The 71,270-nt window shown below is 46.4% G+C and overlaps 2 protein-coding genes across 2 annotated transcripts in view; both read right to left on the bottom strand.

Annotated features, from left to right (window-relative positions):
* The window catches only part of LOC115122498 (ribose 5-phosphate isomerase A (ribose 5-phosphate epimerase)), a 16,956-nt gene extending 3,224 nt beyond the window's left edge, over window positions 1-13,732 (bottom strand). Inside the window, exons 1-8 of the mRNA XM_065004468.1 lie at window positions 13,353-13,732; window positions 8,702-8,762; window positions 8,544-8,599; window positions 8,378-8,437; window positions 8,142-8,206; window positions 7,408-7,476; window positions 2,857-2,962; window positions 171-197 (exon numbers count right to left, since the gene is read on the bottom strand). Of these exons, the coding sequence (XP_064860540.1) occupies window positions 171-197; window positions 2,857-2,962; window positions 7,408-7,476; window positions 8,142-8,206; window positions 8,378-8,437; window positions 8,544-8,599; window positions 8,702-8,762; window positions 13,353-13,706 (798 nt within the window). The 5' untranslated portion in view covers window positions 13,707-13,732. The remainder of the gene's footprint in view (window positions 1-170; window positions 198-2,856; window positions 2,963-7,407; window positions 7,477-8,141; window positions 8,207-8,377; window positions 8,438-8,543; window positions 8,600-8,701; window positions 8,763-13,352) is intronic.
* A 16,104-nt stretch (window positions 13,733-29,836) lies between these two features.
* Window positions 29,837-54,359, bottom strand: LOC115122497 (solute carrier family 4 member 11-like). Its single transcript, XM_065004470.1, has 6 exons — window positions 52,058-54,359; window positions 47,703-47,868; window positions 46,710-46,883; window positions 32,957-33,152; window positions 30,650-30,819; window positions 29,837-30,541 (listed from the first exon to the last, which is right to left on the bottom strand). Exons 2-6 carry the CDS (start codon window positions 47,837-47,839, stop codon window positions 30,208-30,210), a joined length of 1,011 nt encoding a protein of 336 aa, XP_064860542.1. The 5' UTR covers window positions 47,840-47,868; window positions 52,058-54,359; the 3' UTR covers window positions 29,837-30,207.
* Between the last annotated feature and the right edge of the window lie 16,911 nt (window positions 54,360-71,270).

Here is a 71,270-nt window from a genome sequence, read left to right as displayed (position 1 = left end):
AATATCCCATAATGACAAAGCAAAAACAGGTTAGATTTTTGTAAATTTATTACACATAAAAAGCTGAAATATAACATTAACATTAGTATATGCTTAACACCCCGGCAGTCATACAATCTAAGCTAGATGCCCTCAATCTCACACAAATCATCAAGGAACCCACCAGGTACAACCCTAACTCTGTAAACAAGGGCACCCTCATAGACGTCATCCTGACCAACTGGCCCTCCAAATACACCTCCGCTGTCTTCAACCAGGATCTCAGCGATCACTGCCTCATTGCCTGTATTTGCTACGGAGCCGCAGTCAAACGACCACCCCTCATCACTGTCAAACGCTCCCTAAAACACTTCTGTGAGCAGGCCTTCCTAATCGACCTGGCCCGGGTATCCTGGAAGGACATTGACCTCATCCCGTCAGTTGAGGATGCCTGGTCATTCTTTAAAAGTAACTTCCTCACCATTTTAGATAAGCATGCTCCGTTAAAAAAATGCAGAACTAAGAACAGATACAGCCCTTGGTTCACTCCAGACCTGACTGCCCTCGACCAGCACAAAAACATCCTGAGGCGGACTGCAATAGCATCGAATAGTCCCCGCGATATGCAACTGTTCAGGGAAGTCAGGAACCAATACACGCAGTCAGTCAGGAAAGCTAAGGCCAGCTTCTTCAGGCAGAAGTTTGCATCCTGTAGCTCCAACTCCAAAATGTTCTGGGACACTGAAGTCCATGGAGAACAAGAGCACCTCCTCCCAGCTGCCCACTGCACTGAAGCTAGGTAACACTGTCACCACCGATAAATCCATGATTATCGAAAACTTCAACAAGCATTTCTCAACGGAAGGCCATGCCTTCCGCCTGGCTACTCCAAGCTTGGCCAGGTCGCAGTTGCAAATGAGAACTTGTTCTCAACTAGCCTTCCTGGTTAAATAAAAAAAAATTCAGACCCTTGACTCAGTACTATGGTAAAGCACCCTTGGCAGCGATTACAGCCTCAAGTCTTCTTGGGCATGACGCTACAAGCTTGGCACACCTGTATTTGGGGAGTTTCTACCATTATTCTCTGCAGATCCTCTCAAGCTCTGTCAGGTTGGATGGGGAGCGTCGCTGCACAGCTATTGTCAGGTCTCTTCAGAGATGTTCTATCATGTTCCAAGTAGCAGTTTTGGCTGGGCCACTCAAGGACATTGAGCCTTGTCCCAAAGCCACTCCTGCTGTGTGCTTAGGGTCAATGTCCTGTTGGAAGGTGAACCTTTACCCCAGTCTGAGGCCCTGGAGCAGGTTTTCATCAAGGATCTCGCTGTACTTTGCTCCGTTCCCCTTTCCCTCGATCCTGACTGACGATTAAAAACATCCCCACAGCATGATGCTACCACCACCATGCTTCACCGTAGAGATGGTGCCATGTTTCCTCCAGACGTGACCCTTGGCATTCAGTCCAAAGAGTTCAATCTTGCTTTCATCAGACCAGAGAATCTTGTTTCTCATGGTCTGAGGGTCCTTTAAGTGCCTTATACTGAGGTGCTTCCGTCTGGCCACTCTACCACAAAATGCCTGATTGGTGGAGAATTGCAGAGATGGGAGAAGCTTCCAGAAGGACAACCATCTCCACAGAAGAACCTTTGAGCTCTATCAGAGTGACCATCAGGTTCTTGGTCACCTCCCTGACCAAGGCCCTTCTCCCCCGATTGCTGTGTGTTCTTGGAGACCTTCAATGCTGCAGACATTTTTTGCTACCCTTGCCCAGATCTGTGCCTCGACACAATCCTGTCTCGGAGCTCTACGGACAGTTCTTTCAACCTCAACGCTTGGTTTTTGCTCCGACATGCACTGTCAACTGTGGGACCTCATATAGACAGGTGTGTGTCTTTCCAAATCATATCCAATCAATTTAATTGACCAGAGGTGGATTCCAATCAAGTTGTAGAAACATCTCAAGGTGTTTCAATGGAAACAAGATGCACCTGAGCTCAATTTAGAGTCTCATAGCAAAGAGTCTGACTACTTATGTAAATAAGGAATCTGTTTCTGATTTTTAATACATTTGCTAACAATCCTAAAAACCTGTTTTCGCTTCGTCATTATGGGGTATTGTGTGTAAATTGATCAGAAAAAAATATTCAATCCATTTTAGAATACGCTGTAAATTAACAAAATGTGGAAAAAGGGATCTCAATACTTTCCGAAGGCAATGTATCGTGTTGGTGACTCAGCTTTACAACAGGAAGAGTTGTATATATGGTGACTCAGCTTTACAACAGGAAGAGTTGTATATATGGTGACTCAGCTTTACAACAGGAAGAGTTGTATATATGGTGACTCACAACAGGAAGAGTTGTATATATGGTGACTCACAACAGGAAGAGTTGTATATATGGAGACTCACAACAGGAAGAGTTGTATATATGGTGACTCACAACAGGAAGAGTTGTATATACTGGAGACTCAGCAGGAAGAGTTGTACTCACAACAGGAAGAGTTGTATATATGGTGACTCAGCAGGAAGAGTTTACAAACAGGAAGAGTTGTATATGGAGACTCACAACAGCTTTACAACAGGAAGAAGTTGTATATATGGTGACTCACAACTTTGTATATATGGTGAACAGGAAGAGTTGTATATATGGTGACTCACTCAAACAGGAAGAGTTGTATATATGGTGACTCAGCAGGAAGAGTTGTATATATGGTGACTCACAACAGGAAGAGTTGTATATATGGTGACTCAGCTTTACAACAGGAAGAGTTGTATATATGGTGACTCACAGCTTTACAACAGGAAGAGTTGTATATATGGTGACTCACAGCTTTACAACGGAAGAGTTGTATATATGGTGACTCAGCTCCCCTCACAACAGGAAGCGCTTGGCTATCGCTCCTGGAGACGGGGACGTAGGCCATAGGGATCACCTCAATAGGAACACCCTTCTTCCACTGCTGGCCCAGGACCGAGGAGTCCTTCCTGGGGGGGGGGGGGGACACACTCAGTTATTCAGGGCTCAACATTCAGGCACATTTTCCAGTGGAACACAGAGGTCAAGATCTGACAGAAATGTGGAAGAGGCATAATTTGAACAGCAGGTGATTCTCTGTACTTCGTTGGCTGAGCAAAAGTCAAGGGCTTTTTCAAGCACTTCATTGTAATTTAAGGACCTACATTTTACTTATTGTAATAATCTATAGAAAAGCTCCCCTCGCCCGCGTGGCAGCTAGTCGCCCCGCCCAGCAGCTAGTCGCCCCGCCCGCGTGGCAGCTAGTCGCCCCGCCCAGCTAGTCGCCCCGCCCGCGTGGCAGCTAGTCGCCCCGCCCAGCTAGTCGCCCCGCCCGCGTGGCAGCTAGTCGCCCCGCCCAGCTAGTCGCCCCGCCCAGCTAGTCGCCCCGCCCAGCTAGTCGCCCCGCCCAGCTAGTCGCCCCGCCCGCGTGGCAGCTAGTCGCCCCGCCCAGCTAGTCGCCCCGCCCGCGTGGCAGCTAGTCGCCCCGCCCAGCTAGTCGCCCCGCCCAGCTAGTCGCCCCGCCCGCGTGGCAGCCCCCCGCCCAGCAGCTAGTCGCCCCGCCCGCGTGGCAGCTAGTCGCCCGCCCAGCTAGTCGCCCCGCCCGCGTGGCAGCTAGTCGCCCCGCCCAGCTAGTCGCCCCCCAGCCCAGCGCCCCGCCCAGGTAGTCGCCCCGCCCGCGTGGCAGCTAGTCAGTCTGACACAAACACACTAATGAAGTCTGTCCAGGACAACTCACAGCTTTAATCACTGCCAAAGATGCTCCTACAAAGTATTGACTGAGGGGTGTGAATACTTATGTAAATGAGATATTTCATTTAAGAAGTTTGCTAAATGTTTTCACGGTCACTATTGTGTGTAGATGGGTGAGAAAATATATATTTTGAATTGAGGCTGAAATAACAGTGTAATAAGTCAAAGGGGTGTGAATACTTTGACGTCACTATAGATATAACAACCAGCTGTCTAAGTCTGACCCCCTCAACAACCAGCTGTCTAAGTCTGACCCCCTCAACAACCAGCTGTCTAGGTCTGACCCTATAGATATCATAACAACCAGCTGTCTAGGTCTGACCCGCTCAACAACCAGCTGTCTAGGTCTGGCCCTATAGATATCATAACAACCAGCTGTCTAGGTCTGATCCTATAGATATCATAACAACCAGCTGTCTAGGTCTGACCCCCTCAACAACCAGCTGTCTAGGTCTGACCCCCTCAACAACCAGCTGTCTAGGTCTGACCCCCTCAACAACCAGCTGTCTAGGTCTGACCCTATAGATATCATAACAACCAGCTGTCTAGGTCTGAACCCCCCAACAACAAGCTGTCTAGGTCTGACCCCCTCAACAACCAGCTGTCTAGGTCTGATCCTATAGATATCATAACAACCAGCTGTCTAAGTCTGACCCGCTCAACAACCAGCTGTCTAGGTCTGACCCCCTCAACAACCAGCTGTCTAGGTCTGACCCTATAGATATAACAACCAGCTGTCTAAGTCTGACCCGCTCAACAACCAGCTGTCTAGGTCTGGCCCGCTCAACAACCAGCTGTCTAGGTCTGATCCTATAGATATCATAACAACCAGCTGTCTAGGTCTGACCCGCTCAACAACCAGCTGTCTAGGTCTGGCCCGCTCAACAACCAGCTGTCTAGGTCTGACCCTATAGATATAACAACCAGCTGTCTAGGTCTGACCCGCTCAACAACCAGCTGTCTAGGTCTGACCCGCTCAACAACCAGCTGTCTAGGTCTGACCCTATAGATATAACAACCAGCTGTCTAGGTCTGACCCTATAGATATAACAACCAGCTGTCTAGGTCTGACCCTATAGATATAACAACCAGCTGTCTAGGTCTGACCCCCTCAACAACCAGCTGTCTAGGTCTGACCCCCTCAACAACCAGCTGTCTAGGTCTGACCCCCTCAACAACCAGCTGTCTAGGTCTGACCCCCTCAACAACCAGCTGTCTAGGTCTGACCCCTCAACAACCAGCTGTCTAGGTCTGACCCCCTCAACAACCAGCTGTCTAGGTCTGACCCCCTCAACAACCAGCTGTCTAGGTCTGACCCCCTCAACAACCAGCTGTCTAGGTCTGACCCCCTCAACAACCAGCTGTCTAGGTCTGACCCCCTCAACAACCAGCTGTCTAGGTCTGACCCCCTCAACAACCAGCTGTCTAGGTCTGACCCCCTCAACAACCAGCTGTCCAGGTCTGACCCTATAGATATAACAACCAGCTGTCTAGGTCTGACCCTATAGATATAACAACCAGCTGTCTAGGTCTGACCCTATAGATATAACAACCAGCTGTCTAGGTCTGACCCTATAGATATAACAACCAGCTGTCTAGGTCTGACCCTATAGATATAACAACCAGCTGTCTATCATAACAACCACACAACAACCAGCTGTCTATGTCTGACCCGCTCAACAACCAGCTGTCTATGTCTGACCCGCTCAACAACCAGCTGTCTAGGTCTGACCCTATAGATATAACAACCAGCTGTCTAGGTCTGATCCCCTCAACAACCAGCTGTCTAGGTCTGAAAGATTGTGTGTGTGAAGCGTGTCATAAAACAGAACGGTGATGAGGCATATATCTGGGGAAGCATCTAACATGTCTAGTGTTGATTATTTATTTATTTTTAAATAATGGAATCAAATCAAATGTATTTATATAGCCCTTCGTACATCAGCTGATATCTCAAAGTGCTGTACAGAAACACAGCCTAAAACCCTAAACAGCAAGCAATGCAGGTGTAGAAGCACGGTGGCTAGGAAAAACTCCCTAGAAAGGCCAAAACCTAGGAAGAAACCTAGAGAGGAACCAGGCTATGAGGGGTGGCCAGTCCTCTTCTGGCTGTGCCGGGTGGAGATTATAACAGAACATGGCCAAGATGTTCAAATGTTGGAATTGTTGAATAATGAATAAAGATGAAAAGCTGAAATATCTAGAGTCAATAAGTAGTCAACCCTTTATGGCACATTGAAATACCGCATAATAAGTTACATGGACTCACCGTGTGCCGTAACAGTGTTTAACATTATGTTTTAAAGACTACCCCATCTCTGTACCCCACACATACAATTACCTATGGTTCCTCAGTCTAGCAGTGAATTTCAAACAGTTTCAACCACAAAGACCAGGGAGGCATCTATTGGTAGAGGGGTAAAAATAAAAAAGCAGACATTGAATATCCCTTTGAGCATGAAGTTATTAATTACACATTGGATGGTGTATCAATACACCCAGTCTCTACAAAGATACAGGCGTCCTTCCTAACGCAATTGTCGGAGAGGAAGGAAGCCGCTCAGGGATTTCACCATGAGGCCAATGGTGACTTTAAAACAGTTAGACTTTAATGTCTGTGATAGGAGACAACTGAGGATGGAGCAACACAGTAATTACTCCACAATACCAGTTTAATGGCTGTGATAGGAGACAACTGAGGATGGAGCAACACAGTAGTTACTCCACAATACCAGTTTAATGGCTGTGATAGGAGACAACTGAGGATGGATCAACAACCATTGTAGTTACTCCACAATACGAACCTAAATGACAGAGTGAAAAGAAGGAAGCCCTTACAGAATAATCTCCCAAAACATGCATCCTGTTTGCAACAATGCACTAAAGTCATACTGCAAAAAAATGTGTCAAAGAAATTAACTTTTTGTCCTGAACACAAAGGGTTGTTTGGGGAAAAACCAATAGAACACAGTGGTGACTGCATCATGTTATGGGTATGCTTGTCATCGTTAAGGACTAGGGAGTTTTTTTTATTAAAAGGAAATGGAGCTCAGCACAGGCAAAATCCTAAAAGAAAAGCAGACTGAACCAGGTTTCCACCAGACACTGGGAGATTAATTCAACTTTCAACAGGGCAATAACCTAAAACACAAGGCCAAATCTACTCTGGAGTTTGACCAATAAGACAGTGAATCTACTTAAATCTATGGCAAGACCTGAAAATGGTTGTCTAACCATGATCAATACCCAATTTGACAACACTTAAAGATTCCTCAACAAAGCATTGCCTCAAGGGTGTGAATACTTCTGCATTTCATTCAATACATTTGCTAAAATCCCCTTGTCATTAAGGGGTATTGTGTGTAGATCGGTGAGAAAACATTAATTCATTTGAAAATCAGGCTGTAACCACTAAATGTGGAGTAAGTTAAGGGGTATGAATACTTTCTGAAGGCACTGGCCTAGATTAAAAATAACATAACAATATTATTTTCACTGGCCCAAGCGGGCCACTGACGGGGATGAAGGACCTGGCCTGGAGGATTCCCAGGCCTGCAGTGGAGTCCTCCGAGGTTTCTTTATATTTTTAACCTCTATTATACTTTAGCCAATCAAAGACCTCACCAAATCTAGGCACTATGCAATTACAGGAGAACACACCCACCTGAAGTCAGCGATGACGATGAAGTGTTTGGCACAGCCGGCTACAATCTTCTCCTGAGTCAGACAGCCTCTAGGAGAGTGAGTGGGGAGAGGAGGGGAGTGAGGGAGATGGTGATGTATGGAGCCTGGCATGGATAGTAAACGGACTGTCAGCCAGGGAGAGCAACGGGACTGTCAGCCAGGGAGAGCAACGGGACTGTCAGCCAGGGAGAGCAACGGGACTGTCAGCCAGGGAGAGCAACGGGACTGTCAGCCAGGGAGAGCAACGGGACTGTCAGCCAGGAGAGCAACGGGACTGTCAGCCAGGGAGAGCAACGGGACTGTCAGCCAGGGAGAGCAACGGGACTGTCAGCCAGGGAGAGCAACGGGACTGTCAGCCAGGGAGAGCAACGGGACTGTCAGCCAGGGAGAGCAACGGGACTGTCAGCCAGGGAGAGCAACGGGACTGTCAGCCAGGGAGAGCAACGGGACTGTCAGCCAGGGAGAGCAACGGGACTGTTAGCCAGGGAGAGCAACGGGACTGTTAGCCAGGGAGAGCAACGGGACTGTTAGCCAGGGAGAGCAACGGGACTGTCAGCCAGGGAGAGCAACGGGACTGTCAGCCAGGGAGAGCAACGGGACTGTCAGCCAGGGAGAGCAACGGGACTGTCAGCCAGGGAGAGCAACGGGACTGTCAGCCAGGGAGAGCAACAGGACAGCCTAGAACTGTGATCCGGTGAATATACAGCGTCTTACCCTCCTCCTTTGATGAGTGTGAGAGCAGCATCCACCTCGTCTGCCCCATCGATGGCCACGTCCAGCTGGAAGGGGGTTAGAGGTCAGAGAGGTAGAATACAATACTGCTGACAATAACACAGTCTACAGGACAAACTTCTGATTTGACACACTAACTCCACACGTTTCCTAAAGAATGTGTCCAACTTGAGGACATGTAACACATCGTTTTAAAACAAGTTGCTAACCAACAGTACCTCTGGGTGTCTGTCCAGATCCGACAGGGTTAGACCATGCTGCAGAATCAACTGACGAGCCTGGAGGACAAGATCAAATGTTGAGGGCCATCTGCCAGATTAGAGTCGGCTCTCTGAGATCCCCCGTAGAATACATGATACACAGCCATCGTACCCTCACACTCACCTGGAAGGAGGTGGGGACACACACTATGTTGAGTTTCTCCTGACGAACTCTCTCCGCTAGAACAGGTCAGAGAGGTGATCACAATCAGCCCTTTGTGGATGAATAAAGTACTACATTCTCTTATTCAGCCGGTACGCTAGTATTATGGGTCTCCTCACCTAGTCTGTCTACAGCATACACAATGGTGGAGCCACTGCCCACTCCAACTACCTGGTTGTTCTGTGATGGAAGGAAAGACAAGTAACAGCCAGTTCACATGATCATATAGCCAGAAGATACCGACCCACCGTTACGCTTGTTTACACTGAGCTGCACTGGGGTCAGAACGCAGTCATGGTTACATTAAGACACCGTGGAACCGGAGAGAGACATGGGTTGGTAAACGTACCTCGATGCAGGGATGGGATATGGAACTGTACTCCAAATGTTACCTTTATCCTTACCGATACAGCGAGAAGATTGTAAAAACCCCGCGGTGTCTCACAAAAAAAACTGCCCCGAAAGATGTAGCAGAGGGAGGAGAGGCTCCAGCTTAAATGGCCGTCAGGGGACAAGGAGAGTTTGGAAGCATTGAACGATTCTGTTGGCGGGAGTCAAGTTGGTGAAAATGAATGGATGACAGTGAAGAACAGTAGAATGAAAAGGGCTAAAGTTGGAAATGAACAGCAGTTTAATGGTTGGAGTGGGATTCACCAGCTACGACGTTTATTGGGTGATCTGTTCGCAGTCTCGAAGATGGCGAAAGACAAATGGTTCGAGTGACAAAGAGCCATAATTCTGATTTAGTGACAGTTTATTAACAGTCCAAAAGGCTCTACAAGATATCAACGAAGGCTATGACTTTGAGTAGGGCACCGGTTAAAAAGGCGTCATATCTCTGGCGTCTCGGTTTTGGGATGGCAGGAGCAGTGGACGCACATCGCTTGGCACGAACGATAGAAAGGAAGTATGCCTATCGGTGTAGTGTGGTTTGATGAAGTGGTTCTCCTGAATCATGGAAAACTTGGGTATGTGAGATATGAGGTAATACCGTATGTACAGAAGCCGCTGCAGTGTTACATTGTAAAAGTTGCCACGTTGACAAAGGTAGAAATATGTATTAGCTGACAAGTCACATGAGGCATGTTGCTGTAATTGTGATGGGAATCACATTCCCGGAGTGCCCTGTATGGATGAAGAGGTCGCAGTAGCTAGGATCAGGGCTATCCAGCAGGTTTCCTATGTGGAGGCAGTGAAAATAGCTTGAGTAGAGATGGTAGTGGATGTCCCACAGTCAATGCCATGCAGGAGAAGGATCCCAACACACAGCAGGTCTCCTATGTGGAGGCAGTGAATAGCTTGAGTAGAGATGGTAGTGGATGTCCCACAGTCAATGCCATGCAGGAGAAGGATCCAAACACACAGCAGGTCTCCTATGTGGAGGCAGTGAATAGCTTGAGTAGAGATGGTAGTGGATGTCCCACAGTCAATGCCATGCAGGAGAAGGATCCAAACACACAGCAGGTCTCCTATGTGGAGGCAGTGAATAGCTTGAGTAGAGATGGTAGTGGATGTCCCACAGTCAATGCCATGCAGGAGAAGGATCCCAACACACAGCAGGTCTCCTATGTGGAGGCAGTGAATAGCTTGAGTAGAGATGGTAGTGGATGTCCCACAATCAATGCCATGCAGGAGAAGGATCCCAACACACAGCAGGTTTCCTATGTGGAGGCAGTGAAAAGCTTGAGTAGAGATGGTAGTGGATGTCCCACAGTCAATGCCATGCAGGAGAAGGATCCCAACACACAGCAGGTATCCTATGTGGAGGCAGTGAAAATAGCTTGAGTAGAGATGGTAGTGGATGTCCCACAATGCCATGCAGGAGAAGGATCCCAACACACAGCAGGTCTCCTATGTGGAGGTGAATAGCAGTGAATGGTAGTGGATGTCCCACAGTCAATGCCATGCAGGAGAAGGATAGAGATGGTAGTGGATGTCCCACAGTCAATGCCATGCAGGAGAAGGATCCCAACACACAGCAGGTCTCCTATGTGGAGGCAGTGAATAGCTCGAGTAGAGATGATAGTGGATGTCCCACAATGCCATGCAGGAGAAGGATCCCAACACACGAGCAGTGAAGGTGGACTTTGTTGCGTTCAAGTGATAAATTGCCACAAAAACAATCTAAAGAAGCGAGACAAAAATGTGATGGTAGCAAAAAGATTTCTGGAACGCCAGTACTTTACATCCGAAATGTTAAAGAAAACTGAATGAAGAGGTTCCCCCCTCCCAGGTTCCTGCGCCTGTGTAAAGGTCTGAATAGACATTTCAATCTGGCTGAAATAATATTTTTTTTAATGTAACTTTTGAATACTAATAGTACATTTGTTCACATTTCCCTAGTCTATTATTGTTTAGCGTTAAAGCTGATCAGTTTTCCCCTCAGCCAGTAGGTGGCGGCATGCACCTCTAACGCTGTTTGCGGACTGCGATAATACCATAGAAAACTGCCCTTTTTGTCATCATGCTAGCTAGCAGTAGCCACCTCAGCCATTTTGGAATGGCAGGGTCAGCCAATCAGCTCCTTTGTTGTTCAAGGCAACATGCCATTCCAAAATTGCTGCTGTGGCTACTGTTAGCTAGCAAGAGGATGAAAAGGGCAGTTTCACAGGACAACTACCATTATTTCCGTCTTTGATGTAGCAGTGTGGATAGGAGGTCAAACTCGGTGTACAGTGGCACATCCCATCCCTGCATTGAGGTACGTTTTTCAACCCATATCTTGCGCCAAACCCGGTGCAGCTCAGTGTAAACGAGCATAACGGTACGGTCAGTATCTCCTGGCAATATGATAATACCACCATTTCCCATGACACTATGAAATAACTATTCCTAGAATCCCAGTAGTACATCTCTCCATAATAGTGTAACATCTTCATAAATCTGTTCCATTATAAATCTACTGATGTCTTACCACAGATTCCTTACATTAATACAATGCAGAAAAAGATGCAACACATTACAAAATATTTTATTTAAACTTCTTCATATTAGGTGGTTGGCAGGATAATATTTCTGAATAATATAAAAAATAAACTTAATTTTGTTAATAAGTAGGCATGTGTGGAGCAACACCCAAACTTTTCCCCAACAGATATTATCAAGAAAACCATTCCAATAGTTTTACTTTACTACCAAGGTTAGTATCAGGGGTAAATATTTTGACATGAATGTAAATGGCCCTATGGTCTGAGGGGAGTACAACACACCATCAATACATTTCAATATAAGCCAAAAAATGTATTCTGGAGTGTCTGGAACCTGTTTTATTACCCCAAGTGGATGAGCTGTCGGCCGGAAACCTCTCTCTCCATATATCAGTAAGATCAAACTTTCCCATAAAAAGTATTAAACCCAAATTCTGATTGGTTGGCCTACCTGGGGGCCATCTATCAGTTGAATTATCTATAGTGATGTTAAAGTCGCCTCCTATCAATAATAACAAATTGGTTTCATTTAGATAATGAAGTATACGTTTCTCTACTGACTCAAGCAACTCATTCTCATGTTTGGTGTTTACAGTAATGAGCGTAACGTCATTGTAACTGATCACAAGACAAATAAAGTGACCAAAGGGCTCACAGTCCAACTGGACTGGAATGTGGACCTCAGTTCATGTTGCAATCGCCCACGTGGGTATATGTTCCTAAAGACCAATCGCCCACGTGGGTATATGTTCCTAAAGACCAATCGCCCACGTGGGTATATGTTCCTAAAGACCAATCGCCCACGTGGGTATATGTTCCTAAAGACCAACGAGGAGATGGGAGAGGCGGGACACGTCCAGTGTCACAAAATCAACATGCGGACACACGGGCACCGGAGGTCTGGTCAGCATGCTGCAGATGCTCCTGAGCAGTGTGGATGCAATGATTGAATAACATGTACACGAGCCTCGCCAAATAATTTAAACGTACACGTTACTCCCTCATTGTGTCAACGAGCATCTGTGTAGCCAGGTGCTAAAATGGAACTTGGTTCTATTTGTAACACTTGATGCGCTGCAAGTCTCGCCTCTCCACATTGGTTTTTAGGAACAAAAAACGCATGTGGGTGATTGCAACATGAACTGAGGTCCACACTCCAGTTGGTGGTGGTAAAGCACCTTAAAGTTGGTTGCCAACCGCCATATAAAGTCCAAAGAAGAAGAAGTCTGAAGGAGGAGAGATCACTAGACACTAACTAGGTTTACCATTTTATGTGTTGATTAACTGTCTGAGTAGAGGACCTTGTGCATTTCAGGTCAAATAACAACCCAATGTTTATATCCCAGGACAAATGAGCTAGCAACAGCAAGGTAGCGAATATAAACGTTTAATGCTTTTAGATCTGTCCCAAAATTAATATATAGTTGGTTCAGAGTTCATTTTGATATTTCAATTGTGCCCTGCCCTATGGGGCTCCCGATCACGGCCTGTTGTGATACAGCCCGGGATCGAACCAGGGTCTGTTGTGATACATTACATGATGTACTAGTCAGTCAACTAGGTACCTGGACACGGTATGTTTACTTCCTAACGTTTCACTAGTACATTACATGACGTACTAGTCAGTCAACTAGGTACCTGGACACGGTATGTTTACTTCCTAACGTTTCACTAGTACATTACATGATGTACTAGTCAGTCAACTAGGTGTTTAGCATCAGCATGGCCCCCACATTAACACACCGAACTGAGCACGGTAGCTGACCTAGCTATCTGCTAAACAAAATACATGAACTGTCCCCATTGTTAGCTATATTAGTCCACACAATATCAGTTGTGTTACCTGAACATGATTATCCACCGCAGCATAGCCTGCTAGTTTCTTCGCTTCTTCCGCCATGCCGTGTCTGCTGCTGGGACTCCTAAAGAGAGACACGTGTTTCAGCTTGGGGGTGAACGGCGTCTGTTTCCTCCCTCCTGCAGAACGGTGACCAGCTGACAGCAGGGTGGGACCGAGCCACCTCTGGAGGAGCATAGCCCTGCCCATCGACGACACACAACCTCCTCCAAGGACTGACAAATGCACGATGTGCCGCAAAATAAACCTACTATGTTGTTGTTGTTGTTGCTGAGTCCTTATGCCGCTCGACCAACGCGTTAAACCCACTGAACTGTTGACATGTATATCTGTGTACATGTACCTTCCTCGATTAGTGCTGCGTTCAACACCCCAACATCCCTGAACGGTTTAAAACTGTTCATCAATTAAAGGGACAGTCTGTACGTTTTCCAGTCATTTGATAAATGATAAATGCCCCTTGATTTAGGCGTTTTGTTGTTATAGGTTAAAGTTGCACTGTGCAGAAATCACTCCACCATTTCCCGGGTGCTAAAACTCTAATAGTTTGTCTAATTTCAGTTTATGGGTCAAAATAAGCAAATATAGCGTAGATAATCATTATACCATCTAAACCGCTGTGAAATATATTTTCCATAACTCAAAATATTGTTGTTATAGCACACATATATCAGATCCACCGCTTCTTAGACTTGCTTTCGAGTAGAATGATAGATCTATAGTTTATTTTTTCTATGTGAAATAAGGACGATGTTTTGTGTGGGCTTATGCTGGCGTGACGTTTTGATAACCGTGTAAATCGCTCTCCGACAAGGTGGCCGTTGAAAACAGTAATGTTCGCATCGAAAGTAGGCTAATTCTTAGAGCACTTCAAACATACATTTCATTAAAATCTAGTGATATTTGTGAAAATGTCACAGGACGCATTAGCTCCATTCTTTACATTATTGTAGTTTTAATTCATCTTCTGTTACCCCTTTTCGACATCTATCCACAGGGGGCAACTTTGGTTTTAGAAGTGGGGGGGACATAACCTGGCAGTGGATCTGGGGGTCTTCCCTCAGAATTGGTTGGGGCATCTAAAGCTCATTTCTACTAGGGCTGTCCCCGACTAAAAAAAAAACTTGCTCGTCCAAGAGTAGTCTTTTCTACATTGATTGACATTTTTAATTGTGATTTTTTTTTCATACATAGACACACCCTATGTGTTTGAATAAAATCAACTAGGCAATATGTAATGAACTTGTCTGATGCTTTAAGCATGGTGTTTGATTGAATAATCAAGACACACAAATGACTCAAGGGAGCCAGAGATCACGATAGCCTAACCAGAAGAGAGAAAACCCACTGCTCCTGACCTTCTTCTTGCGGCTGCTGGACTTTGCGTATTCTGCCCTTAGGCTCCTGAAGTTGCCGGTATAGTGCTACACCAGCGGTCGGCAACCTTTTCCATTTTGGAGTGCCAAGTTATCCTACCATTTCTACTGTTCCATTTGGACTGCCAAGTTATCCTACCATTTCTACTGTTCCATTTGGACTGCCAAGTTATCCTACCATTTCATTTCAAAAGTAACTTTTATTGCCATTGCCAACCATGTAAAAATAGCATAAAGCCAACCATGTAAAAATAGCATAAAGCCAACCATGTAAAAATAGCATAAAGCCAACCATGTAAAAATAGCATAAAGCCAACCATGTAAAAATAGCATAAAGCCAACCATGTAAAAATAGCATAAAGCCAACCATGTAAAAATAGCATAAAGCCAACACATAAAAACATTGCAGCCTGCAGGTAGACAATATCCTGATATAAATATACTATAAATCATCACATTGGCTATGCATGGCCTGCCTGCAACCAACTGGAAACATTGTATCAACTGGGTCACCCTAAACTAGCAAACTGGAAACATTGTATCAACTGGGTCACCCTAAACTAGCAAACTGGAAACATTGTATCAACTGGGTCACCCTAAACTAGCAAACTGGAAACATTGTATCAACTGGGTCACCCTAAACTAGCAAACTGGAAACATTGTATCAACTGGGTCACCCTAAACTAGCAAACTGGAAACATTGTATCAACTGGGTCACCCTAAACTAGCAAACTGGAAACATTGTATCAACTGGGTCACCCTAAACTAGCAAACTGGAAACATTGTATCAACTGGGTCACCCTAAACTAGCAAACTGGAAACATTGTATCAACTGGGTCACCCTAAACTAGCAAACTGGAAACATTGTATCAACTATCAACTGGGTCACCCTAAACTCAACTTGAAACATTGTATCAACTGGGTCACCCTAAACTAGCAAACTGGAAACATGGGTCACCCTAAACTCAACTTGAAACATTGTATCAACTGGGTCACCCTAAACTCAACTTGAAACATTGTATCAACTGGGTCACCCTAAACTCAACTTGAAACATTGTATCAACTGGGTCACCCTAAACTAGCAAACTTGAAACATTGTATCAAATATTCTGGGCCCTCAGAGTCTCCCTCTCCAGTGACCTCAGGACAGACACAGATGTAGGCTATTTGTGCAAGGGATAAGAAGTAATCAGGTATTTTATGACGTTTCCACTGGATCAGAGCATGTCATGTTCCCTCTGTGCCGAGTGGTTCTTGAAAGGGAGAAATATTGTTCAAATACTTTGAGGAACAATTGTCATTCTCAATGAATTCTAAGTAAAAGCAGACTTTGTTTACTTGCTGTTTGAGGTGAAGAAAAAATTACTTTGAGAAGCTCCACAGTTCTATAATATATAGTGGTGGTGAGTTAAGACAATCAGAAATACTATCAGACATCCCCAAATAGGCACATTTATAGGCCTAAATTTGTGATCAGGCCAAGTAGACTAGTCCTACTTCTATATGCGTAATCAGGTGCGTGACCTTACCCAATATTGACTGGAGCATTTCAAACAAAAGACTATCAATAAAACTCACAAATGGAATGAAATAAACCAAAACGTGTTTCTCATAAGTGTATGTTGTGAGTTCTGCAAAACGTGTCCAATCCGACAATGAGAACGGTAAATAACTGTAATAATAATATATTGAAACCATTAACAGAAATTACCGTAACCAAACAAACATAGCAGATTAGAAATTATGGGAATTAATGTAGGCTACTACTGGTGATACAGTGCATTCGGAAAGTATTCAGACCCCTTGACTTTCCACATTTTGTTACCTTACAGCCTTATTCTAAAATGGATTAAATACATGTTTTTCCTCATCAATCTACACACAATACCCCATAATGACATCACAATACCCCATAATGACATCACAATACCCCATAATGACATCACAATACCCCATAATGACATCACAATACCCCATAATGACATCACAATACCCCATAATGAAAAAGTGAGAACAGTTTTTTTTTTTTTTTGCAAATGTATTACAAAGAAAAGAACTTGAAAGACCTTATTTATATAAGTATTCAGACCCTTTGCTATGAGACTCTAAATTGAGCTCAGGTGAATGCTGTTTCCACTGATCATCTTTGAGATGTTTCTACAACTTGATTGGATTCCACCTGTGGTAAATTCAATTGATTGGACATGATTTGGAAAGGCACACACCTGTCTATATAAGGTCCCACAGTTGACAGTGCATGTCAGACCAAAAACCAAGCCATGATGTCGAAGGAATTGTCCGTAGAGCTCTGAGACAGAATTGTGTCGAGGCACAGATCTGGGGAAAGGTACCAAAAATGTCTGCAGCATTGAAGGTCCCCAAGAACACAATGGCCTCCATCATTCTTAAATGGAAGACGTTTAGAACCACCAAGACTCTTCCTAGAGCTGGCCACCCGGCCAAACTCAGCAATCAGGGGAGAAGGGCCTTGGTCAGGGAGATGACCAAGAATCCGATGGTCACTCTAGAGCTCTAGGGTTCCTCTGTGGAGATGGGAGAAGCTTCCAGAAGGACAACCATCTCTGCAGCACTCCTCCAATCAGACCTTTATGGTAGAGTGGCCAGACGGAAGCCACTCCTCAGTAAAAGGCACATGACAGCCCACTTGGAGTTTGCCAAAATGCACCTAAAGGATTCAATATTCTCTGGTCTGCTGAAAGCAAGATTGAACTCTTTGGCCTGAATGCCAAGCGTTACAGCTGGAGGAAGCCTGGCACCATCCTTACGGTGAAGCATGGTGGTGGCAGCATTATGCTGTGGGGATGTTTTTCAGTGGCAGAGACTGGGAGACTAGTCAGGATCGAGAGAAAGAATAAAGATAAACGGAGCAGAGTACAGAGAGATCCTTGATGAAAACCTGCTCCAGAGCGCCCAGGACCTCAGACTGGGGCGAAGGTTCACCTTCCAACAAGACCACGACCCTAAGCACACAGACAAGACAATGCAGGAGTGGCTTCGGGACAAGTCTCTGAATGTCCTTGAGTGGCCCTGCCAGAGCCCGGACTTGAACACGATCTAACAACTCTGGAGAGACCTGAAAATAGCTGTTCAGCGACGCTCCCCATCCAACCTGACAGAGCTTGAGAGGATCTGCAGAGAAGAATGGGAGAAACTCCCCAAATACAGGTGTGCCAAGCTTGTAGCGGCATATCCAAGAAGACTTGAGGGTATAATTGCTAATTCTAAAAACCTGTTTTTGCTTTGTCATCTGCATCATGCTGACTAGACCTCTGGTGCCCGTGTAGATTGATGAATAAGGCTATACCGTAACAAAATGTGGAAATAGTGAAGGGGTCTGAATACTTTCCGAATGCACTGTGTATGTAATGGGTATTTGATAGACCTAGCAAACAATAAAGTTATGAAACAATGAATACCCCATGAAATGGCGGGAAAGAACGCATTCTGGAGATCGATGTGCGTTGTGCATCTGAGCCACAATCCCCATATTCTTGGACAGCGGCCTCCCCCTCCCCGTGGCCTCCCCTCCCTGTGGCCTCTCCTCTCCGCGGCCTCCCCCTCCCCGCAGCCTCCCCCTCCCCCTCCCTGTGGCCTCTCCTCTCCGCGGCCTCCCCTCCCCGTAGCCTCCCAATCCCCGTGGCTTCCCCGTGGCCTCCCCCTCCCCGCGGCCTCCCCTCCCCGCGGCCTCCCCTCCCCGTGGCCTCCCCCTCCCCGTGGTCTCCCCCTCCCCATGGCCTCCCCCTCCCGTGGCCTCTGCCTCCCTGTGTCCTCCCCTCCCCGCGGCCTCCCCGCAGCCTCCCAATCCTCGTGGCTTCCCCGTGGCCTCCCCTCCCCGCGGCCTCCCCGTGGCTTCCCCCTCCCCGCGGCCTCCCGTGGCCTCCCAATCCCGCGGCCTCCCCTCCCCGCGGCCTCCCCGTGGCCTCCCCACCCCGTGGCCTCCCAATCCCGCGGCCTCCCCCTCCCCGCGGCCTCCCCATCCCCGTGGCTCCCCCTCCCCGTGGCCTCCCCTCCCCGTGGCCTCCCCATCCCCGCAGCCTCCCCATCCCCGCAGCCTCCCAATCCCGCGGCCTCCCCATCCCCGCAGCCTCCCAATCCCGCGGCCTCCCCCTCCCCGTGGCCTCACCCTACTTGTGGCCTCCCCATGGCCTCCCGTGGCCTCCCCCCGGACCTACCCGTGGCCTCCCCCTCCCCGTGGCCTCCCCCTCCCCGTGTCCTCAATCTCACACAAATTATCAATTAACCTACCAGGTACAACCCCAAATCCGTAAACATGGGCACCCTCGTAGATGTCATCCTAACTAACTCGCCCTCCAAATACACCTCTGCTGTTTTCAACCAAGATCTCAGCGATCACTGCCTCATTGCCTGCATCCGTAATGGGTCTGCTGTCAAATAACCACCCCTTATCACTGTCAAACGCTACCTAAAACACTTCTGCGAGCAGGCCTTTTGGAATGACATTGACCTCATCCCGATAGTAGAGGATGCCTGGTTATTCTTTAAAAGTGCCTTCCTCTCCATCTTAAATAAGCATGCCCCGTTCAAAAAATGTAGAACCAGGAACAGATATAGCCCTTGGTTCACTCCAGACCTGACTGCCCTTGACCAGCACAAAAACATCCTGTGGCGTACTACATTAGCATCGAATAGCCCCCGTGATATGCAACTTTTCAGGGAAGTTAGGAACCAATATACACAGGCAGTTGGGAAAGCTAAGGCTAGCTTTTTCAAACAGAAATTTGCATCCCTGGAGCACAAACTCAAAAAAGTTCTGGGACACGGTAAAGTCCAGGGAGAATAAGAGCACCTCCTCCCAGGTGCCCACTGCACTGAGACTAGGAAACATTGTCACCACCGGTAAATCCACTCAAATTTAGTATTTCAATAAGCATTTTTCTACGGCTGGCCATACTTTCCACTTGGCTACCCCTACCCCGGTCAACTGCCCTGCACCCCCCACAGCAACTCGCCCAAGCCTCCCCCGTTTCTCCTTCACCCAAATCTAGATAGCTGATGTTCTGAAAGAGCTGCCAGATCTGGACCCCAACAAATCAGCCGGGCTAGACAATCTGGACCCTCTCTTTCTAAAATTATCTGCAGAAATGGTTGCAACCCCTATTACTAGCCTGTGATTCCCAAAGATTGGAAAGCAGCCACGAACCTCACCCTCTTCAAAGGGGGAGACACTCTAGACCCAAACTGCTACAGACCTATATCTATCCTACCCTGCCTTTCTAAGTCTTCAAAAGTCAAGTTAACAAACAGATTACCGACCATTTCGAATCTCACCGTACTTTCTCTGCTATGCAATCTGGATTCAGAGCTGGTCATGGGTGCACCTCAGCCACGCTCAAGGTCCTAAATGATATCATAACTGCCATCGACAAGAGACATCACTGTGCATTACTCAACAGCCTTGGTTTCTCAAATGACTGCCTCGCCTGGTTCACCAACTACTTTGCAGACAGAGTTCAGTGTGTCAAATCGGAGGGCATGTTGTCCGATCCTCTGGCAGTCTCTATGGGGGTGCCACAGGGTTCAATTCTCGGGTCGACTCTCTTCTCTGTATACATCAATGATGTTGCTCTTGCTGCTGGTGATTCTCTGATCCACCTCTACGCAGACGACACCATTCTGTATACTTTGGACACTGTGTTAACTAACCTCCAGATGCCATACAATTCTCCTTCTGTGGCCTCCAACTGCTCTTCAATGCAAGTAAAACTAAATGCATGCTCTTCAACCGATCGCTGCCTGCACCTGCCCGCCTGTCCAGCATCACTACTCTGGACGGTTCAAACTTAGAATATGTGGACAACTACAAATACCTAGGTGTCTGGTTAGACTGTCAACTCTCCTTCCAGACTCACATTAAGCATCTCCAATCCAAAATTAAATCTAGAATCGGCTCCTATTTCGCAACAAAGCATCCTTCACTCATGCTGCCAAACATACCCTCGTCCCAGGGCTGTGTTACTTCCCCCCAGGGCTGTGTTACTTCCCTCCCAGGGCTTTGTTACTTCCTTCCCAAGGCTGTGTTACTTCCCTCCCAGGGCTGTGTTACTTCCCTCCCATGGCTGTGTTACTTCCCTCCCAGGGCTGTGTTACTTCCCTCCCAGGGCTTTGTTACTTCCTTCCCAGGGCTGTGTTACTTCCTTCCCAAGGCTCTGTTACTTCCCTCCCAGGGCAGTGTTACTTCCCTCCCAGGGCTGTGTTACTTCCCTCCCAGGGCTGTGTTACTTCCCTCCCAGGGCTGTGTTACTTCCTTCCCAAGGCTGTGTTACTTCCCTCCCAGGGCTTTGTTACTTCCTTCCCAGGGCTGTGTTACTTCCTTCCCAAGGCTGTGTTACTTCCCTCCCAGGGCTGTGTTACTTCCCTCCCAGGGCTGTGTTACTTCCCTCCCAGGGCTGTGTTACTTCCCTCCCAGGGCTGTGTTACTTCCCTCCCAGGGCTGTGTTACTTCCCTCCCAGGGCTGTGTTACTTCCTTCCCAAGGCTGTGTTACTTCCTTCCCAAGGCTGTGTTACTTCCCTCCCAGGGCTGTGTTACTTCCGTCCCAAGGCTGTGTTACTCCAGCTCCGCCAGCAGGTACAAAAGTAACATTGCGGAAGTTCTGTTCTCCGTTAATTAATTCCAAGGCTGATCACTACTTCCAATGGCTCTTATCCAATTAGGGCTGTGTAAAATAAAAAATTACAGTAAGTTATTGCAACCTGTGTTACTGGCCAGCTCCGTAACCACTAGGCTACAAAAGTAACCCCATTACAGTAAGTTCTGTTCAACCTTTAATTAATTCCAAGACATGATCACTAGCAAACCAATGGCAGTCTTATCTGCAATTAGGAATGTCTCATGTAAAATCTAACCACTAACCTGTCACCCCAATTACAGTAAGTTATTGTCAACCTTTAGTGCCACCCCAATTACAGTAAGTTATTATCAACCTTTCGGGTTACTGGCCCAACGCTCTAACCATAGGCTACCTGCAACCCCAATTACAGTAAGTTACTGGCCCAACGCTTACTGGCCTAACCACTAGGCTACCTGCCACCCCAATTACAGTAAGTTATTGTCAACCTTTCGGGTTACTGGCCCAACGCTGTAACCACTAGGCTACCTGCCACCCCAATTACAGTAAGTTATTGTCAACCTTTGCCACCCCAATTACAGTAAGTTATTGTCAACCTTTCGGGTTACTGGCCCAACGCTCTAACCACTAGGCTACCTGCCACCCCAATTACAGTAAGTTATTGTCAACCTTTCGGGTTACTGGCCCAACGCTCTAACCGCTAGGCTACCTGCCACCCCAATTACAGTAAGTTATTGTCAACCTTTCGGGTTACTGGCCCAACGCTCTAACCGCTAGGCTACCTGCCACCCCAATTACAGTAAGTTATTGGGGAACTGTTTTCCATGGTCTTGCTGGTCTAGTAAACACAGATGCAATATGTAAGAAGGAAAGGTAATCAGATATAGATCAAAACATTTGTACAAAAATATATATTTGTAAAACATCAAGACAGGCTCATATTACTCCTTCAAAGTCAGGAACAAATGAGCACATCGTTATTATTTATCAAAATAAACCTTTCTTAAAACATCTAAAACATGTCTATATTGCTATCATATACTGTATTCACAATCAAATCAATGTTAAACTATAATTTTGTTCTGTGGTGTCGCCTTACATAAATATTACTTATCTTAAGGGAGGGGGGGAGGGAGGGGAGAGAGAGGGAGAGAGAGACAGGGCGAGAGAGAGACAGGGCGCGAGAGGGAGATAGAGACAGGGCGAAAGAGGGAGTGAGAGACAGGGTGAGATAGGGAGTGAGAGACAGGGTGAGAGAGGGAGAGAGAGACACAGGGCGAGAGAGAGACAGCGCCAGAGAGAGAGACAGGGCGAAAGAGAGCGAGACAGGGTGAAAGAGAGTGAGAGAGAAAGGGAGAGAGTGATAGATAGGGAGAGAGTGAGAGATAGGGAGAGAGAGAAAGAGAGGGAGATAGAGACAGGGCAAGAGAGAGAGACATGGTGAGAGAGAGACACACAGGGCGAGAGAGTGAGAGAGAGAGGGAGAGAGAGAGAGATAGGGAGAGAGTGAGAGATAGGGAGAGAGGGAGAGAGGGATAGAGACAGAGAGGATAGATAGGGAGACATGATAGAGAGAGGGAGTGAGAGAGATAGGGAGAGAGTGATAGATAGGGAGAGAGTGATAGATAGGGAGAGAGTGAGAGATAGGGAGATAGGGAGAGAGTGAGAGAGAGGGAGAGAGTGAGAGATAGGGAGAGAGTGATAGAGAGAGGGAGTGAGAGAGATAGGGAGAGAGTGATAGATAGGGAGAGAGTGATAGATAGGGGAGTGAGTGATAGATAGGGAGAGAGTGATAGATAGGGAGAGAGTGATAGATAGGGAGAGAGTGATAGATAGGGAGAGAGTGATAGATAGGGAGAGAGTGATAGATAGGGAGAGAGTGATAGATAGGGAGAGAGTGAGAGAGAGGGAGAGAGTGAGAGAGATAGGGAGAGAGTGAGAGTGAGAGAGAAAGAGAGGGAGAGAGTGAGAGATAGGGAGAGAGTGAGAGATAGGGAGAGAGTGATAGATAGGGAGCGAGAGATAGATAGGGAGAGAGTGAGAGATAGGGAGAGAGTGAGAGAGAGAGGGAGAGAGTGAGAGAGAGGGAGAGAGTGAGAGAGATAGGGAGAGAGTGAGAGTGAGAGAGAAAGAGAGGGAGAGAGTGAGAGAGAGGGAGAGAGTGAGAGATAGGGAGAGAGTGAGAGTAGATAGAAAGGGAGAGAGTGATAGATAGGGAGAGAGTGAGAGATAGGGAGAGAGTGAGAGAGAGAGAGGGAGAGAGTGAGAGAGAGGGAGAGAGTGATAGATAGGGAGAGAGTGATAGATAGGGAGAGAGTGAGAGATAGGGAGAGAGTGAGAGATAGGGAGAGAGTGATAGATAGGGAGAGAGTGAGAGATAGGGAGCGAGAGTGAGAGAGGGAGAGAGTGAGAGAGAGGGAGAGAGTGAGAGAGAGGGAGAGAGTGATAGATAGGGAGAGAGTGAGAGATAGGGAGCGAGAGAGAGATAGGAGAGAGTGAGAGAGAGAGGAGAGAGAGGAGAGAGTGATAGATAGGGAGAGAGTGATAGATAGGGAGAGAGTGATAGATAGGGAGAGAGTGAGATAGAGAGAGTGATAGATAGAGAGTGATAGATAGGGAGAGAGTGATAGATAGGGAGAGAGTGATAGATAGGGAGAGAGTGATAGATAGGGAGAGAGTGAGAGATAGAGAGAGAGTGATAGAGAGAGGGAGAGAGTGAGAGAGGGAGGGAGAGAGTGAGAGATAGGGAGCGAGAGAGAGAGAGAGGGAGAGAGTGAGAGATAGGGAGCGAGAGAGAGAGAGAGATAGAGAGTGAGAGATAGGGAGAGAGTGAGAGAGAGGGAGAGAGGGAGAGAGTGAGAGAGAGGGAGAGTGAGAGAGAGAGGAGAGAGTGAGAGTGAGGGAGAGAGTGAGAGAGAGTGATAGAGAGGGAGAGAGGTTGTGTTTGTGTGAAGGCATGCAAATAGTTGCATTCCCACTCAGTAATATGTTTTTCTAAATGTTTCTAAATGGCACCATATCAGAGTCACTGAGAAATCAGCACTAGAGGGAGACTGTGGCAAATCTCTGAGGTCCTACATGTCGCCAAGCCAATCATGGCACAACCTTACATAAACAAACCAGACCAACAACAGAGAATAATACAAATGCAGGAATGGAGCTTTATGGCACTGGACTGGAGTTGTGAGATGCTGTGGAGAGAAGAGGTGGAACAGAGTTCTGGTCCTGGTTTTTGATCACATGGTGCTGGTCCAGACCTGTTCCTGCTGGTAGAGAGAGGAGACACCTGGTCTGTCTGTCCATAAAGGTCCTGATGGGCACCTCTCTCTCTCTTTCACCTCTCCCTCCATCCCTTTGTTCCAGTGCTTCACCTGTGTGGATGGATGGAAAACAAATCACAGTCCTTTTATCCAGGAGCTGGTCTGTGTCTACATGTGTTGGTCTGTGTCTGTATCTACATGTGTTGGTCTGTGTCTGTGTTACATGTGTTGGTCTGTGTCTGTGTCTACATGTGTTGGTCTGTGTCTGTGTTACATGGTATCTACATGTGTTGGTCTGTGTCTGTGTTACATGGTATCTACATGTGTTGGTCTGTGTCTGTATCTACATGTGTTGGTCTGTGTCTGTATCTACATGTGTTGGTCTGTGTCTGTAGTTACATGTGTTGGTCTGTGTCTGTGTCTACATGTGTTGGTCTGTGTCTGTGTCTACATGTGTTGGTCTGTGTCTGTGTCTACATGTGTTGGTCTGTGTCTGCAGTTACATGGTATCTACATGTGTTGCTCTGTGTCTGTATCTACATGTGTTGGTCTGTGTCTGTAGTTACATGTGTTGGTCTGGGTCTGTATCTACATGTGTTGGTCTGGGTCTGTATCTACATGTGTTGGTCTGTGTCTGTAGTTACATGGTATCTACATGTGTTGGTCTGTGTCTGTATCTACATGTGTTGGTCTGTGTCTGTATCTACATGTGTTGGTCTGTGTCTTTATCTACATGTGTTGGTCTGTGTCTTTATCTACATGTGTTGGTCTGTGTCTGTAGTTACATGTGTTGGTCTGTGTCTACATGTGTTGGTCTGTGTCTGTAGTTACATGTGTTGGTCTGTGTCTGTAGTTACATGTGTTGGTCTGTGTCTGTATCTACATGTGTTGGTCTGTGTCTGTATCTACATGTGTTGGTCTGTGTCTGTAGTTACATGTGTTGGTTTGTTACATGTCTTGGTCTGTGTCTGTATCTACATGTGTTGGTTTGTTAAATGTTTTTGTCTTGCGTCTGTAGTTACATGTGTTGGGCGTCCATGATATCCAGGTATTTAGCCTCGATGATGTGAGGAAGAACACAGTTCCTGAAACAGGAAGAAGAATTAGTGGGAAGTCAGTTAGTGGGAAGTCAGTTAGTGAGAAGTCAGTTAGTGAGAAGTCAGTTAGTGAGAAGTCAGTCATATCAAATCAAATAAAATTTATTTATATAGCCCTTCGTACATCAGCTGATATCTCAAAGTTACAGAAACCCAGCCTAAAACCCCAAACAGCAAGCAATCAGTTAGTGCACAGTTAGTGGGAAGTCAGTTAGTGGGAAGTCAGTTAGTGAGAAGTCAGTTAGTGAGAAGTCAGGTAGTGGGAAGTCAGTTAGTGAGAAGTCAGTTAGTGAGAAGTCAGTTAGTGAGAAGTCAGTTAGTGGGAAGTCAGTTAGTGGGAAGTCAGTTAGTGGGAAGTCAGTTAGTGGGAAGTCAGTTAGTGGGAAGTCAGTTAGTGGGAAGTCAGTTAGTGGGAAGTCAGTGGGACGTCAGAAGTCAGTTAGTGGGAAGTCAGGTAGTGGGAAGTCAGGTAGTGGGAAGTCAGTTAGTGAGAAGTCAGTTAGTGGGAAGTCAGTTAGTGAGAAGTCAGTTAGTGAGAAGTCAAGTAGTGGGAAGTCAGTTAGTGGGAAGTCAGTTAGTGAGAAGTCAGTTAGTGAGAAGTCAGTTAGTGAGAAGTCAGTTAGTGGGAAGTCAGTTAGTGGGAAGTCAGGTAGTGGGAAGTCAGGTAGTGGGAAGTCAGTTAGTGAGAAGTCAGTTAGTGGGAAGTCAGTTAGTGGGAAGTCAGTTAGTGGGAAGTCAGTGGGACGTCAGAAGTCAGTTAGTGGGAAGTCAGGTAGTGGGAAGTCAGGTAGTGGGAAGTCAGTTAGTGGGAAGTCAGTTAGTGGGAAGTCAGTGGGACGTCAGAAGTCAGTTAGTGGGAAGTCAGGTAGTGGGAAGTCAGTTAGTGGGAAGTCAGTTAGTGGGAAGTCAGTGGGACGTCAGAAGTCAGTGGGACGTCAGAAGTCAGTTAGTGGGAAGTCAGTTAGTGGGAAGTCAGTTAGTGGGAAGTCAGTTAGTGGGAAGTCAGTGGGACGTCAGAAGTCAGTTAGTGGGAAGTCAGTTAGTGGGAAGTCAGTTAGTGGGAAGTCAGTTAGTGGGAAGTCAGTTAGTGAGAAGTCAGTTAGTGGGAAGTCAGTGGGACGTCAGAAGTCAGTTAGTGGGAAGTCAGTTAGTGGGAAGTCAGTTAGTGGGAAGTCAGTGGGACGTCAGAAGTCAGTTAGTGGGAAGTCAGTTAGTGGGAAGTCAGTTAGTGGGAAGTCAGTTAGTGAGAAGTCAGTTAGTGGGAAGTCAGTTAGTGAGAAGTCAGTTAGTGAGAAGTCAGTTAGTGGGAAGTCAGTTAGTGGGAAGTCAGTTAGTGGGAAGTCAGTTAGTGAGAAGTCAGTTAGTGGGAAGTCAGTTAGTGAGAAGTCAGTTAGTGGGAAGTCAGTGGGACGTCAGAAGTCAGTTAGTGGAAAGTCAGTTAGTGGGAAGTCAGTTAGTGGGAAGTCAGTTAGTGAGAAGTCAGTTAGTGGGAAGTCAGTTAGTGAGAAGTCAGTTAGTGAGAAATCAGTTAGTGGGAAGTCAGTTAGTGGGAAGTCAGTTAGTGGGAAGTCAGTTAGTGAGAAGTCAGTTAGTGGGAAGTCAGTTAGTGAGAAGTCAGTTAGTGGGAAGTCAGTGGGACGTCAGAAGTCAGTTAGTGGGAAGTCAGTTAGTGGGAAGTCAGTTAGTGGGAAGTCAGTTAGTGAGAAGTCAGTTAGTGGGAAGTCAGTTAGTGAGAAGTCAGTTAGTGAGAAGTCAGTTAGTGGGAAGTCAGTTAGTGGGAAGTCAGTTAGTGGGAAGTCAGTTAGTGAGAAGTCAGTTAGTGGGAAGTCAGTTAGTGAGAAGTCAGTTAGTGGGAAGTCAGTGGGACGTCAGAAGTCAGTTAGTGGGTACTGTATCACCTTTATGCCATCTGGCAACAAGGGACAGACAATTTGGTTGCGGTTGCATTTGAACTTCCGGCGCTTTAAAAAACAGCTGGTGATGTCATTAATTTGAAAATACATTTGTCAAAACTGTTAAATAATGTCAACAGAATTGAAAGATATGGCAATTCTCCCCCAAATTAAATAAAACATGTAAGATACAATTTCTAACTTTGGACTTTTGGCACAATGTCGACGCTGGTGGTAGTGAGACTTGATGCCTGGACATATGTGCTTTATGTCGCACCCCATTCCAACGTTATGTTTGGAAACAAAAACTCAAATAAAAACTACAATTGGAAAAACAATTTAGTAAACTTAAATCAAATAATTAACGAAAACATTTGAAAAACTAAAACTATACTGAAACTATACTCTGACAATATACTCAACCAAATGAATTACGTTCCACTGTAGTCTTTTTCCTTAATGGGGGTATCAAGCTCCTGAATCTGTCAGGTAAATGCTGACAGTAGATGGTGATGTTTCAAATAGGACATGCATCACTAGCTATCACTAGTTATCACTAGCTAACAGGAAAGACATCTGAGTGTGAAGTAGTCATAGCAGATAATATTCAAATTTTTGGTGACTTTAATATTCACATGGAAAAGTCCACAGACCCACTCCAAAAGGCTTTCGGAGCCATCATCGACTAAGTGGGTTTTGTCCAACATGTATCTGGACCTACTCACTGTCACAGTCATACTCTGGACCTAGTTTTGTCCCATGGAATAAATGTTGTGGATCTTAATGTTTTTCCTCATAATCCTGGACTATCGGACCACCATTTTATTATGTTTGCAATCACAACAAATAATCTGCTCAGACCCCAACCAAGGAGCATCAAAAGTCGTGCTATAAATTCTCAGACAACACAAAGATTCATTGATGCCCTTCCAGACTCCCTCTGCCTAACCAAGGACATCAGAGGACAAAAATCAGTTAACCAACTAACTGAGGAACTCAATGTAACCTTGCGCAATACCCTAGATGCAGTTGCACCCCTAAAAACTAAAAACATTTGTCATAAGAAACTAGCTCCCTGGTACATAGATAATACCCGAGCTCTAAAGCAAGCTTCCTGAAAATGGGAATGGAAATGGCGCCACACCAAACTGGAAGTCTTCCGACTAGCTTGGAAAGACAGTACCGTGCAGTATCGAAGAGCCCTCACTGCTGCTCCACCAAACTGGAAGTCTTCTGACTAGCTTGGAAAGACATTACCGTTCAGTACTGAAGAGCTCTCACTGCTGCTCCACCAAACTGGAAGTCTTCTGACTAGCTTGGAAAGAAATTACCGTGCAGTATCGAAGAGCCCTCACTGCTGCTCCACCAAACTGGAAGTCTTCTGACTAGCTTGGAAAGACAGTACCATGCAGTATTGAAGAGCCCTCACTGCTGCTACACCAAACTGGAAGTCTTCTGACTAGCTTGGAAAGACAGTACTGTGCAGTATCGAAGAGCCCTCCCTGCTGCTCCACCAAACTGGAAGTCTTCTGACTAGCTTGGAAAGACAGTACCGTGCAGTATCGAAGAGCCCTCACTGCTGCTCCACCAAACTGGAAGTCTTCCGACTAGCTTGGAAAGACAGTACCATGCAGTATCAAAGAGCCCTCACTGCTGCTCCACCAAACTGGAAGACAGTACCGTGCCGTATCAAAGAGCCCTCACTGCTGCTACACCAAACTGGAAGTCTTCTGACTAGCTTGGAAAGACAGTACTGTGCAGTATCAAAGAGCCCTCACTGCTGCTCCACCAAACTGGAAGACAGTACCGTGCCGTATCAAAGAGCCCTCACTGCTGCTACACCAAACTGGAAGTCTTCTGACTAGCTTGGAAAGACAGTACTGTGCAGTATCAAAGAGCCCTCACTGCTGCTCGATCATCCTATTTTTGCAACTTAATTGAGGAGAATAAGAACAATCCAAAATGTATTTTTGATACTGTCGCAAAGCTAACGAAAAAGCAGCATTCTCCAAGAGAGGTTGGCTTTCACTTCAGCAGTATTAAATTCATGAACTTCTTTGAGGAAAAGATCATGATCATTAGAAAGCAAATTACGGACTCCTCTTTAAATCTGCGTATTCCTCCAAAGCTCAGTTGTCCTGAGTCTGCACAACTCTGCCAGGACCTAGGATCAAGAGATGTAACAGACCAACACATGTCACGGCTGTTGGAAGGAGAGGACCAAGGAGCAGCGTGGTGGGTGTACATTTTCTTTATTTGAATCAAAATGATGCCAAACTAAACACTACAAAAACAAACCGTGAAGCTCAAAAGCAAAGTGCTCTAAACAGAGACAACCTCCCACAAACACAGGTGGGAAAAGGGTACCTAAGGATGGTTCCCAATCAGAGACAACGAAAGACAGAGAACCATTCCCGGCCAACCACAAAGAAATAGAAAATATAGAACACAAAACATAGAATGCCCACCCCAACTCACGCCCTGACCAAAACAAAATAGAGACATAAAAAGGATCTCTAAGGTCAGGGCGAGACAGTACCCGCCCCCAAAGGTGCGGACCCCCGGCCGCAAAACCTAACCCTATATGGGAGGGTCTGGGTGGGCATCTATCCGCGGTGGCGGCTCTGGTGCGGGATGGGAGAGGGCGACTCTGGCAGCTCCGGACAGGAGGGCGACTCGGGCAGCTCCGGACAGGAGGGCGACTCGGGCAGCTCCGGACAGGAGGGCGACTCGGGCAGCTCCGGACAGGAGGGCGACTCGGGCAGCTCCGGACAGGAGGGCGACTCGGGCAGCTCCGGACAGGAGGGCGACTCTGGCAGCTCCAGGACAGGAGGGCGACTCTGGCAGCTCCGGACAAACCAGGCTGGGGAGACATGCAGGAGGCCGAGGCACCGGATACACTGGGCCGTGGAGGCGCATTGGAGGTCTCGAGCTAAGGGCCTGTACAACCCGTATTGTGGTGTCAGCAGATCATGTATTGGAGGAACATATTGTCTGTCTGTAGTCTACTGTACATGATGGAGGAACATATTATACACTGTGTTGTACCTGATAGGTATAAGCAGTACCATAAAGAGAGGGAATGCCATCTTCATGTAGGGTAGAGGGGACATGCCAAAGCCACACAGGACCAGTAGCTGCATCATCTGGAGAAACGTGAAATAGTGGATCTTCCTCTGGGGAACCTTACGGATGTAGTGGGCGGGGGGGTAGGACGTCTAGAGATAGGAGAGGGAGAAGAGAGAGAGAGGGAGCAGAGAGAGAGAGAGAGAGAGAGAGAGCAGAGAGAGACCCTAGAGAGAGAGCAGAGAGAGAGAGAGAAGAGAGAGAGAGAGAGAGCAGAGAGAGAGAGAGAGAGCAGAGAGAGAGAGAAGAGAGAGAGAGAGAGAGAGAGAGAGCGAGAGAGAGAGAGAGAGAGCGAGAGAGAGAGAGAGCAGAGAGAGGGAGAGAGAGAGAGGGAGCAGAGAGAGAGAGAGGGAGCAGAGAGAGAGAGAGAGAGAGAGAGAGGGAGAAGGGAGAGAGAGAGAGAGAGAGAGAAAGTGAGAGAGAGATAGAGAGAGAGAGGGGGAGCAGAGAGGGAGAGAGATGGAGAAGAGAGAGAGCGAGAGAGAGGGAGCAGAGAGGGAGAGAGATGGAGAAGAGAGAGAGCGAGAGAGAGAGAGAGAGAGAGAGGGAGCAGAGAGAGAGAGAGAAGGAGCAGAGAGAGAGAGAGCAGAGGGAGAGAGAGATAGAGAGAGAGGGAGAAGGGAGAGAGAGAGAGAGACAGAGAGAGAGAGATAGAGAGAGAGGGGGAGCAGAGAGGGAGAGAGATGGAGAAGAGAGATAACAATTAACTTCTTTACTGATTTAACAGTGTCATCTGTTGGTCGGTGGTCTCCAAAAGATGTGCAGGTTTAAACTACAGGATCCTACCGTTGTTTTGATCTGCAAAGCCCTGTGGCCATTACAGTAACCCACCAAAAAGCCCTGTGGCCATTACAGTAACCCACCAAAAAGCCCTGTGGCCATTACAGTAACCCACCAAAAAGCCCTGTGGCCATTACAGTAACCCACCAAAAGCCCTGTGGCCATTACAGTAACCCACCAAAAGCCCTGTGGCCATTACAGTAACCCACCAAAAGCCCTGAGGCCATTACAGTAACCCACCAAAAGCCCTGAGGCCATTACAGTAACCCACCAAAAGCCCTGAGGCCATTACAGTAACCCACCAAAAGCCCTGTGGCCATTACAGTAACCCACCAAAAGCCCTGTGGCCATTACAGTAACCCACCAAAAGCCCTGTGGCCATTACAGTAACCCACCAAAAGCTCTGAGGCCATTACAGTAACCCACCAAAAGCCCTGAGGCCATTACAGTAACCCACCAAAAGCCCTGAGGCCATTACAGTAACCCACCAAAAGCCCTGAGGCCATTACAGTAACCCACCAAAAGCCCTGAGGCCATTACAGTAACCCACCAAAAGCCCTGAGGCCATTACAGTAACCTACCAAAAGCCCTGAGGCCATTACAGTAACCCACCAAAAGCCCTGTGGCCATTACAGTAACCCACCAAAAGCCCTGAGGCCATTACAGTAACCCACTAAAAGCCCTGAGGCCATTACAGTAACCCACCAAAAGCCCTGAGGCCATTACAGTAACCCACCAAAAGCCCTGAGGCCATTACAGTAACCCACCAAAAGCCCTGAGGCCATTACAGTAACCCACCAAAAGCCCTGTGGCGAATGTGTGGCACTGCCCAAAATCACCTGTTCACACCTGCAGGGCATTGGGGTCACTAACCTGTTCTTTAAGAAGCAGGGCATTGTGGTCATTAACCTGTTCTTTAAGAAGCAGGGCATTGTGATCACTAACCTGTTCTTTAAGAAGCAGGGCATTGGGGTCACTAACCTGTTCTTTAAGAAGCAGGGCATTGTGGTCACTAACCTGTTCTTTAAGAAGCAGGGCATTGGGGTCACTAACCTGTTCTTTAAGAAGCAGGGCATTGTGGTCACTAACCTGTTCTTTAAGAAGCAGGGAATTGTGGTCACTAACTTGTTCTTTAAGAAGCAGGGCATTGTGGTCACTAACCTGTTCTTTAAGGAGCAGGGCATTGGGGTCACTAACCTGTTCTTTAAGAAGCAGGGCATTGTGGTCACTAACCTGTTCTTTAAGGAGCATGGCCATGTGGTCACTAACCTGTTCTTTAAGGAGCAGGGCCATGCGGTCACTAACCTGTTCTTTAAGGAGCAGGGCCATGCGGTCACTAACCTGTTCTTTAAGGAGCAGGGCATTGGGGTCACTAACCTGTTCTTTAAGGAGCAGGGCCATGCGGTCACTAACCTGTTCTTTAAGAAGCAGGGCCATGCGGTCACTAACCTGTTCTTTAAGGAGCAGGGCCATGCGGTCACACATCTGGTTCCCGTCTATAGATGTAAGGGCGATGTAAAGAAAGAGTCCGTAGAGGACAGGTTTGGGGATCCACTGGAGAGGAACCGGTAGCAGAAACACTGACATACCGATGAAGATGTTGGCCACTAGAGATGTTAGCCTGGTCTCCTTTACACTGACAATACTGGAAACACACACACACACACACACACACACACACACACACACACACACACACACACACACACACACACACACACACACACACACACACACACACACAAAATAAGTCAACAGTTACTTCTGATTAAGGACACTAGTCTATCTATAACCTCTCAGAGCATGTTATAACCCACAGGACACTAGTCCATCTATAACCTCTTAGAGCATGTTATAACCCACAGGACACTAGTCTATCTATAACCTCTTAGAGCATGTTATAACCCACAGGACACTAGTCTATCTACCTCCACCTACAGTCTCTATACAGAGGACGGTCTATGACAGAGGACGGTCTATGACAGAGGACGGTCTATGACAGAGGATGGTCTATGACAGAGGATGGTCTATGACAGAGGACGGTCTATGACAGAGGACGGTCTATGACAGAGGATGGTCTATGACAGAGGACAGTCTATGACAGAGGACAGTCTATGACAGAGGACATTATATGACAGAGGACGGTCTATGACAGAGGATGGTCTATGACAGAGGACGGTCTATGACAGAGGACGGTCTATGACAGAGGACGGTCTATGACAGAGGACGGTGTATGACAGAGGACGGTCTATGACAGAGGACGGTCTATGACAGAGGATGGTCTATGACAGAGGACGGTCTATGACAGAGGACGGTCTATGACAGAGGACGGTGTATGACAGAGGACGGTCTATGACAGAGGATGGTCTATGACAGAGGACGGTCTATGACAGAGGACGGTCTATGACAGAGGACAGTCTATGACAGTCTGGTCTATGACAGAGGACAGTCTATGACAGAGGACGGTCTATGGTCTCAGGGGATACAGCTGTCTTCAATTACAGACTCCTGCAGCATGATAAAAGCCAGTGTTCCTTTGTTAGGCGAGAGAGAGCTACTTGGTGTGTCCTCTGTTTCGTTGTTGTAAAGTATTTAGTAGCCGGTCCTGCAGACGTACGTCAAAAGGACTGTGTTTGTGATTATTGAAATGGTTCACTTTACGTTAGTAATTGTTCGTTTTTTGTTCCCAGGGGGGGAAGGGGAAGGCACCTTGGGAGTGCTTAGGCAAGAGGCCTGCGGGCATAAATATACCTGTAGTATTTACTGTCTATGTTCCCAGGGGGGGAAGGGAAAGGCACCTTGGGAGTGCTTAGGCAAGAGGCCTGCGGGCATAATATACCTGTAGTATTTACTGTCTATGTTCCCAGGGGGGGAAGGGAAAGGCACCTTGGGAGTGCTTAGGCAAGAGGCCTGCGGGCATAAATATACCTGTAGTATTTACTGTCTATGTTCCCAGGGGGGGAAGGGAAAGGCACCTTGGGAGTGCTTAGGCAAGAGGCCTGCGGGCATAAATATACCTGTAGTATTTACTGTCTATGTTCCCAGGGGGGGAAGGGAAAGGCACCTTGGGAGTGCTTAGGCAAGAGGCCTGCGGGCATAAATATACCTGTAGTATTTACTGTCTATGTTCCCAGGGGGGGAAGGGAAAGGCACCTTGGGAGTGCTTAGGCAAGAGGCCTGCGGGCATAAATATACCTGTAGTATTTACTGTCTATGTTCCCAGGGGGAAAGGCACCTTGGGAGTGCTTAGGCAAGAGGCCTGCGGGCATAAATATACCTGTAGTATTTACTGTCTATGTACCCAGGGGGGGAAGGGAAAGGCACCTTGGGAGTGCTTAGGCAAGAGGCCTGCGGGCATAAATATACCTGTAGTATTTACTGTCTATGTTCCCAGGGGGAAAGGCACCTTGGGAGTGCTTAGGCAAGAGGCCTGCGGGCATAAATATACCTGTAGTATTTACTGTCTATGTTCCCAGGGGGAAAGGCACCTTGGGAGTGCTTAGGCAAGAGGCCTGCGGGCATAAATATACCTGTAGTATTTACTGTCTATGTTCCCAGGGGGGGAAGGGGAAGGCACCTTGGGAGTGCTTAGGCAAGAGGCCTGCGGGCATAAATATACCTGTAGTATTTACTGTCTATGTTCCCAGGGGGGGAAGGGAAAGGCACCTTGGGAGTGCTTAGGCAAGAGGCCTGCGGGCATAAATATACCTGTAGTATTTACTGTCTATGTTCCCAGGGGGAAGGGAAGGCACCTTGGGAGTGCTTAGGCAAGAGGCCTGCGGGCATAAATATACCTGTAGTATTTACTGTCTATGTTCCCAGGGGGGGAAGGGAAAGGCACCTTGGGAGTGCTTAGGCAAGAGGCCTGCGGGTATAAATATACCTGTAGTATTTACTGTCTATGTTCCCAGGGGGGAAGGGGAAGGCACCTTGGGAGTGCTTAGGCAAGAGGCCTGCGGGCATAAATATACCTGTAGTATTTACTGTCTATGTTCCCAGGGGGGGAAGGGGAAGGCACCTTGGGAGTGCTTAGGCAAGAGGCCTGCGGGCATACATAGCCTGTAGTATTTACTATCTATACACACTAGGTAAGACCTGGGAGGACCACCCCCTGTATTTTGGTTAAGGGGCCAGGTGGTGCTAGTTAGGTAAGTAGTGAGTAGGCAGGTAAGGTAGGAGAGGGTAGGTTAGGTAAGTAGTGTGTAGGCAGGTAAGGTAGGAGAGGGTAGGGTAGGTAAGTAGTGGGTAGGCAGGTAAGGTAGGAGAGGGTAGGTTAGGTAAGTAGTGGGTAGGCAGGTAAGGTAGGAGAGGGTAGGTTAGGTAACTAGTGGGTAGGCAGGTAAGGTAGGAGAGGGTAGGTTAGGTAAGTAGTGGGTAGGTAAGGTAGGAGAGGTTAGGTCAGTAGTTGGTAGGCAGGTACGGTAGGAGAGGGTAGGTTAGGTCAGTAGTGGGTAGGCAGGTAAGGTAGGAGAGGGTAGGTTAGGTAAGTAGTGGGTAGGCAGGTACGGTAGGAGAGGGTAGGTTAGGTAAGTAGTGGGTAGGTTAGGTAGGAGAGGGTAGGTTAGGTAAGTAGTAGGTAGGTAAGGTAGGAGAGGGTAGGTTAGGTCAGTAGTGGGTAGGCAGGTAAGGTAGGAGAGGGTAGGTTAGGTAAGTAGTGGGTAGGCAGGTAAGGTAGGAGGGGATAGGTTAGGTAAGTAGTGGGTAGGTAAGGTAGGAGAGGATAGGTTAGGTAGTAGTGGGTAGGCAGGTAAGGTAGGAGAGGGTAGGTTAGGTCAGTAGTGGGTAGGCAGGTAAGGTAGGAGAGGGTAGGTTAGGTAAGTAGTAGGTAGGCAGGTAAGGTAGGAGAGGGGACTAAAACTTTTACTTTCTTTGATTTGGTTCTGTCCAGACCCTTTTTCCCACATTACCGTGTAAGGAAATAAATTCCCAGTAAACGGTGATATTCTCTGCCTCTGTCATCCTTACCCGTACCTACAGTTCCATACCTCTTTACCTCCACCTACAGTTCCATACCTCTATACCTCCACCTACAGTTCCATACCTCTTTACCTCCACCTACAGTTCCATACCTCTATACCTCCACCTACAGTCACATACCTCTTTACCTCCACCTACAGTCCCATACCTCTATACCTCCACCTACAGTTCCATACCTCTTTACCTCCACCTACAGTTCCATACCTCTATACCTCCACCTACAGTTCCATACCTCTTTACCTCCACCTACAGTTCCATACCTCTATACCTCCACCTACAGTCACATACCTCTATACCTCCACCTACAGTCACATACCTCTATACCTCCACCTACAGTCACATACCTCTTTACCTCCACCTACAGTCACATACCTCTTTACCTCCACCTACAGTCACATACCTCTATACCTCCACCTACAGTCACATACCTCTTTACCTCCACCTACAGCCACTTACCTCCATCTACAGTCACATACGTCTTTACCTCCACCTACAGTCCCATACCTATATACCTCCACCTACAGTCCCATACCTCTTTACCTCCACCTACAGTCACATACCTCTATACCTCCACCTACAGTCCCATAGCTCTTTACCTCCACCTGCTGTCCCATACCTCTATACCTCCACCTACAGTCACATACCTCTATACCTCCACCTACAGTCACATACCTATATACCTCCACCTACAGTCACATACCTCTATACCTCCACCTACAGTTCCATACCTCTTTATCTCCACCTACAGTCCCATACCTATATACCTCCACCTACAGTCCCATACCTCTTTACCTCCACCTACAGTCCCATACCTCTCTACCTCCACCTACAGTCACATGCCTCTATACCTCCACCTACAGTCACTTACCTCCACCTACAGTCCCATACCTCTTTACCTCCACCTGGAGTCTCATACCTCTATACCTCCACCTACAGTTCCATACCTCTATACCTCCACCTACAGTCACTTACCTCCACCTACAGTCCCAAACCTCTTTACCTCCACCTGGAGTCTCATACCTCTATACCTCCACCTACAGTCACATACCTCTATACCTCCACCTACAGTCCCATAGCTCTTTACCTCCACCTGCAGTCCCATACCTCTATACCTCCACCTACAGTCACATACCTCTATACCTCCACCTACAGTCACATACCTATATACCTCCACCTACAGTCACATACCTCTATACCTCCACCTACAGTTCCATACCTCTTTACCTCCACCTACAGTCCCATACCTATATACCTCCACCTACAGTCCCATACCTCTTTACCTCCACCTACAGTCCCATACCTCTCTACCTCCACCTACAGTCACATGCCTCTATACCTCCACCTACAGTCACTTACCTCCACCTACAGTCCCATACCTCTTTACCTCCACCTGGAGTCTCATACCTCTATACCTCCACCTACAGTTCCATACCTCTATACCTCCACCTACAGTCACTTACCTCCACCTACAGTCCCAAACCTCTTTACCTCCACCTGGAGTCTCATACCTCTATACCTCCACCTACAGTTCCATACCTCTATACCTCCACCTACAGTTCCATACCTCTTTACCTCCACCTACAGTCCCATACCTCTTTACCTCCACCTACAGTCCCATACCTCTATACCTCCACCTACAGTTCCATACCTCTTTACCTCCACCTACAGTCACATACCTCTATACCTCCACCTACAGTCCCATACCTCTTTACCTCCACCTACAGTCCCATACCTCTATACCTCCACCTACAGTCCCATACCTCTTTACCTCCACCTACAGTCTCATACCTCTATACCTCCACCTACAGTTCCATACCTCTTTACCTCCACCTACAGTCACATACCTCTTTCACTCCACCTACAGTCCCATACCTCTATACCTCCACCTACAGTCCCATACCTCTATACCTCCACCTACAGTCCCATACCTCTTTACCTCCACCTACAGTCTCATACCTCTATACCTCCACCTACAGTTCCATACCTCTTTACCTCCACCTACAGTCCCATACCTCTTTACCTCCACCTACAGTCCCATACCTCTTTACCTCCACCTACAGTCCCATACCTCTATACCTACAGTCACATACCTCTTTACCTCCACCTACAGTCACATACCTCTTTACCTCCACCTACAGTCACATACCTCTTTACCTCCACCTACAGTCACATACCTCTTTCACTCCACCTACAGTTCCATACCTCTTTACCTCCACCTACAGTCCCTTACCTCTTTACCTCCACCTACAGTGACACACCTCTTTTCCTCCACATTGTAGAATAATAGTGAAGACATCCAAACTATGAAATCACATATGGTGATGTAGTTACGAAAAAAATGTTAAACAAATCAAAATATACTTCATATTTTAGATTCTTTAAAGTAGCCACCCTTTGCCTTGATGACAGCTTTGTACACTCTTGGCATTCTCTCAACCAGCTTCACCTGGAATGCTTTTCCAACAGTCTTGAAGGAGTTCCCCCTTATGCTGAGCACTTGTTGGCTGATTTTCCTTCACTTTGTGGTCCAATTAATCCCAAACCATGTAAATTGTGTAGAGGTATTCCATCACTCTCCTTCTTGGTCAAATAGCCCTTACCCTGGAGGTGTGTTGGGTCATTGTCCTGTTGAAAAACAAATGATAGTCCCACTAAGCGCAAAGCAGATGTGATGGCGTATCGCTGCTGACTGCTGTGGTAGCCATGCTGGTTTAGTGTGCCTTGAATTCTAAATAAATCACAGACTGTGTCACCAGCAAAGTACCCCCACAACATCACAATTCCTCCTCCGCGCTTCACAGTGGGAACCAGACATGCGGAGATCATCCGTTCACCTACTTTGAGTCTCACAAAAACACGGCGGTTGGAACAGAAAATCTCCCATTTGGACTCCAGACCAAAGGACACTTTTCCACCGGACTAATATCCATTGCTCTTGTTTCTTGGCCCAAGCAAGTCTCTTCTTGTTATTGGTGTCCTTTAGTAGTGATTTCTTTGCAGCAATTCGACCAAGGAGGCCTGATTCACACAGTCTCCTCTGAAAAGTTGATGTGCTCAAGAACATTAAGGTAACCTGCCTAAATGACTCGTATCACTCACATCTGTAGCCATGACGTGCTTTGAAATGCTGGTCATGGTTCACATCAACACCATTATCCCAGAAACCCTAGACCCACTCCAATTTGCGTACTGCCCCAACAGATCCACAGATAATGCAATCTCTATTGCACTACACACTGCCCTTTCTCACCTGGACAAAAGGAACACCTATGTGAGAATGCTATTCATTGACTAATGCTTAGCGTTCAACACCATAGTGCCCCCAAAGCTCATCAATAAGCTAAGGACCCTGGGACTAAACACCTCCCTCTGCAACTGGATTCTGGACTTCATGACGGGCCGCTCCCAGGTGGTAAGGGTAGGTAACAACACATCTGCCACGCTGATCCTCAACAAGGGGGCCCCTCAGGGGTGTGTGCTCAGTCCCTTCTTCTACTCCCTGTTCACTAATGACTGCACCGCCAGGTACGACTCCAACACCATCATTAAGTTTGCCGATGACACAACAGTGGTAGGCCTTAATCACAGACAATGAAAATACAGCGCATAGGGATGATGTCAGAGACCTGGCTGTGTGGTTCTAGGACAACAACCTCTCCCTTAACGTGATCAAGACAAAGGAGATGATTGTGGACTACAGGAAAAGGAGGACTGAGCACGACCTCATTCTCATTGATGGAGTGGAGCAGGTTGAGAGCTTCAAGTTCCTTGGTGTCCACATCACCAACAAATTAATATGGTCCAAGCACACCAAGAAAATTGTGAAGAAGGCATGACAATGCCTATTCCCCCTCAGGAGACTGAAAAGATTTGCCATGGGTCCTCAGATCCTCAAAAGGTTCTACAGCTTCACCATCGATAGCATCCTGACTGGTTGCATCACTGCCTGGTATGGCAACTGCTCAGCCTCCGATCGCAAGGCACTACAGAGGGTAGTGCGTACGGCCCAATACATCACTGGGGCCTAGCTTCCTGGAATCCAGGACCTCAATACCAGGCGGTGTCAGAGGAAGGCCCTAAAAATGGTCAAAGACTCTAACCACCCTAGTCATAGACTGTGCTCTTTGCTACCGCACGGAAAGCAGTACTGGAGTGCCAAGTCTAGTTCCAAGAGGCTTCTAAACAGCTTCTACCTCAAAGCCATAAGACTCCTTAACATCTAATCAAAATGGCTACTCAGACTATTTGCATTACACCCCCCCTTTTACGCCACTGCTACTCTTTGTTTTTATCTATGCATAATCACTTTAATAACTCTATCTACATGTACATATTACCTCAAATACAATGACTAACTGGTGCCCCTGCACATTGACTCTATATACAGGGTGTACCGGTACAGTCTCGCTATTGTTATTTTACTGACTCTGTACCAGTACCTCCCTGTATATAGTTTCCACATTGACTCTATATACAGGGGGTACCGGTACAGTCTCACTATTGTTATTTTACTGACTCTGTACCAGTACCTCCCTGTATATAGTCTCCACATTGACTCTATATACAGGGGTATACCTGTACAGTCTCGCTATTGTTATTTTACTGACTCTGTACCAGTACCTCCCTGTATATAGTTTCCACATTGACTCTATATACAGGGGTACAGTCTCGCTATTGTTATACAGTCTCACATCCTGTTATTTTACTGACTCTGTACAGTACCTCCCTGTATATTAGTGACTCTGTACCAGTACTCACATTGACTCTATATACAGGGGTATACCGGTACAGTCTCACTATTGTTATTTTACTGACTCTGTACCAGTACCTCCCAGTATATAGTCTCCACATTGACTCTATATACAGGGGTATACCGGTACAGTCTCACTATTGTTATTTTACTGACTCTGTACCAGTACCTCCCAGTATATAGTCTCCACATTGACTCTATATACAGGGGTATACCGACTCTACAGTCTATTGTTATTTTACTGACTCTGTACCAGTACCTCCCAGTATATAGTCTCCATTGACTCTATATACTATACATTACAGTCTCGCTAGTTTTACTGACTCTGTACCAGTACCTCCCTGTATATAGTTTCCAGGGGGTACATTGACTCTGCTCTTTATACTTGTTACAGGTTTTAAACTGCATTGTTGGTTAGGGGCTTGTAAGCATTGTCTCATCTAGATTCAGTTATTTTACTGACTCTGTAAATCCTTGGGTACCTCCCAGACAGTCTTGAAGGCCAAAACATTCATATAGTCTCCTCATTTCTTTTATTGACTCTATGGGTGATCATCAGGGTTTGTGCCAATTGGAGAAATTAGTGATTTGTCCATAAGTGTCCATAGCATGTTCTTCATGGACCATCCACTCACAGAGGCTGTCCAATATTGAATGAAATTAAGTCTGTAGTTTGTAGGCTATGCCTTGACAGTCTTGCAATAAGAATATTATATTGACTCTATATTACAGGGGTACTTTACACTAAATAATATTACACAATATACTTTACACTAACCACATATTTTATGAGTGCTGTTAGGAAAGGTGTTTTATGATGCCTTGCAAAAGTATTCACCCCTATTCACTCCTATTGTTTTTCCTATTTTGTTTCATTACAACCTGTAATTTAAATAGATTATGATTTGGATTTCATGTAATGGACATACACAAAATAACTTGTTTCAAAAAATAAAAAAAAACATAAATGAAAAAGTGGTGCGTGTATATGTATTCACCCCCTTTGCGATGAAGCCCCTAAATAAGATCTGGTGCAACTAATTACCGTCAGAAGTCACATATTTAGTTAAATAAAGACCACCTGTGAGCAATCTAAGTGTCAAATGATCTGTCACATGATCTCAGTACATATACACCTGTTCTGAAAGGCCCCAGAGTCTGCAACACCACTAAGCAAGGGGTACCACCAAGCAAGCGACACCATGAAGACCAAGGAGCTTTCCAAACAGGTCACAAAGTTGTGGAGAAGTACAGACCAGGGTTGCGTTATAAAAAAAATATCCCAAACTTTGAACATTAAATCCATTATTAAAAAATGGAAAGAGTATGGCACCACAACAAACCAGCCAAGAGAGGGCCGCCCACCACAACTCACGGACCAGGCAAGGAGGGCATTAATCAGAGAGGCAGCAAAGAGACCAACGATAACCCTGAAGGAGCTGCAAAGCCCTACAGCTGAGATTGGAGTATTTGTCCATAGGACCTCTTTAAGCCATACACTCCACAGAGCTGGGCTTTACGGAAGAGTGGCCAGAAAAAAGCCTTTGCTTAAATTAAAAAATAAGCAAACATGTTTATTGTTCGCCAAAAAGCATGTGGGAGACTCCCCAAACATATGGAAGAAGGTACTCTGGTCAGATGAGATTAAAATTGAGCTTATTGGCAATCAAGTAAAACGCTATGTCTGGCACAAACCCAACACCTCACATCACCCGGAGAACACCATCCCCACAGTGAAGCATGGTGGTGGTAGCATCAGAATATTTTTCATCGGCAGGGACTGGGAAACTGGTCAGAAATGAAGGAATGATGGATGGCGCTAAATACAGGGACATTCTTGAGGGAAACATGTTTCAGCCTTCCAGAGATTTGAGACTGGGACGGAGGTTCACCTTCCAGCTGGACAATGACACTAAGCATACTGTTAAAGCAACACTCGAGTGGTTTAAGAGGAAACATTTACATGTCTTGGAATGGCCTATGCAAAGGCCAGACCTCAATCCAATTGAGAATCTGTTGTATGACTTAAAGATTGCTGTACACCAGTGGAACCCATCCAACATGAAGGAGCTGGAGCAGTTTTGCCTTGAAGAATGGACAAAAATCCCAGTGGCTAGATGTGCCAAGCTTATAGAGACATACCCCAAGAGACGTGCAGCTGTAATTGCTGCAGAAGGTGGCTTTACAAAGTATTGACTTTGGGGGGTGAATAGTTATGCACGTTCAAGTTTTCTGTTTTGTTGTCTTATTTTTTGTTTGTTTCACAATAAAAAATATTTTGCATCTTCAAAGTGGTAGGCATGTTGTGTAAATCAAATGATACAAACCCCCCCAAAAAGCTATTTTAATTCCAGGTTGTAAGGCAACAAAATAGGAAAAATGCCAAGGGGGGTGAATACTTTCAGAAGGCATTGTAGATGACATCTTGGTCCGTTGTTGAATGAGTAGGTCTATTTTCTGTCGTCAAGATGAGGTATGTGGATATGGACTTCATTGTCCTGTTGTATTTTTTTATTTTACCTTTATTTAACTGGGCAAGTCAGTCAAGAACAAATTCTTATTTACAATGACAGCCTAGGAACAGTGGGTTAACTGCCTTGTTGTCACGTTCTGACCTTTATTTCCTTTGTTTTGTATTTATTTAGTATGGTCAGGGCGTGAGTTGGGTGGGCAGTCTATGTTTGTTTTTCTAGGTTTTGGGTATTTCTATGTTTCGGCCTAGTATGGTTCTCAATCAGAGGCAGGTGTCATTAGTTGTCTCTGATTGAGAATCATACTTAGGTAGCCTGGGTTTCACTGTGTGTTTGTGGGTGATTGTTCCTGTCTCTGTGTTTGCACCAGATAGGACTGTTTTAGGTTTTCTCACGTTTGTTGTTTTTGTTAGTTATCTCATGTGTAGTTTCTTTATAAATTAAAGAACATGAATAACCACCACGCTGCATTTTGGTCCGCCTCTCTTTCACCAGAAAACCCTTACACTTGTTCAGGCAGATTTGTACCTCGTCAGCTTGGGGATCCGATCTAGCAACCTTTCGGTTACTGGCCCAACACACTCTAACCACTAGGCTACCTGCCACCCCTATTCTGGAGCAAAAAGCATTCAAACTTTAGAATACACTACATTACCAAAAGTTTGGCTTTCCACTAGATGTTGGAACACTGCTGCTATAACAGCCTCCTCTCTTCTGGGAAGGCTTTCCACTAGATGTTGTAACATTGCTGCTATAACAGCCTCCTCTCTTCTGGGAAGGCTTTCCACTAGATGTTGGAACATTGCTGCTATAACAGCCTCCACTCTTCTGGGAAAGCTTTCCACTAGATGTTGGAACATTGCTGCTATAACAGCATCCACTCTTCTGGGAAGGCTTTCCACCAGATGTTGGAACATTGCTGCTATAACAGCCTCCACTCTTCTGGGAAGGCTTTCCACTAGATGTTGGAACATTGCTGGTATAACAGCCTCTACTCTTCTGGGAAGGCTTTCCACTAGATGTTGGAACATTGCTGCAGGGACTTGCTTCCATTCAGCCACAAGAGCATTAGTGATGTAGGGCGCTGTTGTTGGGCGATTAGGCCTGGCTCGCAGTCAGCGTTCCAATTCACCCCAAAGGTGTTCAATGGCGTTGAGCTCTGTGTAGGCCAGTCAAGTTCTTCCACACCAATGTCGACAAACCATGTCTGTATGGACCTCACTTGTCCACGGGAACATTGTCATGCTGAAACAGGAAAGGGCCTTCCCCAAACTGTTGCCACAAAGTTGGAAGCACAGAATAGTCTAGAATGTCATTGTATGCTGTAATGTTAACATTTTCCTTCACTGGAACTAAGAGGCCCGAACCATGAAAAACAGCCCAATGTGCTTCATCACTCGGCTATCCCATTCTGTGAGCTTGTGCGGCCTACCATTTCGCGACTGAGCCGTTGTTGCTCCTAGACATTTCCACTTCACAACAACAGCACTTACAGTTGACCGGGGCAGCTCTAGCAGGGCAGAAATTTGACTTGTTGGAAAGGTGGCATCCTATGACGATGCCACGTTGAAAGACACTGAGCTCTTCAGTAAGGCCCATTCTACTGCCAGTGATTGTCTATGGAGATTGCATGGCTCTGTGCTCGATTTTATACACCTGTATACACGGTGTGGCTGAAATCGCTGAATCCACAAAATTGAAGGGGTGTCCACATACTTTTGTATATGATATGGCTCAAGATAGCAGGCTGATTGGGGCCATATCCTGACCCTGCAGTTCAAAATGGACTTATTCTGGCCAGTGGGGTCAACAATGGTTCCTGGTCTGAAGCGGGTTGATAGGCCCCTCCCAGTAAAAGGGGTTTGTACTGATGCGACATGAGGGTCCACCCATGAGGGGCAGGTCGTCTCTAAGGGGCTGGTCGTCGCTAAGGGGCTGGTCGTCTCTAAGGACAGGTCGTCTCTAAGGGGCAGGTCGTCTCTAAGGGGCAGGTCGTCTTTAAGGGGCAGGTTGTCTCTAAGGGGCAGGTCGTCTCTAAGGGCAGGTGGTCTCTAAGGGGCAGGTAGTCTCTAAGGGGCAGGTAGACTCTAAGGGCAGGTAGTCTCTAAGGGCAGGTAGTCTCTAAGGGGCAGGTCGTCTCTAAGGGGCAGGTCGTCTCAAAGGGGCAGGTAGTCTCTAAGGGCAGGTCGTCTCTAAGGGGCAGGTCGTCTCTAAGGGGCAGGTAGTCTCTAAGGGCAAGTCGTCTCTAAGGGCAGGTAGTCTCTAAGGGGCAGGTATTCTCTAAGGGCAGGTCGTCTCTAAGGGGCAGGTAGTCTCTAAGGGGCAGGTCGTCTCTAAGGGGCAGGTCGTCTCTAAGGGGCAGGTCGTCTCTAAGGGCAGGTAGTCTCTAAGGGGCAGGTTGTCTCTAAGGGCAGGTTGTCTCTAAGGGGCAGGTCGTCTCTAAGGGGCAGGTAGTCTCTAAGGGGCAGGTAGTCTCTAAGGGGCAGGTCGTCTCTAAGGGGCAGGTCGTCTCTAAGGGGCAGGTCGTCTCTAAGGGGCAGGTCGTCTCTAAGGGCAGGTAGTCTCTAAGGGCAGGTCGTCTCTAAGGGGCAGGTAGTCTCTAAGGGGCAGGTTGTCTCTAAGGGCAGGTTGTCTCTAAGGGCAGGTTGTCTCTAAGGGCAGGTAGTCTCTAAGGGCAGGTAGTCTCTAAGGGGCAGGTCGTCTCTAAGGGGCAGGTCGTCTCTAAGGGGCAGGTCGTCTCTAAGGGGCAGGTAGTCTCTAAGGGGCAGGTAGTCTCTAAGGGCAGGTCGTCTAAGGGGCAGGTAGTCTCTAAGGGGCAGGTCTCTCTAAGGGGCAGGTCGTCTCTAAGGGGCAGGTCGTCTCAAAGGGGCAGGTAGTCTCTAAGGGCAGGTCGTCTCTAAGGGCAGGTAGTCTCTAAGGGGCAGGTCGTCTCTAAGGGGCAGGTCGTCTCAAAGGGGCAGGTAGTCTCTAAGGGCAGGTCGTCTCTAAGGGGCAGGTAACTCACGTCTCATATAGATGTCCTCCCTCCACCCGCTGCTCTACGAAGGCCAGCTGTCTGACATGCAGGGTGGAGTGGGGGAATGCTGCGTGTATCCATGGTAACCCCAGGAGAGACATCAGGATGTTGATGAGCCCAGAGAGCATCAGGTCCCAGTGGTACGCTGTTCCCTTCAGCAGCCTGACACACACACACAGTTGATACACACACACACAGTTGATACACACACACACACACACACACACACACACACACACACACACACACACACACACAGTTGATACACACACACAGGTGATACACACACAGTTGATACACACACACATACACAACACACACAGTTGATACACACACACAACACACACACACAGTTGATACACACACACACACACACTTGATATACACACACACACACACACACTTGATATACACACACACACACACACAGTTGATATATACACACACAGTTGATATATACACACACACACACACACAGTTGCTATACACACACACACACACACAGTTGATATATACACACACAGTTGATATATACACACACACACACACACACACACACTTGCTATATACACACACACACACACAGTTGATATATACACACACAGTTGATATATACACACACACACACACACAGTTGCTATATACACACACACACACACAGTTGATATATACACACACAGTTGATATATACACACACACACACACACAGTTGCTATATACACACACACACACACAGTTGATATATACACACACACACAGTTGATAAACACACACACACACAGTTGATATATATATACACACACACACACACACAGTTGATATATACACACACACACAGTTGATATATATATACACACACACACACACAGTTGATATATACACACACACACACAGTTGATATATACACACACACACAGTTGACATATACACACACACACATACACACACAGATATAGCGCATTGCCGTCGGCACATCTTTACCTGTTCTCGGGAGCGTTGGTGAGAGAGACCACGATGTTCTGGTCGATGAAGATGAGGAGAGCCAGGAGGAAGCCCAGAACCATGGCCGACAAAACGTTCATGACTGACAACTTCCCAACTGGAGCAACGCTGAACATCGGACCGTTATGGAAGTTAAATACTGGAACTGTAGAAACAAGACTAGGGTTGAGGACTAGTGATGAGGACTAGGCTGCAGACTAGTGTTGAGGACTAGGGTTGAGGACTAGGGTTGAGGACTAGAGATGAGGACTAGGCTGCAGACTAGTGTTGAGGACTAGGGTTGAGGACTAGAGATGAGGACTAGGCTGCAGACTAGTGTTGAGGACTAGGGTTGAGGACTAGGGTTGAGGACTAGTGTTGAGGACTAGGCTAGAGACTAGTGTTGAGGACTAGGGTTGAGGACTAGTGTTGAGGACTAGGGTTGAGGACTAGAGATGAGGACTAGAGATGAGGACTAGTGTTGAGGACTAGAGATGAGGACTAGAGTTGAGGACTAGGGTTGAGGACTAGTGTTGAGGACTAGGGTGGAGGACTAGGCTGGAGACTAGTGTTGAGGACTAGTGTTGAGGACTAGGGTTGAGGACTAGGGTTGAGGACTAGGGTTGAGGACTAGGGTTGAGGACTAGGGTTGAAGACTAGGTTTGAAGACTAGGGTTGAAGACTAGGGTTGAAGATGAGTGTTGAGGACGAGGGTTGAGGACTAGGGTTGAGGATGAGTGTTGAGGACTAGGTTGAAGAATAGGGCTGATGACTAGGGTTGAGGATTAGGGTTGAGGAGTAGGATTAGGGTTGAGGACTAGGAAGTGGGAATAGGGTTGAAGACTAGGGTTGAGGACTAGAAAGGGGGACTAGTGTTGAAAACTAGGCTTGAGTACGCTACGGTCACAAGACGCAGGCCTCCTAATTGTCCCTAGAATTTCTAAGCAAACAGCTGGAGGCAGAGCTTTCTCCTATAGGGCTCCATTTTTATGGAACGGTCTGCCTACCCATGTCAGAGACGCAAACTCGGTCTCAACCTTTAAGTCTTTACTGAAGACTCATCTCTTCAGTGGGTAATATGATTGAGTGTAGTCTGGCCCAGGAGTGGGAAGGTGAACGGAAAGGCTCTGGAGCAACGAACCGCCCTTGCTGTCTCTGCCTGGCCGGTTCCCCTCTTTCCACTGGGATTCTCTGCCTCTAACCCTATTACAGGGGCTGAGTCACTGGCTTACTGGGGCTCTCTCATGCCGTCCCTGGAGGGGGTGCGTCACCTGAGTGGGTTGATTCTGTTGTGGTCATCCTGTTTGGGTTGGCGCCCCCCCCTTGGGTTGTGCCGTGGCGGAGATCTTTGTGGGCTATACTCAGCCTTGTCTCAGGATGGTAAGTTGGTGGTAGAAGATATCCCTCTAGTGGTGTGGGGGCTGTGCTTTGGCAAAGTGGGTGGGGTTATATCCTTCCTGTTTGGCCCTGTCCGGGGTGTCCTCGGATGGGGCCACAGTGTCTCCTGACCCCTCCTGTCTCAGCCTCCAGTATTTATGCTGCAGTAGTTTATGTGTCGGGGGGCTAGGGTCAGTTTGTTATATCTGGAGTACTTCTCCTGTCCTATTCGGTGTCCTGTGTGAATCTAAGTGTGGGTTCTCTAATTCTCTCCTTCTCTCTTTCTTTCTCTCTCTCGGAGGACCTGAGCCCTAGGACCATGCCCCAGGACTACCTGACATGATGACTCCTTGCTGTCCCCAGTCCACCTGGCCATGCTGCTGCTCCAGTTTCAACTGTTCTGCCTTACTATTATTCGACCATGCTGGTCATTTATGAACATTTGAACATCTTGGCCATGTTCTGTTATAATCTCCACCCGGCACAGCCAGAAGAGGACTGGCCACCCCACATATGCTCTCTCTAATTCTCTCTTTCTTTCTCTCTCTCGGAGGACCTGAGCCCTAGGACCGTGCCCCAGGACTACCTGACATGATGACTCCTTGCTGTCCCCAGTCCAACTGACTGTGCTGCTGCTCCAGTTTCAACTGTTCTGCCTTATTATTATTCGACCATGCTGGTCATTTATGAACATTTGAACATCTTGGCCATGTTCTGTTATAATCTCTACCCGGCACAGCCAGAAGAGGACTGGCCACCCCACATAGCCTGGTTCCTCTCTAGGTTTCTTCCTAGGTTTTGGCCTTTCTAGGGAGTTTTTCCTAGCCACCGTGCTTTTACACCTGCATTCCTTCTGTTTGGGGTTTTAGGCTGGGTTTCTGTGCAGCACTTTGAGATATCAGCTGATGTACGAAGGGATGTATAAATACATTTGATTTGATTTGATTATATTTGATTTGAGGATTAGGGTTGATGACTAGGTTTGAGGATTAGGGTTGAGGACTAGGAAGGGGGACTAGGATTGAGGATTAGGCTTGAGGACTAGGGTTGAAGTTTAGGGTTGAAGACTAGGGTTGAGGATTAAGGTTGAGGACTAGGAATGGGGACTAGGGTTGAGGACTATGGTTGAGGACTATGGTTGAAGTTTAGGGTTGATACTAGGTTTCAAGACTAGGGTTGAGGACTAGGGTTGAGGACTAGGGTTGAGGACTAGGGTTGAAGACTAGGGTTGAGGACTAGGGTTTAAGACTGGGTTTGAGGACTAGGCTTGAGGACTAGGGTTGAAGTCTAGGGTTGAAGGCTAGGGTGGAGGATGAGTGTTGAGGACGAGGGTTGATGACTAGGCTTGAAGACTAGGGTTGAGGACTAGGGTTGAAGACTAGGGTTGAGGACTAGGGTTGAAGACTAGGGTTGAGGATGAGTGTGAGGATGAAGGTTGAAAACTAGGGTTGAGGATGAGTGTTGAGGACTCGGGTTGAAGTCTGGGATGGAAGACTAGGATGGAGGATGAGTGTTGAGGACAAGGGTTGAGGATGAGGGTTGAGGGCGAGGTTGAGGATGAGTGTTGAGGACGAGGATAGGGGATGAGGGTTGAAGACTAGGGTTGAGGACTAGGGTTGAGGACGGGGTTGAGGACGGGGTTGAGGACGGGGGTTGAAGACTAATGTTGAAGACTAGGGATGAGGACTAGGGTTGAAGACTAGAGTTGAGGACTAGGGTTGAAGACTAGGGTTGAAGACTAGGGTTGAAGACTAGGGTTGAGGATGAGTTTTCAGGACGAGTGTGAGGTCGAGGGTTGAGGACTAGGATTGAAGACCAGGGTTGAAGATGAGTGTTGAGGACGAGGGTTGAGGACTAGGGTTGAAGATGAGTGTTGAAGACTAGGGTTGAGGATGAGTGTTGAGGACGAGGGTTGAGGATGAGTGTTGAGGACGAGGGTGGAGGACTAGGGTTGAAGATGAGTGTTGAAGACTAGGGTTGAGGATGAGTGTTGAGGACGAGGGTTGAGGACGAGGGTTGAGGACTAGGGTTGAAAACTAGGGTTGAAAATTAGGGTTGAAAATGAGTGTTGAGGACTAGATTTGAGGATTAGGGTTGAAGATTAGGTTTGAGGACGAGGATAGGGGGCGAGGACTGAGGACTAGGGTTGAAAATGAGTGTTGAGGACTAGAGTTGAGGACTAGGGTTGAAGACTAGGGTTGAACACCAGGACTAGAGTTGAAGACTTGGGTTGAGGATGAGTGTTGAGGACGAGGGTTGAGGACTAGAGTCGTTTGTGTTTGAGAGCAGAAAGTAAGAAACAGAGGAGAGTATATCAGGTGGACAGGGAGAAGGAGTCAGGTACTGAAGGAGATGAGGAGAGGGACAGAAGGACAGGCGGAGAGGGTATAGAGGATAGAAGGACGGAAGGGCAGGAGGAGAAGCTTGATGTCGTTGAACAGGTAGGATCCAATGAAGAAGAAGGAGAGGAGAGGTGTCGAGAAAGAGGAGGAGGGTACTGAAGTATAGATGGAGTGGAGGAGAGGGGTACTAAAGGATGGAAGGAGAGGAGGATAGGGTACTGAGAGGGGAGAAGGAGAAGAGAGTAGGGGTGCTGAAGGAGAGGAGGAGAGGGTACTGAGAAGGGAAAAGGAAAGGAGGAGAGGGGTGCTGAAGGATAGGAGGAGAGGGGTGCTGATGCTTGATGTCATTGAACAGGTGGGATCCAATGAAGAAGAAGGAGACAGAAGAGGAGGAGTAGAGAAGGAGGAGAGGAGGGAGGTACTGACGGTCGATGTCGTTGAACAGGTGGGATCCGATGAAGAAGAAGGAGACAGAAGAGGAGGAGTAGAGAAGGAGGAGAGGAGGGAGGTACTGACGGTCGATGTCGTTGAACAGGTAGGATCCGATGAAGAAGAAGGAGACAGAAGAGGAGGAGATGAAGAAGAAGGAGACAGAAGAGGAGGAGTAGAGAAGGAGGAGAGGAGGGAGGTACTGACGGTCAATGTCGTTGAACAGGTAGGATCCGATGAAGGAGAATGTCAAAACCGAGATGGGCAGGGCACAGTCTGACAAAACCTCTCTCACCCTGGCATGGAGGAATGGACTGGTGGGAGAGAGGAGAGGGAGGGTGAGGGAGAGAAGAGAGGGAGAGAGCAGAGGGGGGGGGATAGGTATAGAGGGAAAGAGGGGAGGAGATAGAGGGAGGAAGAGAGAGGGAGGAATTGAAGAGAGAGAGAGGTTGATTGGATTAATCAAAACAATTAGACAATGTATGCCAAAGCTTATTGAAAAGAGGCTGGACTGACAGAGGCATTCATGGCAGCTAGCAGACACGGTGGCCCTCAGGGCAGGTATCAAACACAGGGGCCCTCAGGGCAGCTTCAGACAGGGGCCCTCAGAGCAGGGAGTAGACATAGAGGCCCTCAGGGCAGCGAGCAGACACAAGGGCCCTCAGAGCAGGGAGCAGACATAGAGGCCCTCAGGGCAGCAAGCAGACACAAGGGCCCTCAGAGCAGGGAGCAGACATAGAGGCCCTCAGGGCAGCGAGCAGAGGCCCTCAGGGCAGCAAGCAGACACAAGGGCCCTCGGAGCAGGGAGCAGACACAGAGGCCCTCAGGGCAGGGAGCAGACACAGAGGGCCTCAGGGCAGGGAGCAGACATAGAGGCCCTCAGGGCAGGGAGCAGACAGAGGCCCTCAGGGCAGCTAGCAGACACAGAGGCCCTCAGGGCAGGGAGCAGACATAGAGGCCCTCAGGGCAGGGAGCAGACACAGAGGCCCTCAGGGCAGGGAGCAGACACAGAGGCCCTCAGGGCTGGGAGCAGACACAGAGGCCCTCAGGGCAGAGAGCAGACACAGAGGCCCTCAGGGCTGGGAGCAGACACAGAGGCCCTCAGGGCAGGGAGCAGACACAGAGGCCCTCAGGGCAGGGAGCAGACACAGAGGCCCTCATGGCAGGGAGCAGACACAGAGGCCATCAGAGCAGGGAGCAGACATAGAGGCCCTCAGGGCAGGGAGCAGACATAGAGGCCCTCAGGGCAGGGAGCAGACACAGAGGCCCTCAGGGCAGGGAGCAGACACAGAGGCCCTCAGGGTCTAAAGGTGTACACTACATAGGGAATAGGGTACCGCTATATAGCTATGGTCAGGTCTCTCCAGAGATGATCGATCGGGTTCAAGTTCGGGCTCTGGCTGGGCCACTCAAGGACATTCAGAGACTTGTCCCAAAATCACTCCTGCATTGACTTGGCTGTGTGCTTAAGGTTGTTCTCCTGTTGGTAGGTGGACCTTCGCCCCAGTCTGAGGTCCTGAGTGATCTGGATCAGTTTTTCATCAAGGATCTCACTGTACTTTGCTCCGTTCATCTTTCCTTCAATCCTGACTAGTCTCCCAGTCCCTGCCACTGAAAAACATCCCCACAGGTGCCAGGTTTCCACCAGATGTGCGCTTGGCATTCAGGCCAAAGAGTTCAATCTTGGTTTCATCTTGTTTCTCATGGTCTGTGAGTCCTTTAGGTGCCTTTTGGCAAACTCCAAGCGGGCTGTCGTGACGTTTACTGAGGAGTCGCTTCCGTCTGGCCACTCTACAATAAAGGCCTGATTGGTGGAGTGCTGCAGAGATGGTTGTCCTTCTGGAAGGTTCTCCAACCTCTACAGAGGAACTCTGGAACTCTGTCAGAGTGGCCATCGGGTTCTTGGTCACCTCCCTGACCAAGGCCCTTCTCCCCCAATTGCTCAATTTGGCCGGAAGGCCAGCTCTAGGAAGAGTCTTGGTGGTTCCAAACGTCTTATATTTAAGAATGATTGAGGCCACTGTGTTCTTGGGGACCTTCAATGCTTCAATGCTTCGACCTCATGGCTTGCTTTTTGCTCTGACATGCACTCTCAACTTTGGGACCTTATATAGACAGGTGTGTGCCTTTCCAAATCATGTCCAAACAATAGAATTTACCACAGGTGGACTCCAATCAAGTTGTAGAAACATCTAAAGGATGATCAATGAAAACACGATGCACCGGAGCTCAATTTTGAGTCTCATATCAAAGAGTCTGAATACTTACGTATATCGACGGGACCGCAGTGGAGAAGGTGGAAAGCTTCAAGTTCCTTGGCGTGCACATCACTGACGATCTGAAATGGTCCACCCACACAGAGAGTGTGGTGAAGGTGAAACTGCACCTCTTAAATCTCAGGAGGCTGAAGAAATTTGCTTGTCATCTAAAACCCTCACAAACTTTAACAGATGCACAAGGGAGAGCATCGTGTCTGGCTGTATCACCACCTGGTACGGCAACTGCTCCGCCCGCAACCTCAGGGCTCTCCAGAGGGTAGTGAGGTCTGCACAACACATCACTGGGGTCAAACTACCTGCCCTCCAGGACACCTACAGCACCCGATGTCACAGGAAGGCCAACAAGATAATCAAGGACAACAACCACCCGAGCCACTGCCTGTTCACCCCACTACCATCCAGAAGGCGAGGTCAGTTCAGGTGCATCAAAGCTGGGACCGAGAGACTAAAAACAGCTTCTATCTCAAGGCCATCAGACTGTTAAATAGCCGTCTTCATATGTATATACTGTATTCTATTCTACTGTATCTTAGTCAATACCACTCCGACATTGCTCAATCTAATATTTATATATTTCTTAATTCCATTATTTTTCTTATAGATTTGTTTACTGTTCTGAATTGTTAGATACTACTGCACTGTTGGAGTTGGGAACACAAGCATTTCGCTCCACCCGCAAAAACATCTGATAAATATATGTAAGTGACCAATAGATTTTGATTTGATTTGAATTCAACTTGCACTGCCTTCGCGAGACCTGTTTACAGTGCGCACCGGATGGACAAGGTACAGACACATGCCGCAGTCTGCCTTGAGTTTGTAAAGTTTGACAATGAATAACCCAAAAAAACTAAACCAACAAAACACAACATAGCAGAAACACGTAGGACTATTACAGCCACATTTGAGCAGTAGCCTCAGCTGGCAACTCAACTACAATACATTTGGAGTGCACCATTCAGCAACGTTGCAGTGCAAAATAAGGAAAAACGTGTTTTAAGTTGAAATGTTACAACAACCTACAGCATAGCAGCAAAGGCTGGATAAATCTATATTGATCTCTTTTGTTTTAATATGTTAAAACGCTATATACAGCACCTACATACTGTAATGAAAACAGGCAGGGAGCATCGACCAATCTAGCCCGAAGTCCAGCGCGTTATCAACTGTGGCCTAAAAGCATGCTCAAGCGGCAGAGTCGATATCCGAGCTTATAAACCCAGTGTAACGGCTGTCGTGGGAAGAAGGTGAGGACCAATGCGCAGCGTGGTACGTGTTCATCTTTTTAATAAAGTAAACTGAACACTGAATAACAAAACAACAAAGAAACAACCGGAACAGTTCTGTCTGTTGTAGATACACAAAGACAGAAAACAACCACCCACAAAACACAATGGAAAACAGGCAACCTAAATATGGTTCTCAATCAGGTACAACGATTGACAGCTGCCTCTGATTGAGAACCATACCAGGCCAAACACAGAAATAGCAAATCATAGAAAAACTAACATAGACAACCCACCCAACTCACGCTCTGACCATACTAAAAGAAAAGACAAAACAAAGGAACTAAGGTCAGAACGTGACACCCAGGGTCGTCACAATACTGTAGGTGGACATTAGCTAACTATTCTGAACTTGAACGACTCCACAATTACTGTATATTTTAGTTGTCAATCAAATGTATTTGGCATTGATCAAATGGGTGGGCAGGCAGTTCCCATTCAGTTGTCAAAACGTGAGTTGGGACAAGCATGCATTGGTAGAGGGGGTTCTACTGTACCTCTGTTTAAACTGGTAGAGGGGGTTCTACTGTATCTCTGTTTAAACTGGTAGAGGGGGTTCTACTGTACCTCTGTTTAAACTGGTAGAGGGGGTTCTACTGTACCTCTGTTTAAACTGGTAGAGGGGGTTCTACTGTACCTCTGTTTAAACTGGTAGAGGGGGTTCTACTGTACCTCTGTTTAAACTGGTAGAGGGGGTTCTACTGTCTCTCTGTTTAAACTTGTAGAGGGGGTTCTACTGTACCTCTGTGTAAACTGGTGGAGGGGGTTCTACTGCATCTCTGTGTAAACTGGTAGAGGGGGTTCTACTGTACCTCTGTTTAAACTGGTAGAGGGGGTTCTACTGTACCTCTGTTTAAACTGGTAGAGGGGTTCTACTGTACCTCTGTGTAAACTGGTAGAGGGTTCTACTGTACCTCTGTGTAAACTGGTAGAGGGGGTTCTACTGTACCTCTGTTTAAACTGGTAGAGGGGGTTCTACTGTACCTATGTTTAAACTGGTAGAGGGGGTTCTACTGTCTCTCTGTTTAAACTGGTAGAGGGGGTTCTACTGTACCTCTGTGTAAACTGGTAGAGGGGGTTCTACTGTACCTCTGTATAAACTGGTAGAGGGGGTTCTACTGTACCTCTGTTTAAACTGGTAGAGGGGTTCTACTGTACCTCTGTTTAAACTGGTAGAGGGTTCTACTGTACCTCTGTTTAAACTGGTAGAGGGGTTCTACTGTCTCTCTGTTTAAACTGGTAGAGGGTTCTACTGTACCTCTGTTTAAACTGGTAGAGGGTTCTACTGTATCTCTGTTTAAACTGGTAGAGGGGGTTCTACTGTCTCTCTGTTTAAACTGGTAGAGGGGTTCTACTGTACCTCTGTTTAAACTGGTAGAGGGTTCTACTGTATCTCTGTTTAAACTGGTAGAGGGGTTCTACTGTACCTCTGTGTAAACTGGTAGAGGGTTCTACTGTACCTCTGTTTAAACTGGTAGAGGGGTTCTACTGTACCTCTGTTTAAACTGGTAGAGGGGTTCTACTGTACCTCTGTGTAAACTGGTAGAGGGGGTTCTACTGTCCTCTGTTTAAACTTGTAGAGGGTTCTACTGTACCTCTGTGTAAACTGGTAGAGGGTTCTACTGTATCTCTGTTTAAACTGGTAGAGGGGTTCTACTGCATCTCTGTTTAAACTGGTAGAGGGGTTCTACTGTACCTCTGTTTAAACTGGTAGAGGGTTCTACTGTACCTCTGTTTAAACTGGTAGAGGGTTCTACTGTACCTCTGTGTAAACTGGTAGAGGGGTTCTACTGTACCTCTGTTTAAACTGGTAGAGGGTTCTACTGTACCTCTGTGTAAACTGGTAGAGGGGTTCTACTCTACCTCTGTTTAAACTGTTAGAGGGGTTCTACTGTACCTCTGTGTAAACTGGTAGAGGGTTCTACTGTACCTCTGTGTTAACTGGTAGAGGGTTCTACTGTCTCTCTGTTTAAACTGGTAGAGTTCTACTGTATCTCTGTTTAAACTGGTAGAGGGTTCTACTGTACCTCTGTATAAACTGGTAGAGGGTTCTACTGTACCTATGTTTAAACTGGTAGAGGGGTTCTACTGTACCTCTGTTTAAACTGGTAGAGGGTTCTACTGTATCTCTGTTTAAACTGGTAGAGGGGTTCTACTGTACCTCTGTTTAAACTGGTAGAGGGGTTCTACTGCCTTTCTGTTTAAACTGGTAGAGGGTTTTACTGTCTCTCTGTTTATATTGGTAGAGGGGTTCTACTGTACCTCTGTTTAAACTGGTAGAGGGTTCTACTGTATCTCTGTGTTAAACTGGTAGAGGGTTCTACTGTACCTATGTTTAAACTGGTAGAGGGGTTCTACTGTCTCTCTGTTTAAAATGGTAGAGGGTTCTACTGTATCTCTGTTTAAACTGGTAGAGGGTTCTACTGTACCTCTGTTTAAACTGGTAGAGGGGTTCTACTGTACCTCTCTGTTTACTGTACCTCTGTGTACTGGTAGAGGGGTTCTACTGTACCTCTGTTTAAACTGGTAGAGGGGGTTCTACTGTACCTCTGTTTAAACTGGTAGAGGGGGTTCTACTGTACCTCTGTTTAATCTGGTAGAGGGTTCTACTGTACCTCTGTTTAAACTGGTAGAGGGGTTCTACTGTACCTCTGTTTTAAACTGGTAGAGGGTTCTACTGTATCTCTGTTTAAACTGGTAGAGGGGTTCTACTGTACCTCTGTTTAAACTGGTAGAGGGTTCTACTGTATCTCTGTTTAAACTGGTAGAGGGTTCTACTGTACCTCTGTTTAAACTGGTAGAGGGTTCTACTGTACCTCTGTTTAAACTGGTAGAGGGTTCTACTGTACCTCTGTTTAAACTGGTAGAGGGTTCTACTGTCTCTCTGTTTAAACTGGTAGAGGGGTTCTACTGTACCTCTGTTTAAACTGGTAGAGGGGTTCTACTGTACCTCTGTTTAAACTGGTAGAGGGTTCTACTGTACCTCTGTTTAAACTGGTAGAGGGGGTTCTACTGTACCTCTGTTTAAACTGGTAGAGGGTTCTACTGTACCTCTGTTTAAACTGGTAGAGGGGGTTCTACTGTATCTCTGTTTAAACTGGTAGAGGGGTTCTACTGTACCTCTGTTTAAACTGGTAGAGGGGTTCTACTGTAGTTTAAACTGGTGGAGGGTTCTACTGTACCTCTGTTTAAACTGGTAGAGGGGTTCTACTGTACCTCTGTTTAAACTGGTAGAGGGGTTCTACTGTACCTCTGTGTAAACTGGTAGAGGGTTCTACTGTACCTCTGTTTAAACTGGTAGAGGGGTTCTACTGTACCTCTGTTTAAACTGGTAGAGGGGGTTCTACTGTACCTCTGTTTAAACTGGTAGAGGGTTCTACTGTACCTCTGTGTAAACTGGTAGAGGGGGTTCTACTGTACCTCTGTTTAAACTGGTAGAGGGGTTCTACTGTCTCTCTGTTTAAACTGGTAGAGGGTTCTACTGTATCTCTGTTTAAACTGGTAGAGGGGTTCTACTGTACCTCTGTTTAAACTGGTAGAGGGTTCTACTGTACCTATGTTTAAACTGGTAGAGGGGTTCTACTGTACCTCTGTTTAAACTGGTAGAGGGGTTCTACTGTATCTCTGTTTAAACTGGTAGAGGGGTTCTACTGTACCTCTGTTTAAACTGGTAGAGGGGTTCTACTGCCTTTCTGTTTAAACTGGTAGAGGGGTTTTACTGTCTCTCTGTTTATATTGGTAGGGGTTCTACTGTACCTCTGTTTAAACTGGTAGAGGGGTTCTACTGTATCTCTGTTTAAACTGGTAGAGGGTTCTACTGTACCTCTGTTTAAACTGGTAGAGGGGTTCTACTGTCTCTCTGTTTAAACTGGTAGAGGGGGTTCTACTGTATCTCTGTTTAAACTGGTAGAGGGTTCTACTGTACCTCTGTTTAAACTGGTAGAGGGGTTCTACTGTACCTGTTTAAACTGTAGAGGGTTCTACTGTAAAACTGGTAGAGGGGTTCTACTGTACCTCTGTTTAAACTGGTAGAGGGTTCTACTGTACCTCTGTTTAAACTGGTAGAGGGTTCTACTGTACCTCTGTTTAAACTGGTAGAGGGGGTTCTACTGTACCTCTGTTTAAACTGGTAGAGGGGTTCTACTGTACCTCTGTTTAAACTGGTAGAGGGGGTTCTACTGTACCTCTGTTTAAACTGGTAGAGGGTTCTACTGTCCTCTGTTTAAACTGGTAGAGGGTTCTACTGTACCTCTGTTTAAACTGGTAGAGGGTTCTACTGTACCTCTGTTTAAACTGGTAGAGGGGGTTCTACTGTACCTCTGTTTAAACTGGTAGAGGGGTTCTACTGTACCTCTGTTTAAACTGGTAGAGGGGTTCTACTGTACCTCTGTTTAAACTGGTAGAGGGTTCTACTGTACCTCTGTTTAAACTGGTAGAGGGGTTCTACTGTATCTCTGTTTAAACTGGTAGAGGGGGGTTCTACTGTATCTCTGTTTAAACTGGTAGAGGGGTTCTACTGTATCTCTGTTTAAACTGGTAGAGGGGTTCTACTGTACCTCTGTTTAAACTGGTAGAGGGTTCTACTGTACCTCTGTTTAAACTGGTAGAGGGGGTTCTACTGTACCTCTGTTTAAACTGGTAGAGGGGTTCTACTGTACCTCTGTTTAAACTGGTAGAGGGGTTCTACTGTACCTCTGTTTAAACTGGTAGAGGGTTCTACTGTACCTCTGTTTAAACTGGTAGAGGGGTTCTACTGTACCTCTGTTTAAACTGGTAGAGGGGTTCTACTGTACCTCTGTGTAAACTGGTAGAGGGGTTCTACTGTACCTCTGTTTAAACTGGTAGAGGGGGTTCTACTGTACCTCTGTTTAAACTGGTAGAGGGGTTCTACTGTACCTCTGTTTAAACTGGTAGAGGGGTTCTACTGTACCTCTGTTTAAACTGGTAGAGGGGTTCTACTGTACCTCTGTTTAAACTGGTAGAGGGGTTCTACTGTACCTCTGTTTAAACTGGTAGAGGGGGTTCTACTGTCTCTCTGTTTAAACTGGTAGAGGGGTTCTACTGTACCTCTGTTTAAACTGGTAGAGGGGGTTCTACTGTATCTCTGTTTAAACTGGTAGAGGGGGTTCTACTGTACCTCTGTGTAAACTGGTAGAGGGGGTTCTACTGTACCTCTGTTTAAACTGGTAGAGGGGGTTCTACTGTACCTCTGTTTAAACTGGTAGAGGGGTTCTACTGTACTCTGTTTAAACTGGTAGAGGGGTTCTACTGTACCTCTGTTTAAACTGGTAGAGGGGTTCTACTGTATCTCTGTTTAAACTGGTAGAGGGGTTCTACTGTACCTCTGTTTAAACTGGTAAACTGTACCTCTGTTTAAACTGGTAGAGGGGTTCTACTGTACCTCTGTTTAAACTGGTAGAGGGTTCTACTGTACCTCTGTTTAAACTGGTAGAGGGGTTCTACTGTATCTCTGTTTAAACTGGTAGAGGGTTCTACTGTACCTCTGTTTAAACTGGTAGAGGGGTTCTACTGTACCTCTGTTTAAACTGGTAGAGGGTTCTACTGTACCTCTGTTTAAACTGGTAGAGGTTCTACTGTACCTCTGTTTAAACTGGTAGAGGGTTCTACTGTACCTCTGTTTAAACTGGTAGAGGGTTCTACTGTATCTCTGTTTAAACTGGTAGAGGGTTCTACTGTATCTCTGTTTAAACTGGTAGAGGGGTTCTACTGTACCTCTGTTTAAACTGGTAGAGGGGTATCTCTGTTTAAACTGGTAGAGGGGTTCTACTGTACCTCTGTTTAAACTGGTAGAGGGGTTCTACTGTATCTCTGTTTAAACTGGTAGAGGGGTTCTACTGTACCTCTGTTTAAACTGGTAGAGGGGTTCTACTGTACCTCTGTGTGGTAGAGGGGGTTCTACTGTCTCTGGTTAAACTGAGGGGGTTCTACTGTACCTCTGTTTAAACTGGTAGAGGGTTCTACTGTACCTCTGTTTAAACTGGTAGAGGGGTTCTACTGTATCTCTGTTTTTAAACTGGTAGAGGGGTTCTACTGTATCTCTGTTTAAACTGGTAGAGGGGTTCTACTGTACCTCTGTTTAAACTGGTAGAGGGGTTCTACTGTACCTCTGTTTAAACTGGTGGAGGGGTTCTACTGTACCTCTGTTTAAACTGGTAGAGGGGGTTCTACTGTAAACTGTTAGAACTGGTAGGTTCTACTGTTTAAACTGGTAGAGAGGGTTCTACTGTATCTCTGTTTAAACTGGTAGAGGGGTTCTACTGTCTCTCTGTTTAAACTGGTAGAGGGGTTCTACTGTATCTCTGTTTAAACTGGTAGAGGGGGTTCTACTGTACCTCTGTTTAAACTGGTAGAGGGGTTCTACTGTACCTCTGTTTAAACTGGTAGAGGGGTTCTACTGTACCTCTGTTTAAACTGGTAGAGGGGGTTCTACTGTCCTCTGTTTAAACTGGTAGAGGGGTTCTACTGTATCTCTGTTTAAACTGGTAGAGGGGTTCTACTGTACTCTGTTTAAACTGGTAGAGGGGTTCTACTGTACCTCTGTTTAAACTGGTAGGTAGGGGTTCTACTGTACCTCTGTTTAAACTGGTAGAGGGTTCTACTGTATCTCTGTTTAAACTGGTAGAGGGGGTCTACTGTACCTCTGTTTAAACTGGTAGAGGGGTTCTACTGTACCTCTGTTTAAACTGGTAGAGGGGTTCTACTGTACCTCTGTTTAAACTGGTAGAGGGTTCTACTGTATCTCTGTTTAAACTGGTAGAGGGGTTCTACTGTATCTCTGTTTAAACTGGTAGAGGGGTTCTACTGTATCTCTGTTTAAACTGGTAGAGGGGGTTCTACTGTACCTCTGTTTAAACTGGTAGAGGGTTCTACTGTACCTCTGTTTAAACTGGTAGAGGGTTCTACTGTACCTCTGTTTAAACTGGTAGAGGGGTTCTACTGTACCTCTGTTTAAACTGGTAGAGGGGTTCTACTGTATCTCTGTTTAAACTGGTAGAGGGGGTTCTACTGTATCTCTGTTTAAACTGGTAGAGGGGTCTACTGTACCTCTGTTAAACTGGTAGAGGGGTTCTACTGTATCTCTGTTTAAACTGGTAGAGGGGTTCTACTGTATCTCTGTTTAAACTGGTAGAGGGGGTTCTACTGTACTCTGTTTAAACTGGTAGAGGGGTTCTACTGTACCTCTGTTTAAACTGGTAGAGGGGTTCTACTGTACCTCTGTTTAAACTGGTAGAGGGGGTTCTACTGTCTCTCTGTTTAAACTGGTAGAGGGGTTCTACTGTATCTCTGTTTAAACTGGTAGAGGGGTTCTACTGTATCTCTGTTTAAACTGGTAGAGGGGGTTCTACTGTACCTCTGTTTAAACTGGTAGAGGGGTTCTACTGTATCTCTGTTTAAACTGGTAGAGGGGTTCTACTGTCTCTCTGTTTAAACTGGTAGAGGGGGTTCTACTGTCTCTCTGTTTAAACTGGTAGAGGGGGTTCTACTGTACTCTGTTTAAACTGGTAGAGGGGTTCTACTGTACCTCTGTTTAAACTGGTAGAGGGGTTCTACTGTACCTCTGTTTAAACTGGTAGAGGGGTTCTACTGTACCTCTGTTTAAACTGGTAGAGGGGGTTCTGTACTCTGTTTAAACTGGTAGAGGGTTCTACTGTGTTTAAACTGGTAGAGGGGGTTCTACTGTATCTCTGTTTAAACTGGTAGAGGGGGTTCTACTGTATCTCTGTTTAAACTGGTAGAGGGGTTCTACTGTAATGGTAGAGGGGGTTCTACTGTACCTCTGTTTAAACTGGTAGAGGGGGTTCTACTGTACCTCTGTTTAAACTGGTAGAGGGGTTCTACTGTACCTCTGTTTAAACTGGTAGAGGGGTTCTACTGTCTCTCTGTTTAAACTGGTAGAGGGGTTCTACTGTCCTCTGTTTAAACTGGTAGAGGGGGTTCTACTGTACCTCTGTTTAAACTGGTAGAGGGGGTTCTACTGTCCTCTGTTTAAACTGGTAGAGGGGTTCTACTGTACCTCTGTTTAAACTGGTAGAGGGGGTTCTACTGTACCTCTGTTTAAACTGGTAGAGGGGTTCTACTGTACCTCTGTTTAAACTGGTAGAGGGGTTCTACTGTATCTCTGTTTAAACTGGTAGAGGGGTTCTACTGTACCTCTGTTTAAACTGGTAGAGGGGTTCTACTGTACCTCTGTTTAAACTGGTAGAGGGGGTTCTACTGTACCTATGTTTAAACTGGTAGAGGGGTTCTACTGTACCTCTGTTTAAACTGGTAGAGGGGTTCTACTGTATCTCTGTTTAAACTGGTAGAGGGTTCTACTGTCTCTCTGTTTAAACTGGTAGAGGGGTTCTACTGTACCTCTGTTTAAACTGGTAGAGGGGGTTCTACTGTATCTCTGTTTAAACTGGTAGAGGGGTTCTACTGTACCTCTGTTTAAACTGGTAGAGGGGTTCTACTGTACCTCTGTTTAAACTGGTAGAGGGGTTCTACTGTACCTCTGTTTAAACTGGTAGAGGGGGTTCTACTGTACCTCTGTTTAAACTGTCTCTCTGTTTAAACTAGAGGGGTTCTACTGTACCTCTGTTTAAACTGGTAGAGGGGGTTCTACTGTACCTCTGTTTAAACTGGTAGAGGGTTCTACTGTACCTCTGTTTAAACTGGTAGAGGGGGTTCTACTGTACCTCTGTTTAAACTGGTAGAGGGGTTCTACTGTATCTCTGTTTAAACTGGTAGAAACTGGTAGAGGGGTTCTACTGTATCTCTGTTTAAACTGGTAGAGGGGGTTCTACTGTACCTCTGTTTAAACTGGTAGAGGGGTTCTACTGTACCTCTCTGTTTAAACTGGTAGAGGGGTTCTACTGTATCTCTGTTTAAACTGGTAGAGGGGGTTCTACTGTACCTCTGTTTAAACTGGTAGAGTGGGTTCTACTGTACCTCTGTTTAAACTGGTAGAGGGGGTTCTACTGTATCTCTGTTTAAACTGGTAGAGGGGGTTCTACTGTACCTCTGTTTAAACTGGTAGAGGGGGTTCTACTGTACCTCTGTTTAAACTGGTAGAGGGGGTTCTACTGTATCTCTGTTTAAACTGGTAGAGGGGGTTCTACTGTATCTCTGTTTAAACTGGTAGAGGGGGTTCTACTGTACCTCTGTTTAAACTGGTAGAGGGGGTTCTACTGTACCTCTGTTTAAACTGGTGGAGGGGTTCTACTGTCTCTCTGTTTAAACTGGTAGAGGGGGTTCTACTGTCTCTCTGTTTAAACTGGTAGAGGGGGTTCTACTGTATCTCTGTTTAAACTGGTAGAGGGGGTTCTACTGTATCTCTGTTTAAACTGGTAGAGGGGGTTCTACTGTACCTCTGTTTAAACTGGTAAACTGTACCTCTGTTTAAACTGGTAGAGGGGTTCTACTGTACCTCTGTTTAAACTGGTAGAGGGTTCTACTGTACCTCTGTTTAAACTGGTAGAGGGGTTCTACTGTACCTCTGTTTAAACTGGTAGGGGGTTCTACTGTACCTCTGTTTAAACTGGTAGAGGGGGTTCTACTGTATCTCTGTTTAAACTGGTAGAGGGTTCTACTGTATCTCTGTTTAAACTGGTAGAGGGTTCTACTGTACCTCTGTTTAAACTGGTAGAGGGGGTTCTACTGTATCTCTGTTTAAACTGGTAGAGGGGTTCTACTGTATCTCTGTTTAAACTGGTAGAGGGGTTCTACTGTCCTCTGTTTAAACTGGTAGAGGGGGTTCTACTGTACCTCTGTTTAAACTGGTAGAGGGGTTCTACTGTATCTCTGTTTAAACTGGTAGAGGGGGTTCTGTTTAAACTGGTAGAGGGGTTCTACTGTATCTCTGTTTAAACTGGTAGAGGGGGTTCTACTGTCTCTCTGTTTAAACTGGTAGAGGGGGTTCTACTGTACTCTCTGTTTAAACTGGTAGAGGGGGTTCTACTGTACCTCTGTTTAAACTGGTAGAGGGGGTTCTACTGTCTCTCTGTTTAAACTGTAGAGGGTTCTCTGTGTTTAAACTGGTAGAGGGGTTCTACTGTATCTCTGTTTAAACTGGTAGAGGGGTTCTACTGTACCTCTGTTTAAACTGGTAGAGGGGTTCTACTGTACCTCTGTTTAAACTGGTAGAGGGGTTCTACTGTACCTCTGTTTAAACTGGTAGAGGGGGTTCTACTGTACCTCTGTTTAAACTGGTAGAGGGGTTCTACTGTATCTCTGTTTAAACTGGTAGAGGGGGTTCTACTGTATCTCTGTTTAAACTGGTAGAGGGGGTTCTACTGTCTCTCTGTTTAAACTGGTAGAGGGGTTCTACTGTATCTCTGTTTAAACTGGTAGAGGGGTTCTACTGTATCTCTGTTTAAACTGGTAGAGGGGTTCTACTGTACCTCTGTTTAAACTGGTAGAGGGGTTCTACTGTACCTCTGTTTAAACTGGTAGAGGGTTCTACTGTCTCTCTGTTTAAACTGGTAGAGGGGTTCTACTGTATCTCTGTTTAAACTGGTAGAGGGGTTCTACTGTATCTCTGTTTAAACTGGTAACTGGTAAACTGAGGGGGTTCTACTGTACCTCTGTTTAAACTGGTAGAGGGGGTTCTACTGTACCTCTGTTTAAACTGGTAGAGGGGTTCTACTGTACCTCTGTTTAAACTGGTAGAGGGGTTCTACTGTCTCTCTGTTTAAACTGGTAGAGGGGGTATCTCTGTTTAAACTGGTAGAGGGGGTTCTACTGTATCTCTGTTTAAACTGGTAAACTGTACTCTCTGTTTAAACTGGTAGGGGGTTCTACTGTATCTCTGTTTAAACTGGTAGAGGGGTTCTACTGTATCTCTGTTTAAACTGGTAGAGGGGTTCTACTGTACCTCTGTTTAAACTGGTAGAGGGGTTCTACTGTTCTCTGTTTAAACTGGTAGAGGGGGTTCTACTGTATCTCTGTAAACTGGTAGAGGGGTTCTACTGTACCTCTGTTTAAACTGGTAGAGGGGTTCTACTGTACCTCTGTTTAAACTGGTAGAGGGGTTCTACTGTACCTCTGTTTAAACTGGTAGAGGGGTTCTACTGTACCTCTGTTTAAACTGGTAGAGGGGGTTCTACTGTATCTCTGTTTAAACTGGTAGAGGGGTTCTACTGTATCTCTGTTTAAACTGGTAGAGGGGTTCTACTGTACCTCTGTTTAAACTGGTAGAGGGGTTCTACTGTATCTCTGTTTAAACTGGTAGAGGGGTTCTACTGTATCTCTGTTTAAACTGGTAGAGGGGTTCTACTGTACCTCTGTTTAAACTGGTAGAGGGGTTCTACTGTCTCTCTGTTTAAACTGGTAGAGGGGGTTCTACTGTATCTCTGTTTAAACTGGTAGAGGGGTTCTACTGTATCTCTGTTTAAACTGGTAGAGGGGGTTCTACTGTACCTCTGTTTAAACTGGTAGAGGGGTTCTACTGTACTCTCTGTTTAAACTGGTAGAGGGGGTTCTACTGTATCTCTGTTTAAACTGGTAGAGGGTTCTACTGTATCCTCTGTTTAAACTGGTAGAGGGGTTCTACTGTACCTCTGTTTAAACTGGTAGAGGGGGTTCTACTGTACCTCTGTTTAAACTGGTAGAGGGGGTTCTACTGTACCTATGTTTAAACTGGTAGAGGGGGTTCTACTGTCTCTCTGTTTAAACTGGTAGAGGGGGTTCTACTGTATCTCTGTTTAAACTGGTAGAGGGGGTTCTACTGTACCTCTGTTTAAACTGGTAGAGGGGTTCTACTGTACCTCTGTTTAAACTGGTAGAGGGGGTTCTACTGTATCTCTGTTTAAACTGGTAGAGGGGGTTCTACTGTACCTATGTTTAAACTGGTAGAGGGGGTTCTACTGTACCTCTGTTTAAACTGGTAGAGGGGGTTCTACTGTATCTCTGTTTAAACTGGTAGAGGGGTTCTACTGTCTCTCTGTTTAAACTGGTAGAGGGGGTTCTACTGTACCTCTGTTTAAACTGGTAGAGGGGGTTCTACTGTATCTCTGTTTAAACTGGTAGAGGGGGTTCTACTGTATCTCTGTTTAAACTGGTAGAGGGGGTTCTACTGTATCTCTGTTTAAACTGGTAGAGGGGGTTCTACTGTACCTCTGTTTAAACTGGTAGAGGGGTTCTACTGTCTCTCTGTTTAAACTGGTAGAGGGGGTTCTACTGTATCTCTGTTTAAACTGGTAGAGGGGGTTCTACTGTACCTCTGTTTAAACTGGTAGAGGGGTTCTACTGTACCTCTGTTTAAACTGGTAGAGGGGGTTCTACTGTATCTCTGTTTAAACTGGTAGAGGGGTTCTACTGTACCTCTGTTTAAACTGGTAGAGGGGGTTCTACTGTTTCTGTTTAAACTGGTAGAGGGGGTTCTACTGTACCTCTGTTTAAACTGGTAGAGGGGGTTCTACTGTATCTCTGTTTAAACTGGTAGAGGGGGTTCTACTGTCTCTCTGTTTAAACTGGTAGAGGGGGTTCTACTGTATCTCTGTTTAAACTGGTAGAGGGGTTCTACTGTACCTCTGTTTAAACTGGTAGAGGGGTTCTACTGTACCTCTGTTTAAACTGGTAGAGGGGGTTCTACTGTACCTCTGTTTAAACTGGTAGAGGGGTTCTACTGTACCTCTGTTTAAACTGGTAGAGGGGGTTCTACTGTATCTCTGTTTAAACTGGTAGAGGGGTTCTACTGTATCCTGTTTAAACTGGTAGAGGGGTTCTACTGTACCTCTGTTTAAACTGGTAGAGGGGTTCTACTGTACCTCTGTTTAAACTGGTTTCTACTGTACCTCTGTTTAAACTGGTAGAGGGGGTTACTAAACTGGTAGAGGGGTTCTCTGTTTAAACTGGTAGAGGGGTTCTACTGTCTCTGTTTAAACTGGTAGAGAGGTTTACTGTCTCTGTATCTCTGTTTAAACTGGTAGAGGGGTTCTACTGTACCTCTGTTTAAACTGGTAGAGGGGGTTCTACTGTACCTCTGTTTAAACTGGTAGAGGGGGTTCTACTGTACCTCTGTTTAAACTGGTAGAGGGGTTCTACTGTACCTCTGTTTAAACTGGTAGAGGGGTTCTACTGTATCTCTGTTTAAACTGGTAAACTGTACCTGTTTAAACTGAGGGGGTTCTACTGTATCTCTGTTTAAACTGGTAGAGGGGGTTCTACTGTTTCTGTTTAAAAACTGGTAGAGGGGGTTCTACTGTACCTCTGTTTAAACTGGTAGAGGGGTTCTACTGTATCTCTGTTTAAACTGGTAGAGGGGTTCTACTGTACCTCTGTTTAAACTGGTAGAGGGGGTTCTACTGTACCTCTGTTTAAACTGGTAGAGGGGGTTCTACTGTCTTTCTGTTAAAACTGGTAAACTGGTCTCTGTTTATATTGGTAGAGGGGTTCTACTGTACCTCTGTTTAAACTGGTAGAGGGGTTCTACTGTATCTCTGTTTAAACTGGTAGAGGGGTTCTACTGTACCTCTGTTTAAACTGGTAGAGGGGGTTCTACTGTACCTCTGTTTAAACTGGTAGAGGGGTTCTACTGTACCTCTGTTTAAACTGGTAGAGGGGTAAACTGGTAAACTGGTAGAGGGGTTCTACTGTACCTCTGTTTAAACTGGTAGAGGGGTTCTACTGTATCTCTGTTTAAACTGGTAGAGGGGTTCTACTGTACTCTGTTTAAACTGGTAGAGGGGGTTCTACTGTACCTCTGTTTAAACTGGTAGAGGGGTTCTACTGTATCTCTGTTTAAACTGGTAGAGGGGGTTCTACTGTATCTCTGTTTAAACTGGTAGAGGGGGTTCTACTGTACCTCTGTTTAAACTGGTAGAGGGGGTTCTACTGTCTCTCTGTTTAAACTGGTAGAGGGGGTTCTACTGTACCTCTGTTTAAACTGGTAGAGGGGTTCTACTGTACCTCTGTTTAAACTGGTAGAGGGGTTCTACTGTACCTCTGTTTAAACTGTATCTCTGTTTAAACTGGTAGAGGGGGTTCTACTGTCTCTCTGTTTAAACTGGTAGAGGGGTTCTACTGTATCTCTGTTTAAACTGGTAGAGGGGGTTCTACTGTACCTCTGTTTAAACTGGTAGAGGGGTTCTACTGTACCTCTGTGTAAACTGGTAGAGGGTTCTACTGTACCTATGTTTAAACTGGTAGAGGGGTTCTACTGTTTGTTTAAACTGGTAGAGGGGTTCTACTGTACCTCTGTTTAAACTGGTAGAGGGGGTTCTACTGTATCTCTGTTTAAACTGGTAGAGGGGGTTCTACTGTACCTCTGTTTAAACTGGTAGAGGGGGTTCTACTGTACCTCTGTTTAAACTGGTAGAGGGGTTCTACTGTACCTCTGTTTAAACTGGTAGAGGGGTTCTACTGTTCTCTGTTTAAACTGGTAGAGGGGGTTCTACTCTCTCTGTTTAAACTGGTAGAGAGGGGTTCTACTGTACCTCTGTTTAAACTGGTAGAGGGGTTCTACTGTACCTCTGTTTAAACTGGTAGAGGGGGTTCTACTGTACCTCTGTTTAAACTGGTAGAGGGGGTTCTACTGTACCTCTGTTTAAACTGGTAGAGGGGTTCTACTGTATCTCTGTTTAAACTGGTAGAGGGGTTCTACTGTACCTCTGTTTAAACTGGTAGAGGGGTTCTACTGTACTCTGTTTAAACTGGTAGAGGGGGTTCTACTGTACCTCTGTTTAAACTGGTAGAGGGGGTTCTACTGTACCTCTGTTTAAACTGGTAGAGGGGTTCTACTGTACCTCTGTTTAAACTGGTAGAGGGGGTTCTACTGTATCTCTGTTTAAACTGGTAGAGGGGTTCTACTGTACCTCTGTTTAAACTGGTAGAGGGGGTTCTACTGTATCTCTGTTTAAACTGGTAGAGGGGGTTCTACTGTATCTCTGTTTAAACTGGTAGAGGGGTTCTACTGTACTGGTAGAGGGGTTCTACTGTACTCTGTTTAAACTGGTAGAGGGGTTCTACTGTACCTCTGTTTAAACTGGTAGAGGGGTTCTACTGTACTCTCTGTTTAAACTGGTAGAGGGGGTTCTACTGTACCTCTGTTTAAACTGGTAGAGGGGTTCTACTGTACCTCTGTTTAAACTGGTAGAGGGGGTTCTACTGTATCTCTGTTTAAACTGGTAGAGGGGGGTTCTACTGTACCTCTGTTTAAACTGGTAGAGGGGTTCTACTGTACCTCTGTTTAAACTGGTAGAGGGGGTTCTACTGTATCTCTGTTTAAACTGGTAGAGGGGTTCTATGTATCTCTGTTTAAACTGGTAGAGGGGTTCTACTGTACCTCTGTTTAAACTGGTAGAGGGGTTCTACTGTACCTCTGTTTAAACTGGTAGAGGGGGTTCTACTGTACTCTGTTTAAACTGGTAGAGGGTTCTACTGTATCTCTGTTTAAACTGGTAGAGGGGGTTCTACTGTACCTCTGTTTAAACTGGTAACTGTCTCTCTGTTTAAACTGAGGGGGTTCTACTGTCTCTCTGTTTAAACTGGTAGAGGGGGTTCTACTGTACCTCTGTTTAAACTGGTAGAGGGGTTCTACTGTATCTCTGTTTAAACTGGTAGAGGGGTTCTACTGTATCTCTGTTTAAACTGGTAGAGGGGTTCTACTGTATCTCTGTTTAAACTGGTAGAGGGGGTTCTACTGTACCTCTGTTTAAACTGGTAGAGGGGTTCTACTGTCTCTCTGTTTAAACTGGTAGAGGGGTTCTACTGTATCTCTGTTTAAACTGGTAGAGGGGTTCTACTGTACCTCTGTTTAAACTGGTAGAGGGGTTCTACTGTACCTCTGTTTAAACTGGTAGAGGGGGTTCTACTGTACTCTCTGTTTAAACTGGTAGAGGGGTTCTACTGTAC

The sequence above is a fragment of the Oncorhynchus nerka genome, linkage group LG18 (assembly GCF_034236695.1).
Source record: "Oncorhynchus nerka isolate Pitt River linkage group LG18, Oner_Uvic_2.0, whole genome shotgun sequence".
NCBI lineage: Eukaryota > Metazoa > Chordata > Actinopteri > Salmoniformes > Salmonidae > Oncorhynchus > Oncorhynchus nerka.
This window is presented reverse-complemented; position numbering and strand designations above follow the sequence as displayed.

Bases quoted from the DNA above. Each gene is read 5' to 3' on its own strand.
- LOC115122497 (XM_065004470.1), bottom strand. From the start codon at position 47,839: ATGTTCAGCGTTGCTCCAGTTGGGAAGTTGTCAGTCATGAACGTTTTG. The intron at 30,820-32,956 runs GTTAGTGACCGC...TCCTATCTCTAG, and splicing joins CCCTGCTCCTTAAAGAACAG to ACGTCCTACCCCCCCGCCCA. The intron at 30,542-30,649 runs GTACAACACAGT...CGGGTTGTACAG, and splicing joins GTACTGCTTATACCTATCAG to GCCCTTAGCTCGAGACCTCC.